Here is a 72,089-nt window from a genome sequence, read left to right as displayed (position 1 = left end):
CACCGTAAATTAGTCTCAAGTAGGTGTCTCACCGGGCCAGGATCAGCAAGGAGACTTAATCTGCAACTAGTTTCCACACACTCAAATTAAATTGAAAAGGCCTGAAAGCTATGTTCACAAATAATTTATGTAATTTAAATCACCTCCTTGCAGTGCTGAGATTTAGGAATATTTGCAGACCGTTTTGGTTTTTAATTTATTGCTTCCTGCACGGTCACTTGAAAAAAAAAAATCCAGCTGTATATCATCACTCTGCAGACTCCAGAGAAAGTGAGAGAAACTATTTGGTTCATAATCAACATTCACCATGGGTAACGGATACTGATTTACTTGCCACAGACTTCCAGTTTTGAATTATTCACTGCGTTTCAATGGTAAGACAGTCAAGTTCCCGAACTTTTAATTAAGGTCACCAATCAAGATAGAAAAATTCTGCAGCAACTCAAATAGCTGTGCAGAAAATTTTATGGTAACACATTTAGTAATTCAGAGACACTGCAAGCTTGACCTAAGGGAAAACCGAAGCAGTTACAGCTTGAATTAACTTTTCTTCATACAAAAGCGACCACAGTGAAACCATTTTTTTTTCTCCATTTTGAAAGACTCCAAGAAACAATCAGTACTCAAAATGGTTGTATCCAAATTTTTAATGTGCCTGCAGTTTAAAATGAAAGGTTTCATTTAAGTGTGTAGAAGTTCTAGTGCAGAAAGGACTGGCTAACTGGTTCTATCATAGGAACATAATATAGCTCGGGTTGGAAGGGATCCCAAGGATCATCAAGTTCCAACCCCCTAATCACAGAACCATTAAATATTCAAATTGGAAAGGACCCGTGAGAGTCACTAAGCCCAACCCCTGGCTCCACACAGCACCACCCAAACCAAACCCTATGTCTGAGAGCGCTGTCCAGACGCTCCTTGAACTCCAGCACTGGGGGCCGTGCCCACAGCCCTGTGCATCCCGTTCCCTGCCCACCGCCCTGTGGTGCAGCCCCTTTCCCTGACCCCCAGCTCTCCCTCCCCTGGCATAGCTCCCTGTGAGGAGCTGCAGCCACCATCAGGCCTCTCCTGTTCACCATTAAAGCATCAAAAACCTTCACCAATACACAAAATGTTCTCCCTCTTCTTGAAACTGAGATCTGCAAAGTCCTATGCTCCCGTGTGTCTGCAATCTCAGTAATAATTATAATAACGAAACAACAACAGTAACAACAGAACAGCTTTACTCTCAAAACTGGCAACACTTAATGACAGCTTCAGTACACTGTACAGCTACACCTACCACTTTCTGGTAAAGTAAAATTATTTTTTACTCTTGCTACCTATTATTGGCTGCAAGATCTTCTATGTCAATTGGCCCTGAAAAAAAAATGAAACTTCCAGCAGACTCAAAATACCCTTGGTTAATCAAGGCCTTGTGCATGTCTTTGTCTCAAACTCCCTTTCTGCCGAAAGCTTGGGAACATTCAGGAACCAGAAAACAGATTAGATGCTTAAATAATTTATTTTAAACAGCGTCATTTTTAATATACAGTCTGAATAAATATTTCCATCTATATCACACCATCAAAGAGTATCAAATATGAAAAATCTGGATCTCTGGACAAGTCATTTTATCACTCTGAGATTTAACAGATTTCCTTAATATAATAAATATTTCAGAATGTGGAACTTGCTTAATAATCATCTCCTTAAAGAGTGTTTTTTTTTTAATCTACTCAGTCAAGCAGGGCCATTTCCAGAAATATGAGGCTCCACTCAAATGTCTTTAGGAGAAAGAGATTATATCCGCTTCCAAGATCATAGAATCATAGAATGACAAGATTGGAAAGGACCTACAAGATCATGTAGTCCAACCGTCCTCCCATTACCATAGCTATCACAAGCCACTAAACCATCTCTTGTAGCTCCTCATCCATCTGGTTAGCCATATATGTTACCCAGTGCAAACAATCATTGTCTTGGGAAAATTTTGAAAGCAAGGGTGTGGTCACCCACAAATTAATAACTGGAAGTGTCAAGCTTTTTAGTGAATTAACTCATGCTAAAGCACAAACGTATATAGAGGCTGAAGTTACGCATTGTTACTTTGACTAACAGTATGATATCCAACACTCTTTATATATTTTTAATTACCAAGAACATATTTTGGAGACTTTATTCAATAAAAAGTTAATGAGGAGATAAAAATGTTATATTAATTTATATTAAATTATATTGATGTATATCAAATCAACTCCTCCACCAAACATTTCAATTTTCCCCCCCTGTTCTGTGCTAAGGAGCAGTTCAGGCCATCTGTTAATGTAATTATCAGGCACTTCATTACACCCCTTTTTTGATAAGGCGCTTCCGTTAAGTAAATACTTCTCACTTAGATGTTTCTATCTTTGTCTTGTACTTTCATAGCTAGGGATTAGCAACTTCTAAAGGGACTGCAATAAGAAAGCCATATAAAACGTGGCATAGCATGATGTCCTTGATTAGGCACTGTAAAAAGAGGAAATTAAAGATGAGAGTCACAGCTTGCTACTCTATATTCAATTAGTTCTGTCATATATGTGGCTAAGGTTCATGCAGGATGTGCAGTTATCTAGTACAGCCTTCTCCTGGCAGCAGAACAATTAGAATGCAAGACATAACTTAAAACAGCCTCTGGCAATATATTTTCTTTTGGTTGTGACATCTTCAGCAGACTTAAAACAGCACTCATCAAATTGTATCCCAGGTTGGAATTCCAAACTCATATTCTGAAACTCAATGCAGCTTTTAAAATGCTTAATGATGTGAGAATTTAATATTGTGTGACCGAAGAAAACAAGTCAAAAAGGGCTTTGATCCACACACATGCACAAAAACTAACAGAAAAATAAATGCTATATTCAAACACCTCATTCTAAAAGCGATCCCCGTTCTGTGATGAACAAAAAGCAGACTAATAGCTCAAGTAATAGGTCAATAATATGCTCAAGGTATAGGTGACACTCAGGCACACTGACAAAGATAATGAATCTTGCACATCTCCCTTCTTTCATGTGATGTGGTTTTAGTGGAGATTATGACATTTTGTCAGTTTTATCCTACCAACAGTAATCATCATCATTTTTTTTTGCCAGTTTGCAGAACTTCCTGATGAGAGACGTTGCTGCAGAGTATAGCACAAAGTCAGGTCATATACAGATTAAAATACTTCTCTTCCTACACTCTTCCATTTGATGCTACTTTTATCCAGACATATCCTAAAAAAGCTTTCTTTTTCACTGATGGAGGTTCAGGTACTTCAACAAGCTGAACTGCAACTTGAAGGAAACAACCTCTACATCTGAAAGGTTTCAAATTACTTCCTGCTGAAATCTAGCTAACTGTATTGGAAAATATCACTACTTCTGACTTCTTTTATTCTTTTCCTGCAATTATCCACTGTCAGGAACAGAGGGCTGTCATAGACCAATGCTTGTCTATTTCTGGATCTTCAGTATGCTTTTGGTACTTGTACACCAGTAGACTCCTCTACTACTCATTCATTTCCTGCTGCTTTTCCCAGGATATAAGAAGTATCCTTTTGTATCATTATTCATAAGCTGTAGAGTTGACAGCAATTAGGATCATAGAACCACTAAGGTTGGAAAAGACCTCCAAAATCATCTAGTCCAAACGTCCACCTACCACCAATATTTCCCCACTAAACCATGTCCCTTAGTACAACATCTAAACATTTCTTGAACACTTTCAGGTACAGAGCTTCCACCACCTCCCTGGGCAGCCCATTCCAGTGCTTGACCATTCTTTTGGAGAAATTTTCCTAATATCCAATCTGAGCCTCCCCTGGTGCAACTTGAGGACTTTCCCCCTTGTCCTGTCACAAGTTATGTGAGAAAAGAGGCTGACGCACACCTTACCACAACCTCCTTTCAGTCAGTTGTAGAGAGCAATGATGTCTCCCCTAAGCTTCCTCTCCTCCAGACTGAACAATCGCAGTTCCCTCAACTGCTCTCCATAAGACTTGTGTTCCAGACCCCTCACAGCTTTGTTACAATTCACTGAATATGCTCACAGGCATCAATGTCCTTCTTGCAGTAAGGGGCCCAAAACCAAACACAGCACTAGACCTCATCTGAACCAAATACAGGGAGATGATCACCTCTCTGGTCCTTCTGGATCTGGGCACCCTGCTGGCTCGTGTTCAGCTGAACATTGACCAACACCCCCAGTTTCAGCATGCCAGTTGTTTTCTTCCTCCCCCAGTTCTGCCTCTGTTATATTAAATTTTCTTTCAATGCTATTTTCAATAAAGAAAGTAATAATATACTTAAAAGAGAACATGATATCATGCAATAAGCTGAAGGGAGTGTGGAATATTTATTCATTTCAACACTATCCATTTAACAAGCAACACTGAAAAGCCAGCTAAACGCTTTCAGAAATGACATATTTACCCTTCAGTTTGAGGTCCACATTGTGCCGCAGCCAAGGATATACACCATAGTTTGACATGTCTTCGGGAATAGGGTTGTTAGATATCCAGCCATCACATGCAAATCGATAAAAGTTGTCACAAGGATCTACAGATTGATTTATCTTGCTTAAGACAACAGCAGCTGTTAAAAAAATAAATAAATAAATAAAAATTAAAAAATCCACATAAATGTTATGGTACTTTACCTAAACTGAGAATTATATGAAACCAAAATCCAGAAATGACGATAAACCAGTTTCTCCAAGGGGATGCTGTCCTCACTTGCAGCTAACTCTGGCTATTCTAGGACCTATGAATGTCCTGAACTCTGCTTTTTCTAAAACAGCATCCTTCAGCATCTAACAACATTTACCTAAGAAGTGTGAAGAGACAAAATATCTGTTCAATGAATGCTCAACTGGTTTAAGAGAAATGACCACCAAACCTACAGGAGACTGACCTGCTGGGGCCAGACAGCTGAGAACAGACTCTCCACTGTTGTCATGATGGAATTATTTGCCTGAGGAATATAGCAGTGATACATATAAAACAAATTAGTTTACCAAAAATCATGCTATGTTTATCTTTAGCTCAATGGCTGCAAAACACATCAAGTTCTGATTTGCTGTTCACTGGGAGAGATAAGCGTAGTATTTTCTGCTTGTTTCTGTGACTACCTCCCCAGCAGTTGCTACTGCAGGTGAGACTCATTAGAAAGAGATGAGTCTGACAAGCTTGATTAAAAAAATAAAAACTTATCTTGTGTAAACAAATGATCACACATTATAGAGATTATGGCATAAATCTATGTGGGTAAAGTAACAGAGAATATGAAGATACTTGACATTTTCTTCCTAAATAACCATGTGCTTTGACGCTTATCTAAATTAATTAATTAAAAAGAAAAATTGATTTTCTATCAGAACACCTGATAACTTTTATAGACTTTACAGTCTGTTTCTTGCGTTCAGCATTTTTATGTTGAATACCTCCTATGATATTTCTATGTCCCAACTGTAGTTCCACTTCTCATGCTAGAAACTCTGAGACTTACTGCACTGAATAATTTTTGGTATCCTACGTATACAGTCTATGTATGTAGCCCCACAGAATTTTGTCATGATTTCAAATACAAGTGTTGTTGTAATGTGGTACAGAGTGGAAATAAATATTCTTAGAAGCTCACACAATATCCACTTTGTTTCAAATGAAATGAATCTAGGGCCAGGTTTCCAGATGTGGTAACAATTGTTTGATCTTTGCTCTCATTGCATTCAATGAAAGACTCTCATTGATTTAGAGGGAGTAAAGCTGTCAAAATGACGAGAACGAAATGAGACTTAGGTCCTACCAAAATTGATCTCTTTAGCTCACATTTCATACTACCAGATGTCCCAGCTCCATGAGGTTTACAACATGCATACCAGGGTGAGGAAGAGCCTACTGATATAGAAGTAGTTTCAGATTTTGAGCCACAGTTCCTATATTGCAGACATGCACACCTATGTAAGATCTGACCCTAAAACATTTCTTTGCAGAATTCACTTGAATACTTTCTAATTACTGAAAATGAACAACAACAACAAAAAAAGGTTGAGACAGTCAGCATTCTGTTCCTCTAATAGAAAATAGAAACAAACCCAATAGGAAACGTTTGTTAACCTGGATAGAACAGGACTAAAGCAATTAAAAACAGGAAGTTGAATTGCAGAAAATATACGGGTCTGCAGTGATTTAGACAAACATCTTTTTTTAAAGTTCTTATTTTTTGTCCTAATTATTAATTAAACACAATGACTGAAAAGAAGTATGGAAAAACAATATAAATATCTAATTAAAATACTGTGATCGTGATGTAAGGGATAGAAAACAGATTTTGCTTACCAGCTTCAATGCACTCTGCAGTCAAACAGTATTGTTGCTTTGGATGAAACTTGATAAGACCTTGGCTAACTGCAAAATAGAAAATCATAATGAGATCGTTTGTTATAGATTTTGACCATTTGAGATGAATACTGTATGCTTGATTGTTCAAACATCAGTGCAAGCTCTGGCCCTAGTGCATCTCCAGCCACAGTGATTTAGAACACTTGTAATGTGCATTAGGTAAATACTGTATCTCCTAAAAATTATATAGGCTGCTCCCAAAGTAATTCCTCTTATTTACTTCCATGGAAATGACAATGGATACGAAGAGCACAATAGCACTATTTGATAAAGCAAATTCTCATATACCAAACGCTATTTTTCATCAGTTACCACTATTAACTATGAATTTTTGCTACTGATGAACAAGAGCCTTCATGACACGTTCAAAAGTCTACATGGCCCTCAGAATGTGGCTTGTCTTTCACACTGCTGCCACCACTGCTGAAACAAACAACCCACCCCTCACTGTGTTTATATGCATTGTTTGGTCTCCAAAAATATTCAGCAAGTGTTGATGAATGTCAGTGAGTGCCAGTTTTTCCACATTAAGGAATTCAGTGACATACTTTTGCTTCATCCGCACTTCCACATCAGACAACATTGTGTCAGACTGCCCCTTTGCTGCCACCTGTCACACAGCAACAAAATTTGATGGAATACTGGTGAGAAGTTTCAACCTCTACTGCCACACCACCTGCATCCACCTCTGACATGTGGGCCAAAATAACAAAATGAGAGGCATTACTTTTGGAGCTGCCCTTGTATTTTCCCCTCTTGTGCCTGATTCCTCAACTTCATCTGTCTCTGCTCTCAGGCAATATGGAATAAAGCTACTCCATGTCACAGAGTCCATTTGCCCAGTGCCTGACAAGTGAACACCACCGCAGTACAAGCGATCCTTCCCCATTGCTGGCCTCTAAACACAGAGCTACCTAGCCATCTTCTGCACAGCTTTCCCTGCTGCAGCTCTTTCTGCAGCAGTGCTGCACTACCTGGCTCCATTGGCATCTTTGGTGTTCCTTCACTAATGTTTGGAATAAGCTAAATTGGCAATGACTGCAGTAAACACCCTGGTTTATAAGCTAGAGTGCTGTGTCTGCATGAACTGGCCTCTGAAGGTACTGGGAGTTTATTCACTTCCAAAAACTTCACTGACAAGAGCTATGGATTACTCAGTTAATTTTGGTACTCCTTCAAAAATGTGCATTTTCACAGCCACTGAAATTTAAATATGATTGCTTATTTGAGTCTCTCCTGTCAGGCAGCAAATATGCAGATAATTGATACTTGGTATGAAGATAGGAAAGAGTCCCAGGGGGCAAATGAAATAAGATGCAGTAGATGTGCTCAGTAGACACACAGAAATATCTTTCTATCTATCTCCTTTTTTTTTTTTTTTTTTTTTTAAATAACTCAATCCATAGCAAGAACAAAAACAGAAGCAAAAGTAAAACAGTGTGCAACTATTTCAAGGTGTTATGATGATGGTTATGAAGTTCTCTTGTAGTTCAAAAAGAACAGGAAGATGTGAGAAGGTAGTTAAGCACAGGAAAATTTTAATGTTAAAGAAAACCCTGAAGGCTAGAACTTCATAGCTTAGTCATTTCTTTGTGGCTACTGAAGATTGCAATAAACCAGTGAAAAACAACATCTCAAAAACTACTTCAAGGTAATCCGGCAATTAGCCAATAAAAGCACTAGGTTTTGAAACAAAGAAAGATTGTAATCAGAATACTGCAGAACAGGAGAAAACAGAGAAGAGTAGCTCTCCAGAAGACAAATTTTGAGCCATGTAAACTGTAATTGATGGATAATGTGCCTATTACCGAATAGTTTTCCAAAAGCATCACACTCTACCCAGTTCATGGGGATTTGCTTTTTGTCTCTTAAAAGATCACCTTTTAGAACTCAACCAGGTCTTGAAGGTTTGCTATACTTTTTCTTAACAAAGAAGAAAAAAAAAGAGGGAAATTCCCAGACACTCTTTGCGCTTGGTGAGAAATGAGGGAGAATGAAAAAGTGTGAGCAAAGATAAATAATTCAAAGCAGCCCTCACGGTTCTGATACACCCAAAGAAAAGGAGGGGGATGTCAGGGGATTTGGCCTGTCCTTTAGTGTACTAGCAAGTAATGCCAAAGAAAAATCAATGTATCTCCCAGATCCTTCTGGGAGATGTAGGACTTACAAGCAGAGCCAGCAAAAGAAGAAGGAGAAGGCAATGTTCTGCTTCTCAAACTGAAGAAGAATGATGGGGAACTGTTTCAGGTTCACCAGAAACAATGAGTTAGGTGAATTAAATGAAAACTGAAGAAAAAAAGTCATCATCTGGGGCCTGAAATGTTTCAGATGACCAGAAACAGTGGCTTCCTTTTCTGTTTGACAAAGCTAAAAAGGAGTTAAACACAAACTGACAAACAAAACAGTGTCAAAACGGAGCATTTTACTTACAAAATGTTAGAACACTTTAATAATTTTCCATTGCCCTTTAGGTTGAAATCTTCTGACAATTTCCGAACAAGTTCTAAAAACACTTTGGCTGACCCAAGGCCAGCATTTGTATTTTCTTAGCCACTAGGCCAATGAAAATTTTGATAGTAAATTTAATACAGAAAGGTCTTAACACACTCACAAAACGGTCAATGAGAATTATTATATTTGCCTATATTTTCATGTATGGTCCATGAGTAAAGGGCATATCTCTGATAATTCACTGTAGTAAACTTCTGTTGCTTTGTACAAAAAATATGTAAACAAGCAACTTGGTTCTAAAAAAAGAACAAGGTTTCACCATTACTTCCTGGTGTTTGATAACATATTATTTAAGGGGAAAATGTTATTTTTCATGTAAAACCAATTCTTTGCCAAAGTGAAGACCCAATCCTGATCATCTTAAAGGGTTTTATTGAATTTTATTGAATTGAGTGGGGTTCTTCACACACACAATAGTTACTTCTGTGCAAGTGTTTGTGGAATTGATTCTACAATAGAACACTATCTGAGTGAGATCCTGCTGCTTCCATTATTCACTAGAAAACTCAACACCATTTTCTCTGTTGTGACTGCAAATTAGGTGCATCTTTCAAACAACATCAAAAAAGATGGGAGGGAAGCAAAAAACTTTTCTTAGAAATTAAGTTCCCCTAGGTCTGGGAAAAATTGACTGAAGAAAGGAAAAGTCTGTCAGAATTATTCTAACAGAGGATCGCTCTCTACAAGCTTTTACAGAATATTGCTTTCTACTCACTGTCCAGTTGTTTCTGGCTGCATTTATACCCATAGGTATCTCCTTCCAACATACTATATTCCATCAAAACCAACCTACCAATGATTTCAGATCCCAGAGATAAAATAACAATGCCTTCTCTATTTTGTCAGGCAACAGTTAATAAATCCGATCAAAACATTTTTGTTTCTTCCCAGATGCACCTCATGATTTTAGCAAAGACGTCTTTGCGATTCATCGTAGAAAAACAGAAACATCTAAAAAATGTGCAAGCATATGCATTATTTAAGTTTTCTGCAGGAATTTTAGCCAATCCATAATGAAAACCAAATGAAGGATTACCCAACAGATTCCATAAAATGCGTGCACTACAGATTGATTTTCAGGAAACAGAGAATTTTAGTCCACGTTGGTCACAAACTGCCAGTCTGTAATCAGCATTACCAGTATTCGTAATCTTCCCCTTTTCTTCCCGTTCTGAGAAAGAATCCCATTCTAGCTAGGACACATCCAACTCAGTATTTGAATTTAAACTCAGATTTCAATAGTTACATGAGCTCACGTTTCAGCTTTTAGCTCTAACATCCCCCACAGAAAAAAAATCTCTTTGCTGACATGCTTCAGGGTAAAAATAAAATGAGGAAAAGGAAAAGACCAGGATTGTCACCGTAACACAGTGCACGGCACAAAAGCTCACATGGAGCGGGTGTGCTTGGGAGGGTTACCTTCACACCAAGCCTGGACCTTCTCACTTACCCAAGAAAAGTGTGGTTCCAAGCGCAACGGTGCCAGCCACAAACACACCGAGAGCGATCCGCGTGGCTTTGTTGGCTGCTCTCCTGCTCGCTGGTACCGTCTCCCCTTCCATCGGGATGGGCTGGGATGTGCTTGCTCTTGAAGAAGTCTGGTTTTGCTCCGCTGCCGTTGTATCAGGAGCTCAACTACTCGCAAGCTGCATCCCTCAGCTCTCCTCCTTCTCTCTTCTATTTACAACTTCAGGTTTCTGTTGTGAACCATTTCCTAGGCACTTCCTGCTCTCTGCCTCTCAAAGCAAAACCATGCACTCGTAAAATAGTGACTGTCTTCTGTGCTTCCCTCTGACCAGGACTAAGGAAGGCATGCAGTGACCACTCTATTTACAGCTCCTGCTGCCTGTAAAGTCTCTACGAGCCAATCGCTCAGCAGTCCCCTTTATCAAGAGTTCAGAGCAGGAGGATTTCACAACGTTGCTGAACAGATGTTTTAGCTACTCTAACATATAGTTGTAGAGCCTTCACAATCAAAGCAGGATTTCTGACAACTTCTACAAACACAAGACTGATGGAAGGTTTTCCTTTCCCTTTCTGCTTATTTAAAAGGCAATTTGCCGACTAAAATTCTCTTGTCCTAAACCACTCTTGCTGCATTGTGTGGCTTCACCAGAAGTGTTATTCACCCAGTGGACAAATCCCTTTTTAAAGCTTCCTAAGAGCTCTTGGAATACCGTGTAGCATTTTATTTTGGGAATTTGGTATGTGACACTCTGTGCCAAAAATCACAATCATGCAGCAAAAGCAGTAATCAGCACAACCTACAGAATAGTGCTCCTTTAAAAGCTGGATTTTTTTTTTTTCCAGGCAAGGTATTTCAGTCTTTGCTGATATGCAAAGAACCACAGGAGAGGAACCTATACCTCTGAGTCAGGTATCACTATGAACTTAGTGGAAAGCATCTATTTGGCACTTTAAGTTAGGAACTGGGGGGGAAAGACTTATTTGTATGGATTTCCAAGTCTCAGGCTTAGAACTGACAATCCTCTCTAGGTAGCAAGGTTTCTATAGGTTTCTTTCTGCTGTCTATAACTACCTGAAGGGAGGTTGTTGTGAGCTGAGGGTTGGCCTCTACTGTTGTGTAACTGGTGATAGGACCAGAGGGGATGCCTTCAAGCTGTGGCAGGGGAGGTTCAGTCTGGACATTAGGAAATACTACTTCTCTAAAAGAGTGGTAAGGCAGTGGAATGGGCTGCCCAGGGAGGTGGTGGAGTCATCGACCCTGGAGGTGTTCAAGGAACATTTGGACATTGTTTGGAGGGATATGGTTTAGTGAGAACTACTGGTGATTGGTGGATGTTTGGACTGAGTGATCCTGTGGGTCTTTTCCAACCTTGGTAATTCTGTGATTCTATGGTTCGCTATGATTCCCCATTCAATTCATAACAAAATTTTGGAGTGAATTCCCTAATATTACTGTGACGTTCAGTCCTGTGAAGTACTCTCAATTTCTCCAGAGCTGGACTCTCATGTAAAACAAAAGGATGCTGGGAGAGGCAGTGACACATCCACACTCTCAAGAATTTGTGTCTGAGTTGCTTCTATGATGAGCTCTTAACTGAAAATCTCTCTGACTAAAAAATAAGAAAACAAATAAGGAGAGGACAGGCAAGGTGTATCAGATGGCAGTTAGCAGCCTGGGAAAACAAACAAACAAACAAACAAAAACCACAACAACAACAGATTAAGTGTTGTGAGGGCTTGCACACAGTTTTACCTGGATCCCAGATGGGCATAAATGAAAAACTCATTCCATCTACAAGAAGATTTGGATTTGGAAGGTTCTCCAATCCTTCTACAGCCCGGCTGAGGTCATGCAGGGAAATCACCCATTTCTGAGCCTTGTTCCCATCCAACAACAGGATGCAGAAGGCCATTCTCATCTCTGCTCAGACCAGACAGGGAAAAATGCATTTATTTCTTTTCACCTGCCTGCTTGTCCGTTATTTATCCCATGATGTCCAACAGCTGAGAAAGAAGAGGGAAATGATGGAGTCAGAGGATGAAGAGAATCATGTTCCCACCTGTAAACAGTTCCATTTGATGTGTGAATGACTCCAAGGGCATGAGCAGATCCCTGGTTTATAAACAATCACTGGTACAATTCTGTCAGCAGCACAGTTGAGAATATAATTTTAAGTGACATTACTGCTATCGAGTCTTCATGTACAAATCACTACGAGTTTCAGTGGGGCTGTTAAAAGGTCAAGGTGCTGACACACAGAATGCATGGACATGCTGTTATCTCACCTTTTGATCAACTTCACCCATTCTCCAAACACCAAGTAGACTTCGATAGGAAGCTCTTGGCAATTGTTCTTGTGAGTTTCCTTCAATGTCAGAATCAAATCACTGATACTGAAAATACTGAACACTTATCAGACCTGTGATTACTCTCCATCATCTTTACATCCTATCTGATTGACACTGAGTTATAATACTCCCTACTCACTCAGATTCCCTCTTACTTAAAGACTTAAAATCTGGCATTCTAGAGAAGTAAATACTTACAGCCTAGCATGTGCTGAATCACAGAATCATAGAATCATCAAGATTGAAAAAGATAAAAGATCATCCAGTCCAACCGTTCACCTATTACCAATTGCTCCCACTAAACCATGTCCCTCAACACAACATCCAATCGTTCCTTGAAGACCTCCAGGATCGGTGACTCCTCCACCCCCCTGGACAGTCCATTCCACTGCCTGACCACCCCTTCTGAGAAGTAATATTTCCAAATGTTCAGCCTGAATCTCCCCCGCCGCAGCTTGAAGCCATTCCCTCTGGTCCTATCACTAATGACATGAGAGAAGAGGCTGACCTCCAGCTCACTACAATTTCAGGTAGTTATAGAGAGCAATGAGGTCTCCCCTGAGCCTCCTCTTCTCCAAGCTGAACAATACCAGCTCCTTCAGCCTCTCCTCATACGACCTGTGCTCCAGACCCCTCACCAGCTTGCTGCCCTCCTTTGAACACATTCCAGGGCCTCAATGTCTTTCTTGTAGTGAGGGACCCAAAACCCCTAAATGAATAGCATGATCTATTAGTGTTTCACTGACAGCATTTTGTTTCAAGGTAAGATCTTTTCCTAGAAGAACACCAGGACAGAAATCAAGAACAGCTTCCAGTGGCGCAAAGCAGAAACAAGTTATTTTCCAGCTCTCCTGGGAGACTGGGAAGCAGATAAAGGGGAGAGGCTGGACAATTCAGTCCCCTTTTCCAAATAGGAGCCTTAGCCAAAGCAGTGTTGAAGGCAATGAGATCATGGAGGTATCCTGACAAGAACCATCCAACCCCAACTACAGAATGTCCCTGCATAGTCAGACCCAGGCCATGTATGGTCCTTCTGGCAAGAAGTCACAAATCAGCTGCCAGCAGCCAAATGACTTCTCTAAGCTGGGGTTTGTGGGCTTATTTACAATGTGGCATCATGTCAGCATCCTTCCTTCTGGTTAGAATAGCCTGGATGCTGTCAGTATCTTATTTTGGTTTCTCCAGCGTGTAAGGAACTACAAAATTAGAGATAAAGCACAAACAGCTGCATGGAACAGCTGCAAAGGTCTGTTTCTGGCAGCAGTTGAAAAAGGTGTATGGAGCACATATGAATCAGCTTCTGATACTGCCGATCAGTAACAGAAGTTTAATGCTGCATTTGAGACACTTTCCTGATGTGCGCCAGGATTTAGTTGCCCTGCTCATCATAAGTGCAGAAGCAATTTGGCGGGTACCCAGTACGCACCATGCTTAAAGCTGCTAGAACAGCTAACGGCACTCCTGGTGATTATAGTCCAATAAGGTACTTAATGAGGCTGTGCATAGACTCTGATAAACATTCATAAAATGTTGAATGGACACAGGAAAATATCCAGTATTTAAATGTGGCACACTCTGAATTACTATTCTTTCACTCAGAACTGCCTCTGACCAAGATCCTACTCAAACAATGGGATTGCTTTGGCACTTAAAACAGTGCTAGAACAATGTACAAACATTTCCACTCAAACCCTTACATAAAGGAGCTGGCAAACCATTTGGAACATGCTCCAGGCTGAACCACAGCAGAAGCATTCCAATGTCCAGAAGTTTGTCTACATGCATAATAAGTGTGTGCAGACATCCATATTGCTGCTCACTCACAAACAAGTATTTGCACATCACCTCACTGTTTTATGAGTAGATGCAATTCTCACGTCCATAGATTATGCCAGTCATGAAGGGTGCCAATCAGAGCTGACACAGATTATGCCATGGGAACTTCTCTCTTTGTACCTTGGTTTAAGGTTAAATTCCCATTTCTTGAGGCTTGATTATCAGACACTTTCAATAGATTTGCAAAATACCACATTTTGCCTGTGTTTCACTGAAAACAATAGAAACAAGAGTTATGTAGGCTGTCACTGAACACTAGAACCACAAAAGAGCCTGAGACTGGTTCAGCCCAAGCTTGCAGAAGGACTCGTTCAGGCTCATTGGAAAACATTTTGTCCTTCTTTAAATGTATTAAAACAATTTATGTACTTTTAATGGAGATGGAAAAATCAGTTCATATTTAAAGGTTAAAAAAAAAAGAACAAAATGCATGGGAAATGTAAGACCCATAGGGGTTGGAAGGGACCTCTATAGATCACCTAGCCCAAGCCCCTGCTAAACCAGGTTCCCTACAGCAGGTCACGCAAGAAAGCATGCAGATGGGTCTTGAGTACCACCAGAGAAGGAGATAACATTGCCCATCTTGGTGGCCTGTTCCAGGGCTCTATCGCTCTGACAGTGAAGATGTTCTTTCTTGTGTTAGTCTGGAACTTGCTGTGTTGCAGTTTGCACCTATTGCTTCTTGTTTTGTTGTTGCCGATGTTAGTCACAGAGGGCATTTCCTCATATGCTGTCCTCATGGTACACATTCAGGGCTTGCCTCTCAGGGGGAAAAGTTGCCTCAGAGGAATAAGTTAAATTTGACAGAGGCATATTGCAGTCAGAGCATCACAGCTTTGATGGTGCCTATCAGGCATTTTTAGCACATGGTCCTACCTCACTGTTGGAGACAGAACCACCCACACAGATGCAGGTTGAGTGCCATCAGCAGAGCAGCACACAGCAAAGACTGTGAAGTCATGGTGTGGTCAGAGGTCTATACTGACTTTGTAGCATGAGGGTCAAAGGACATGCTATATTCCATTTCATTTCAGGTGTTCCATCATGGGGACTTGAATTGTTTTCGTAACCACAGTTGTTGCAGCCAGAACTGGCTGACTAGGCTCTAAGTACATACAGTGTGCTTGAGAAAAAAACAGCGCACTGCATCTGAAGACAGCTTGACCAGTTGTCCTTAGGTCTTTGAATCTTAGAAATGATAATGTGGGGCTACAAAAAACCCCAAATTTCCATACTGCAGCCATACTCCTGGACAAACTGTTGCTCGATTCATCTCAGAGAGACGTCTGGAAATATACAACCCCGTTGTTTTTCACTGGTGCAGTGACATCACAGAGGGCCTCAGTGCAGCTGCGAGAATATGGGTCATTAATTAAGACCCGGTACAGAGTCAACAGTCTGTGAACGTTGCTGGTGGCAAGCTTTTCTACAAACATCTTCCATACAACTGCAAACATGGAGGAAACCCCCTGCAAGGCAGAAGAAAATTGTCCTCTTACAGTTCTAATTACCCAAATCATTTTCTTATTGTTGTCATTGCTATTATTATTCTATGTAAGTTAAGTTGTTCCTCTTAACCTAAGAAGAACTTGTCCCTGTTGCAGGAAACATTGCTTTCTCAGACCATAAGGTGCTTGTAGCCTGCCCAAACAGCAGCTTGCTTTGAAAACCAACATCTGGGATGATTAAAGTTAAACCACTCAAGTTTGCAAGCTTTCTGAGAGCTGCTTTTGAAAAGGCACTTTAATGAAACAATGCATATGCTCTCAACCAGAAAGGAGAACCGCTTTAGGCCTTCCTGCAATTTTTCTTCCAGAAGCAGATTAAATTATAGCTAAACAAAAAACACTTCTCCTCAAGGTCATGTTCACACCATTCTTAAGTGTTTTTATGGATACCTATCACTTCTGCATACTCTCCTCATCTGTCATCCCAAGGTACAGATTAAATATGGGGTCCATTCCCACTGTGCATGCTAACAGGGAATGCAGAAAGGCATGGTAGCTGGCAATTAATATATATAATATTTGAGAGTATTTCAACATACCTTCTTGCTGAGAGAAGATGTGGTGCCCCATCCCTGGAGGTGCTCAAGGCCAGGCTGGATGGGGACCTGGGCAGCCTGAGCTGGTGGAGGGTGTCCAATGTGTGTCCAATGGACACAGCTTTAGGTGCAGTAATATAGACAAAACAGGACTGTTGTTTCTTTAAAAAAATTGCATCAGTATCACAAGAGCTTTAATAACTTCCTGTGTTCAATGCAAATGTTTAGCTATAGCCTTCAATGCAAAGATGATTTATATGAGCACTAGAAATAAGGACACTTAGTTTCCAAAAGGTTTGAACCTCATGGAAGAACCTTCTGGTGTGTGCTGGGCCACATATTCACTGACAAATGCAATCAAAAGAGAAGTGTCATCAGAGCTGCATGTGGCTGCTTTCTGCATCCACCCAGGAGATGCTCCAGCTGTGCTCTTTTGTCTCTCAGAGAAGAAAGACTACCTCTGCAAATGCAGTGCCTACTCTCACACTTGGTTCTCCAAAGGTATTAGCATAGCAGCACACATTTCACTCCAGGAGAAGCACGGATGGGGCATCCACAGTTTCTTTGCACAGCCTGTGCCAGTGCCTCACCATGCTCCGAGTAAAAAATTTCTTCCTAATATCTAACTTAAACCTCTTTTAGTTTGAAGAAATTCCCCCTATCACTATTAGGCTGCGTAAAAAGTCAGTCCCCTTCCTGTTTATAGGCTTCCTTTAGATACTGGAATGCTGCAATGAAGTCTCCCCGCAGCCTTCTCTTCTCCAGGCTGAACAAGCCCAGATCCCTCAACCCTTCTTCATAGGAGAAGTGCTCTAGCCCTCTGATCATCTCTGTAGCACTCCTCTGGACCCAAAGTTCTCACATGAGGATGTCCACATGTCCCTCTGTAGAATGGATTGTCCTGTGCTGACCAAGGGCCATACACATGCTGGACTCTTGGTAACAGAAATAATAGACTTTTCTGTCATGGCAAAAAGTTTGCAGAGCTGAGTATCTTTGAGTCTAAATCCCTTCTGTCAAATCTGCTTGAGGTGGGCTGGGAAGATCAAAGGTTCCTGAGCACAGCTGTGGGATGAGGAGCAGAGGCAGGAAAAACACACTTGCATAGGCTCTGCTCTCAGAGGAAAAGCAGATGGCAAAAAATCTACAGTTACAACCTGAAATCAGTTTTAATGCATTTTACTTTTTCCACTCTACCATATCAAAATGAAATTAACTTTGCTCATAGATTAAAGCCAGAAGAATCCCATATAAAAAACGATGCCTTAAATCCAACATCCCATGGAGATGTGGTATTTCTAGAGGCATTTAGGCAACTTGCCTCTTAGCAGTCTTGGTGCTACCTCGGTGATTGCATCCACATCCAGTAATGACACTCAGCAGAATCACAGAATCACCAAGGTTGGAAAAGACCTACAATATCATCCAGTCCAAACATCCACCCATCACCAATAGTTCTCACTAATCCATGTCCCTCAGCACAAAGTCCAAACGTTCCTTGAACACCTCAGGGTCTGTGACTCCACCACCTCTCTGAACAGCCCATTCCAGTGCCTGACCACTCTTTCAGAGAAGCAGTATTTCCTATCTTCCAGCCTGAACCCCCTCTGGCACAGCTTGAAGCCATTCCCTCTAGTGCTTTCACCAGTTACATGAGAAAAGAGGCCAACCCCCAGCTCACTACAACCTCCATTCAGGTAGTTATAGAGAGCAATAAGGTCTCCCCTGAGTCTCTTCTCCAGACTGAACAATCCCAGCTCTCTCAGCCACTCCTCATAAGGCCTGTGCTCCAGACCCCTCACCAGCTTTATTGCCTTTCTTTGAACACACTCCAGGGCCTCAATGTCTCTCCTGCAGTGAGGGACCCGAAACTGGACGCAGCACTCGAGGTGCGGCCTCACCAAAGCTGAGTACAGGGGGACAATCACTTCCCTGTTCCTGCTGGCAACAGTTTCTGATGCAAGCCAGGATGCCAGCAGAACCTCAGGAAGACCTGTGATGAAGGTCTTCTGAAAGGGGAGGCACAGTCACCTCATACTGAAATCACAAACCCAGACCCCACGGGACAGAATCATCAAGACCAAACATCTGTTTTCCTCAAGTCACAGAAATCCTCAAGAGCCAAACTGGAGCCAAATATAATTATCTTTACAAACCAAATTGCTGTGTTCCTGACAGCCCTTTCCTGAAGTTTCCGACGTCTCTATTTAAAATAAAGCTTTGTGTTTTTGTTTTGTTTGGGTTTGTGTTGTTTGGGTTTTTTTTTCTGTTGTTGTTTCTGTTGGCTTTTTTCTTTTTCTTTTTTTCCTCTCTATTGACATGAGGTTATGTAGCACAGATTTGTCGCTGCCTTACATCTTTATGGATTTATTACTGGGCCTGATTAAAATTAAAACAGAACTTTCAGTAAAACTCGTGGACACTCACATGAATAACTTGCCATATTCATGTACACTTCTCAGAGCCAGCACTTGGTATTTTCATTTCACTGGAAGTGTTCACTTCAGTCTTACTGCCAGGCCTGGATACAGGACTTATCCAGGAGCAAAATAAAGCGTGTGGTGAGTTTCTTCTTTCGTGACATTTCTGCATATACTGTGGTAGGAGAGCAGGTATTTTGGGTTCCTTTTCACATTTTGGTATCAGAACACATCAGAACACTGCATGAGGTTTGGAAGCGGCATAAGGAAAAATGTCAAATGTTGTTTCGGAACGGAATTACTTAACACTCACACCTCTGTTTGAAAAGGGCAAAAACACAATAGAAACTTAGTGGTACAGTGAAAATAACATCAGATTTTTTCCATCTTAGCATTCAATGGCCAGAAGCACAAATGTAATAATGAAATTCTGAAGGGAAGCTCTGACAAAGAAATGTGTAAAGGCACAGCTGCTGAGAGCCTTCTCTATAGTGGGAGGTAGCAGGATGAAAAAGTCAGTGGTGATTCGTTGTCACTGCCTTTCCCCAGCAGAGGAAAAAACTTAACTGCAAAACTGCCATTAGAATGAGGACTTCTGCTCAGTTCTTTGAAATTAGTGAAAATGTGATCAGGCTCTTCCTGAGTGCAGCTGGCCGACTGAAATGGGACATTCAGTACCTAATTTTACAGCAATACGTGAGCCAATTGCTTACCAAGATGATGCTTTTAGTATAAAATGATAGAACAAGCATCTTGCAAAAACAGCGGTAAGATTGACCAGGGAATACTAATAGCATCTGCTTTCACTAGGAAGACATCAACAGACAGACAGTAAGTTCCAAAAATTAACTAGAAACATAATAGCCTTCGCAAACAATGAGGTTTGAAGCACCAGTTAATGAGAGGAAATATGAGCCTGCAGAACGGCATGGAGCTGTGCCAGGGGAGGGGCAGCTGAGGGTCAGGGAAAGGGGCTGCACCACAGGGCGGTGGGCATGGAACGGGATGCACAGGGCTGTGGGCACGGCCCCCAGTGCTGGAGTTCAAGGAGCGTCTGGACAGCGCTCTCAGACATAGGGTTTGGTTTGGGTGGTGCTGTGTGGAGCCAGGGGTTGGACTCCATGATCCCTGTGAGTCCTTTCCAACTCAGGGTATTCTATGCTTCTGTGATTCCAAATCCCCCACCTAGAAAGGAAGTTCTCATACTGAGACTGCCTGCGTTAGGACACATGATGGGATTTCATACCTACCTCATGAGCATTACTTGACTCTGTACATTGGCTCAACTTGCAACAGACTTGGGGTGGTCAGGACCAGAACACCACTGACACAACACCTCGATGAGAACTGCAGTGTGTTTGGGACAACAAAGAGATCAGACATGGGCTGCACCTCAGCTCAAGTGTATGGAGAGCCATTAACTTTCATTTAACTTTCTAAGGGAAAGATATCTGTTTCCTTCCAGCTCTTTTGAAAGCCAACTAGAGTCTCTTAAAGAGATTACTCATTGTTATGGCCTTTGCCTTCAGAAAACGTGCTCTTAAGAGGAATCACATGTGTTTGTGTTTTTGGTTTCAAGTCTTAAAATCTTTTGTGGCTTGCCATTTTTTCTTCACTGTAGCTGAGGATGAAAGCAACTATATAAACATATTTTAAGTTACATACAATACTGAATGAAAAACACTCTGCTGTGGGAGTCTGCAGGTACTGCAAAAGACACAAAGCTATTCAAATGTATTTTGACTGGCACAACATAAAATATACTTTAGCGCGTCTGAAGTTCAGATGCATTTGAGTGCCACTTGTTCACAACCGGATGCTCAAGCAAGGCCAGATTTCTGCCACTGGCTGGAAAAAGTAATTCACTTGCTGTCACCAGACAGCCAAGCAGGGGCTGAGCAGCCAGACCGCAAGCATCACCCATAGCCCACACTCCTTCCCTCTCACAAATAACACGTATTGGGTACAGAGCCGCACTCCTGCTGGACAAAAGGAGTCAGCTCAGCGTGCCGCACCACGTTCCTTCCAGTGAAGCACAAAGGTGCTGCCTGTGCAACAGCCATTCAGTATACAGCGGTACTGCTTTTGGATACGGATCTGAAAACTATCTGCACTACTCCAAGATTTCTAGATGACCGAAGTGATTCAGTAGATCTGATTACAGAGGAAAAGAAGAAAGAAAATGAAGGAGCAACTCCCTTAGAAGTTCCTCGTTTGGATTTCTAAAGCAGGGACACACAGCGATGCTACATTTGAGCATTTTCCCCTTGCCCTCACCACTTCCCACACCTGCACAGCACACAAATCTGTCACGCAACTGTTTGTCTGGCAACGCAATGAACCACAGGCTCACGTTCAATGCAGATTGCTTTCTCATCCATTCATTTCAGCAGTACAGCTGCAGTGGGATCAGTTCCCCACCCCCTTTCATGGCTCTTCTGGCTTATTTTCTAACTTGCGGAAGAGCTGTGAGTCTCGCAGCAGAGGAGCTGATGTAGGGTGAGAAGGAAGAGGCCAGATCATAGAGAAGATGGCTGGGACCATATGGACCCGTGGTACAGCTAGCAGGAAAATGCTGACACAGCAGCCTCTGCACATGAGCCACAGCCTTGGGAAGTGGGTTGAGTAAATTTTAGACAACACCCAGTTCAGTCAATGTCTGAAAGGTGCTTTGAGAAGTTCAGGCTAATTAATTTTTCAAACATCTCTGCATATTCATCTGCATTTGTGGCACATCTAGAAGTAGAAACTCAAGAGAACAAGGACTCAGCAAACACAGTGATGTCCATTTCACAAGCAAGTTCTTACCAGAGTTGTAGCATGACCAATGGAATATAAACACACTACATATAAAAGGAATCAGCAGCAGTTCAAGTCTTTAAGTCAAGATGTCTTTAATGACATCTGATTTAACGATTTACAGATGAAACTTCCAAAAGTTTGTATCTTCACATGTCCACACAGAGTGGACAGCAGCTTAAAAATGGCTGGGACTCTTCAGAACTAGTGATGCTGTCTCTTCCTCTGCTTACATTAATGGGCACCATCTCTCACCCTTGCTGTCTTCCCAGCCACGTTGAAGCATCACCCTATTCTTACACTGAGGGCACCCCAACCACAGCTTACACCAAGATGGCCTCCAAACCAACCCAGGTGACCAGTGCCCACTGCACCGCACCACCAGTAGAGAAACTCTTGCTCCCATGATGGAGCAAGAGGCAGAGCGTGCAATCAGTGCTTGCGTGCAAAAGGAGCAACTTCCCCTTCTACACACTGGTGGTTTGGGATCATACTCGCTTGCCACATCTAACAGATCACCAGGGCTCTAAGCCAGCAGTGAGACACCTGTATGCTATGCTAGGACTCATTTTTGTTAGAAGCGGTAAAGATCATCAGAGGGTGCTGGATTGTGGTCCTGCCACCTGACATTGTGCATTACTGGACATGCAAGTGACAGCCTGGAGTTCTGACACTTGGTGTATGTGAGGAGCAAGTTGCTCAGTACCTTGTAAGCATACTGCATTCTTCCATGCACTGTCCCTACATCCTGTGCACCTAAGTCTGGACTAGCTTGGATCAGCCTTCAGCTCTTAGGGTACCTTCACCAGTTTCTGGCTTACACTCCATACAGTGTCTCAAACAACACAAAAAGACACATGAAGGAAACACAGGACCTTGCTGCCAATCATTGAGACCATTCGCTCTCCCAGTAATATGCAAGTCTTCCTAAAGCTCCCTTTGTATAAGCAAAGTACCAAATGAGACAAGTGGCAAGTATAATAAGCCTGCCCAAACCCAGGGATACAAGCAACTGTTGGTGCTAGATGCAACATATGGCCACCCACACTGCTTTTCATTTGTGGGAGCCGGAGAGATTGTTCCCTAGCATCACCCAATCTCTGCTGCAGTCTTAAGCAAGCTCAGTTCCTCCTTTCAGAGGTAGAGCTGTTACCAGCCACCATGAGCTAAAGGCACATAGGACTTCACTAACTAGGACAAGAACGCAGAGCAGACTCGAGGCATGTTTTAAATGTAACTTCTTAAGACACGACTGCCTTAAATCCAACTACAGATACCTTCCCTGTTCCTAGTATTTAACTGTTATACACACGGTAAGAATGTGTTCTATTAAACAATATGGAAGTATCAGTTTCAATAATTAACTAAAGAATCAAGTCAAATAGGGAAGCGTTAGATAACATTAGCAGCTACCAAAGCCAGCAAAGGCTTCACATAGCTTTGCTTTGCTAATCTCAGCTGCTAAGACTCTTGCTTTACAATGCCACTGACACTCCTCTTTGTATACACAGATGTTGCTCGGATAACAAGATGCTTCCATTATACATCAATATCATATTTGTATCGTTGGGTTAAAGTAAATCATACTAACAATGCTCCAAAGGCAACATGGCACTCTGTGTTGTGCAGTGCTCACTGAGGTCATGAAACTTACAACTCTTTCAAATTACATACAATTAATTTGTCGCACTACTTTGAAGTCAAAAGAAAAACCCTGTAGAAATCTTAGCAGCACTTTCTGGTTTTGGTTACTGTTTTGTTTTCATGCCCTTACCATTTCAGATTCATTTTCCCAATTCCATGAGATGAAGACAACAGAGATGCCACTGCAGAGCTTCTGGCTTCGATCATTCCATGTTCACACACTCTACACATCCCGTTAATTTTCTATTTATTTGCTTGGGTAATTTGTCTGCACTGAATACTCCCTTATTCTGAGCAGTTTCTTTTTAATCACCATTTCATTTCCAGAACTATAGTTCTCTTTCTTGCAGAGTACTTAGAAGTCATCTTTCCTTAGCGTCACGGAATTATCTAGATTAATCTATGTCTGTGACCAGGGGGCAGTAGATCTGTGGGCCCCTGACCCCAAAAATGGGAAAAGGAGAAAGGGGTAGGGAGATGGGAGCTGGGATCAAGGAAACAAACAGAGCAGCAGCAACGATCTAAGGAGGAAAACTTATTTTACTAACTATGCTATCGGAACACAAAATAACGCAATATATATATATAATATGCCCGGTGGTGCAAGTGGTAGGAATGCCGCATTGCAACACCGGAGGCCATGGGTTCGAATCCCCCCTGTGGCGCAAGTGGTAGAAGTGCCACTCTGCTACACAGGAGGCTCAAATCCCGGGGGGTTGGACTCGATGATCTCTAAGGTCCCTTCCAACCCTCACGAGACTATGATACAACCTAATTGAAATCGAGGCTAATAAATCAAGTAAAATAAGAGAGAGAGGTTTTCCGAAGACCGAGAAGCCTACTTTGAAACTGAAGGTGCCACGGCTTGGAAGCACACCCAGACTCGCTACCAGGCAGTTTGAGAGAGAGACAGCATCACTTCCGTGATGTGTTTCCCTCTCTGACTGTGAGACCCTCTGGGACATGTAGTTGTTCTCTGTGCTCTATATGATGTTACAATGTGGAATAACAATAGCAAAAATTACAAAACCATGACACTTAGGAAAAAACTGAATATAAGCCCCACACTCTGCATCCTTCCTCCAGTCCCTACAGAGCACAGATGAGGCAGTGCAACCAGCACACACATGCTCCCTCTCTCCGTCATACTTGTTGTGCTGTCCTGTTGTTAGTTCATTCTCTTGGCTCATTACCCCCAAACACTTCCAATCTTAACTGTTGTTGCATCCTTTCTTCACTTGCCATAACCCTTTTTGCAACACAGCACAGTTGTACGTCTCATTAAGCGTCCAGTCATAAAGCACGTTTTACACTTTTACTCCCTTTCTACCTTCTCCATTTCTACCTCTGCTGCTCAAGTTGACTCAAATCTATCAAAACCATATGAACTTCTTCACTTGGTTCCTAAAGCAAGGATTAACTGCTCACATTCCCCAAAGGCAGCCCAATGTTGTTCCCTGCTATTAATCACCCCTGCATTCTGCTCCTTTTCTGCTACTTTTCTCCCTTGCTCCTTCGGCATTTCAAAGATTCCAAATACTCCTTTTCTCTCCGAGGGCTTTATCGACTTCTGCCTATTGCCCTCAGGCAACATCATCTGCAATCTCCTATTTCTAAATTAGACTAAGAAACAGAGCGCTCTTCTGGCTCTCGCTTGTCCCAGCACCTTATTCCTTCCAGCAAGTTGTCAACACCTCAAACCCCAAATGGTAAAAATAAAAATGCAACAGACACCTAACCATCTTCCCTGCTGTGCATGTGGGCACCTAAAATGACTCTATTTCCTACTCTCAATCTCTGCACATAACACTTTTTCTCAAGAAGTTATAACCTTCCCCTTTCTTTTCCATAACTATGAAGTCATTTCCTACCACTGAACTTAAGACAAATGTACATATGTGTCCATCTCAGTTGGCTGGAATTTATGTAAATCTCTACAGTCTTTCTCTGAAGTCACATTCTTCTTTCATTGTGTGACATTATTAATCTTTTTGAATGGCAGCCCACACTAACGACTTCAATTTGCCCATCTTGTTCAAGCTCTTCTTTCCCTTCCTAATCTTGTTCCAAATCTTGCAACGTTCCTAATGTCTCATTTCTGCACTGTCTCTGCTATGCAGTGAGTCACACTACCACCCAAAGTCAACTTGCCACTTCAGCAGAAAAACTAAGAAACAGATTACAGACCTCCAAAAAAAAATTAACATCTACAGAATACCCCAGAAAATTAATTTTTTTTTTTTCTACAGAAAAATCACTGAAGCCTGAAGTGATCCCCTGCACTACAAACATCATCGTGCTGTTCCACACCACAAAGCACTTTATCCAAGCACGTATTATGTGGAAAATAATTGAACTGAATAATCTCCCAGGGACAGACAATTTTAAGATGCTAGGAAGAAATACTTTTCTCAGAGGTTGGTGAGGTGCTGGCACAGCTGCCCAGAGAAGCTGTGGTGCCCCATCCCTGGAGGCCTCAAGGCCAGATTGAATGGGGCCCTGGGCAGCCTGAGCTGGTGGGGGGCAGCCCTGCCCATGGCAGGGTTTGGAACTGGATGATCTTTGAGGTCCCTTCCAATCCAAACCATTCTATGATTCTATGAAAAGATACTCAGTAAAAGGACCATTCTGTGCCTTTATGTTTGCTAGGTGACAAATGAAAAAGATACAAGGACCCTAAGCACCATACCCATTACTTCTGGCACTTTAGCACTGAATCCACAATGCATTTAAAAATCCACACACAAGCAGTAACAGCGTACCTTTATTTTAACACGTGCATTGCACTGATGCAGTAGATACAAAGCCAGAAGTCTTCTCTTTGCACAAATTATCATCAATCAAGTTTTTAAGTATCTAAGTCACATTTCTAGGTGGAAGCAGCATTTAGTGCAAAGAATAGTTCAGAAAACTTTAATGTTATCTTGGGAACTGTTTGCATACATAGTGCAGGAATGATAGCTATTCCTAACTGGCCTTAAACATGGAAATCCAAGCAGCTGTTGCAGTTTGCTTTTGAAAATTCTAACACAAAGCAGTTTATTTTCCTTCTCTTAAAAAAAACAAACAAACCAACCAAAACCAATCCTATACTACAGCAACAAATAAATAAAAATTGACAGTGTGTATATACTTGCTCAGAATCAATTCATCAACTTAAAAATAAAAGGTAATATTCAGTGTTTGCTGAATTGCTTTACACTACTTCTACCACTTTAAAAATCCTACATTAAAAAGTTTAAAATAAAATAAAAAAAAAAATCCCCCAAATCTCTTTGCAGTTATCAGTTGAAAGCACTGCTGACTTAACTATAATCATTTAATTCTAGTCCCCTGGACATGATAAGGGATTACAGAACACCCCTGCACATCCAGCACCTCTGCGTTCAGGAAACATCTCTGCTAAACAAAGGCTAGCCTTGGTACAGCAAGCCAGCAAGCACAGTAAGTCATCTTCCAGTTTACGAGTGTCTTTGCTAAAAAAACAACCCACCCCTACTTGTATCCAACTTCTAGATCTACCAAGCTCACCCTGGAAAACATGCTGTATGCCCTGTCTTAGCGAATGCCTGTGTGCTTAATACCACCTACATGGTGGTAATCACATGGAAGGATCAGTGGGAATATTCATGCTTGCCATGTTAAGGGTACGTGTTACTGCTTATAAGACATCTGCATTTGTTTGTATCTACACAATATACTGATCATGGTCCTATATCATAAATGAAGAGTTACTACTAGGTCATATAGGCAATAATGGGATGGATATAATAGAGCTAAAACATTCAGCACTTTTCTCTCTTCCAGTTCCATAGGAGGATCTGCTCTTTGGGGCTACTTCAGGATACAAAGGTTGTAAGCCAGCTGTGATCCACATGTATCTAAGTAAGAATCAGCATTAACTAGAATTGCTTGAAACAGACCGGAGAACAACACTTCTTGGCTCTCCAAACTCAAATCAGTTTAAGAGTATAACTATTAAATAAAGGGCAAATTTTTACAAGTTTTTCCATTATCCCTCTGAAATTCCAGGTGGATCACTATAATTTCATCAACAATTTATGCATATGGGATGCAGCAAAACTCTTCCTTATGTATGGTTTAAGAGTACAGATCCTAAAAGTGTAATTTTTTTTCACGAGCAGTATCATTTTGGTTATGCAGGGGAAAAATAAATCAACTCCCTCCAACAAAACTAAGAAAATATGAATACAAGGTGTTGAAGGAAAAACATAATTATGTGTTTTGGGGTAGGGTATTTTTTATTCTATCTTGGCAATGTGCAGAAATGTACAGAATGGTTACATCCTTTCTATCTCCTCTAAAGTGGAATCTTTTAAACACTGAAAGCAAACTTTTAGCATGTAAGAACACTCTTATAAAAATATAACTTTTATGACAACATGATAAACAATTTAAGAAAAGTTTCCTCTCTCAGAACAAAACTACGATGCAACTTCCAGATTGTTAACTTGCAAGTGAGTAATTCGGCAAGAGCCTCACACAGTGTGGTCAGGCTGGAGAAATACAAGCTGGACTTACCCTACTGAAGTGCATCTATTTGCTCCAAAACTTTCCAGAAATACTGGTGCACATGAAATCAGATCACACCCACATTTCTTTTAAGTGAGCTTTCCTTCTTCAAGAACCTAGTGTTTCCCAAAAGGCTGAGGAATGTATGATCACAAGAACCTTAATACACCTAATTTCTTGCACTGCAGTGAGATATCAACCTTAATTTTCATGCTGGCAATGTACCCCTACAAACTACTATTACATCCATACCAAAATCTAAATCAATAGGGCAGCAGCTAAAGATGTCCATGAGGTGAAAGGTCAAGGACTCTTTTCCTGCAGAAGAGATGACAGCAGTATGATGAATGAATGAAACCACAGGAAATAAAGTTTAAAATTAGCTTTCTAGCTTTCTTCCCTTTGTAATGAAGGATTCGGGGGGTATTCTTTCAAGAAGTCCCATTCCACACTCCCACCCCTTTTTCTTATGCCTGTCTTCTCTAAATGGAAACACTGCAGTATTAAATTTCAGCTACCAAAGTAAAAGCCCTCCCTGCATCATTGAACAGCACTACAGATTAAAAAAATAATCTGGTCAAAAACAAACAAACAAACAAAAAAACAAGCTCCATTGACCACCCTCAGGGATGAAACGCTCAAGATGTCTTTTTTAATCAATAAGTTTGTGAAGATCTACAAAAACTAAAAAGGATCACATTCTAAAGGTTCAGTGCATTCAGCAGCTACACAGTTTTGCTGCTTACTCATCTTTAAGTTGACTTTCAAAAATAACACCCTAGCTCATCAAAATATACATTTTTCATTTGCTTTTAAATTAGAATAACAATTAAAAAAAAAAAAAAAAAGAACATTTAAAAGAATTCACAATCAATAGCATGACTAAGTTTCAGGATCATCTACTGCATATAATTTAAAGGTTTGAGATGCCAATATGCACCATGTGGCAGGCCTATATGCTTCATGTAGCATGTACATTTAGAATAATCTTGATGTTCAGACTTCAGTTTGCTTCTTCCAAATAGTGTAGAACACCCACCTGGAGAAAATAAACAGTCAAGGAAAAAAACAAAACAACAAAACTACACAGTACAAAGTTAAAATGAAAATAGCTCTTTTCACTTTCAATTCTGAAAACTCACCTTTCATAGAAATGGGGTAGATAACTTCAAAAGTGAAATCTCTGTGGATTCTCTTTTTTGCTCAGCAGTTCAAAAGAGAACCCCAGAGCCACTGAAACTAAAATGCTCTGCAAACCCATTTTCTAATCCTTGCTGCACTAAGCATTGCAACCGTTCAAAAAACTACAAAAGTACATTAGGAAGAGCAACTAAAACTCCAGATCTCTGATCACCAAATTGGGATCCCTCTCACTCACCTTCCTGATGAATGAGGTAACATCCAGCTAACTAATTTGTGAATTCCTATTGCAGGCATAGCCAGACACACAATTGATAACAAAATGCTCAGTAGCTGAACACAGTGTCCAAATATCTTACTGGACAAACATTAAACTGCCTACTGCATGCTGAATGCCCTAACTACAAGATGCCTCCCTATCTACAAGAAGGGCCATAAGGAGGATCTGGGGAACTACAGGCCTGTCAGCCTAACCTCGGTACCGGGGAAAGTTATAGAACAAATCATCTTGGGTAAAATCACATGGCCTGTGCGTGGTGTCCAGGGGATCAGGCCCAGCCAGCATGGCTTCATGAAAGGCAGGTTGTGCTTAACCAACCGCATTTCCTTCTACAACTGGGTTACCAGACTTGTAGATGAGGGAAAGGCAGTTGATGCAGTCTACCCAGACTTCAGCAAAGCCTTTGACACGGTCTCTCACAGTATTCTCCTGGGGAAACCAGCTGCCCATGACCTGGATAGGTAAACCCTCCTTTGGGTAAGGAACTGGCTAGAGGGCCGTGCCCAGTGGGTAGTGGTTAATGGAGTTAAGTCCAGCTGGTGACACACTACAAGTGGTATCCGCCAGGGGTCGGTACTGGGGCTCATCTTGTTTAATATCTTCACTGATGACCTAGATGAGGGGATTGAGTGTACCCTCAGTAAGTTTGCAGATGACACCAAGTTGGGAGATAGTGTCGATCTGCCTGAGGCCCTTCAGAGGGATTTGGATAGGCTGGATCACTGGGCTGAAGTGAATGGGATGAGGTTCAACAAGGCCAAGTGCCGGGCCCTGCACTTTGGCCACAATAACCATAAGAGCATGAGACATGGACCATCACCTTTTTTAAGAACTACAGGAACAGCAGCTGAGTGAGCCACAGACTTCTGGAATTTAAAACTTAATATAACCAAAGTAAACTAACATTAAGGTATGCTTTCTTCTATTCATACAGTGAGGTCACATACTCTCCAAACGGGAGCCTGCATGTTCATTACAGTGTCACTGCAGAGACCTCATGGTCACATATGCTTTCCTTAAAATGAAGTTGGTTTTTATGTCGATAGCTATTTGAATTTCAGATGAGCCCCAAAGCAACACTGGTAAATAGCAGAATTTCAAGCAACAATTATACACAACTATCCTGAAAGTAAACAAAGGAAATGTAACTACAAAATGTGACAAGCTTGCTTAGCATTTTGGCTGCATTCAGATACCCATACAACTAATTTTCAGTCAGGATTATAAAAATAAGCATTTGCATTCAGTCAGAAGATTCATTCAATTCCTCAACAGGTTTCATGAATCTAAGTGAACATTGCACGGTCATTTTCTGAAGAAAGAGATACAACCTATATATATATATATATTTTAATTACTGTCACAACTCTATTGCAAAACAGCATGTAGGTATAATATTCCATCCAGACAAATACCACCTTCTGCACGGAAATCTAAGTTTCAAGAAAGGTGATAAAAGTACAAATAAGGGGATAACAGAGGTCCAAAACCAAATTGAAAATCAGAGTTCAAAACATTTTTAATGTGTCTTACTTTGGGCTAATCTGAAGTCATCAAGATAACTTTTTAAATATTCTTGTACCTTCACTGCTATAACATCAAGTTATTAATTTAGTCAAAAAAACTAAACTAAAAAAACCTTCCTCATTTCTCTTTAATTACTGTTCGCTTCCAAGGTGAGCTATATCTATTTAATGGCCATCTTAAATCATATTTTTGTTAAAAATTTTATGTCTGTTCGTTTACTAGAAATATTTAAATATATTACATGCAAGAAAAAAAAACCTCACATACTTTATGCTTGACATTCTACACTGTATAAATAATACATCTGACAACACTTGAAAACATGAAGAAAAACATAGCCTGATCTTGAAAGACGCTGATCATTTCACCACCAGTGAATTTATGGCACCATTAAAAATAATTCCTGCAATTATATTCAAAATAAAATTGCATTTTTTTTTTTTTCCCACAGTAAACAAATTATATTGTTTTTGAAGGTAGAAATGCCTTCTTGCATTCAAGTTCATTACCTCCAAGCCATCTAGGCTTGCTTGATTTCTTCATACACATTCTCTACGCTTTCTCAGTCTTAAAGGATACAATTCCATGTAGGAGGGAACACACACGATTTCTTTTGAAAACTCCACAGGACAATAAAGCCTACTAAGCTGTTCTTCATACAGAGTCAAGGCATCAGTCAGGTTGATACAGTTTCCCTGAAGTAAAAAAAGAAAAATGCCCTGGTTATAATAAAGCAAAGAAGCAAAACTGCAGATTAATACATATACACACTGACATTAGTGAAAGGCTTCCACATACTTGAAAAAAAGACAGAAGCAATTCTTAACATTTAAACATTTACAAGGCAAATATTGAACAGCTTGCCTTAATTCTGCCTACAGCAAAAACAATTTGTGTATTTTCAAGAAAAAAGAAGTATGGGGGAATTATCTATCTTCTCATTAGCAGAAGTAACTATTACACTATGACTCTCAGTTAAAACAGACCACCGTGTGTTATTTAGCTGCAACATTATCTCAATAACCATTTGCTTTATGGTTGCTTGAACGTATCAGTAAATAGCATTACAACATCCAGATTTTCTCTATTATTTAACATTGCCTAGGTCTTAAAACATGAAAATGCAGTATTAAAAAAACATAATCTGTTTATTTTAAACCAATTCTTCCATAAAAGAATACAATAAAACAAATCACACAAGTTCTATGGCTATAGGCCACAGTCTTAAGCTGTTGTACTTGCTTCTGAAATAGAACGGATTCCTCTGATTTTTGTTTTTCTTGGTTCTATGTATTACCTAAGAATAGTATATAATAGCATATTTAAGCACACGTATATATGATGCCCTCTCAATTCAGAGAAGTGCTAGCTTTTTTCTTAAAAAAGAAAGAAAAGAAAAAAGACCACCTATAAAAAGTTACCGTCTTAACTGAAAAATTGAGCTGGGCATCAATAACAAAAAGACCGAATAATCCAGATAGACCGTAACAAAGTCCATGTTCTCCATGTACCAATAAAATGTCTAGCAAGAAAGTTTAACTCTGTCCAACTTGTATTTGCACACACTGCTTCCTATTTTTGGCCTACTGACGCTCAGTTTATTTCATTTGTGGACTTCTCCCTCCAACTCCCTCATGAGGAATCTCCAGCTCAACCAGCAGACTCCAAATATGAAATCTAACTATGCAGCACACTGCACACAAACAGCCACAGAAACCATGACATCTACTCATATATCAAGACTTATGTGGGTCAGAATGAGCCATCTTCAGGAGACACATGTTCTCATCCTTCCCAAATGGTTGGGTTTACCAGTTTATTGTATGAACGCCTGTTACCTTTACCTAGTCACAAAGACTATTTTCTTCTTCAGATTTCTGATCAGCCAAAACAGAAGCACTAAGTAGGATTTCAATGTAAAAAAACCCCTCAGTTTCCCACACATTTTATCACTTCCAGTGGAAGAACAGTAGTCTTCTTACTACAGAAGACAAAAAAAATGCATCAAAAAAACCTATCTTTCACATTAGTGTGTACATAGTTCCTAGTAAACTAGCATATGAGACAAAGTCCCGCAAAACGATGATGTGAGGCCCATGGCACAGAAGACTACTGTTTATCTCAGATTATAATACTAATCTCAATGACAGAAATGCGCTGGTTGCTCTGAAAGTAACGCCTCCTATATGTATATTTCCATGGAAACTATACCAGATACAAAGAGCACAGGAAAGCCACTTGACAGAGCAAATTCTTAGTCACAAAACACTTTTTCCAATACAACCACCACCACTAGTTATGCATTTTCACCAGCAATGAACTACAGCTTGCACGCTCCTAACAATCTGCACCAGTTGAGTTGAACCAGTCACCACTGACAAAACGTACCACTCACTGGTTGGTTGTATCAGAAAGTAATATTACAACATCTAGGTAAACACTCAGCAGGTGTCAATTAATGTCAGTGGGTGCCATCTTTACTGCATGAAGGAATTCAATTCCACACCTGTGCTTCATCTGCACTTCCAAGTGAGACGCCATTTTGACTGCCTCTCTGCTGCCATTTGTTGCATGGAGCAAGGTTCATCCTCTACTGCCATACTACCACCATCTGCCTCTGTCATTCTGAGCCAACATAATAAAATAGGAGGCATTTTTTCAGAGCAGCCCTTATCTATCCATTAGAAAGAAAATGATCTAGTAAAAAAAAAAAAAAAAAAAAAAAAAGATTCCTAATTCTGATGGCTTCTTACATCCAGAATGACCCTTTCTCTTCATGACTGGACAGGCCAAAAGCCTTCCAGCAAAAGTACTCTGTAAGGAAGTTCTGCTTTTGATCTTTTTTTCTTGCAAAGTTCAGAGCATGTACAGAACAAGAAAGCCCAAGGCAAAAGACTCTGCCCATAGCACAGCACTACTGCTGTGAACAACCACTGGAAATGTTTGCACTTTTTTTTTTCCATTACAGAACAAGATATCTTGCCCCCTCCTACCCTCAGATAACATGAGTAACTTGCATCTGAATGAGAAAATGCAGATAGTTCATCCAAGAAGGAACTATATATTTACTTAAATACCACAGGTCTCTCATAGGCATAACTAATTCAGTACTTCAGAACCTCTAATTCAAAATGAAGGACAAATTCCATTAGAACTCTGGGAACAAAGGGTTCATTCAACACTTTCAAAATCCCCGCTTTACCTGTACTTCACCTCTGCTAACATGCTGCAAAGTGTAACTCCCAGAGATCAGTTTTTATACAAGAAATCTGCACTTCACTGTTTAACTTCTCTTTCGTACTGCTCCCAGATGCTTAAAAATGGCCTTAAAACAATTAAGTGCACACAAAGGTAACTGGTAGTTAATCCTCACATAAAGGAACTCATATGAGTTCAAAGAATAGATGCACAGATGCTACTACAAATAAGGCAGAGGCTGAAACAATCTGAGCTCTTATTAAAACCATTGTGCCTACAACACAGGTCCAATCAACATCATTTTTTACAACAGGTCCAATCAACATCATTTTTTACATATAACATCAGACAATAAACAGAAATAAACCTTTAATGCAAAGTTAAGATATGAGTACTAACCCAGCACAACTGCACAAAGCACAACAGACTACTGTAACACTTGTTTAGTAACCTACTATTATCCAGGGCACTGCAGCAGTTACTTGGTTCAGCCTTCCTTTACCAAGCGTATAATTTTGTTTCAACATCAGACCGAATGCAAAAGAAAAAACCACACACCTAAAAAACAACCTGTGTGTATAATTTGAGTCATAAATAGAAAACACTGCTAGGTAATTTACAGAACATACCAGTACTATGGAGGAAGTTTAATAGGATACACAATGGGATCTAAGGGTCTTATAGACAGTTGCTTAGCCTGCTGTTTCAGTATTTATACTTCCTTTCTTTTTCAGCAATTGAAATCATTGCAAACAGCATGACAAACAAATTACTGGAACAATGAAATGTAGCAATACACAATTTTACTTTTCAAACCCGTGGCTCTGCAGTCTACACACCTAGATCTCACTTAAAGGCCATGTACTTCAACCTCTCCTTCAGGACACACACAGCAGGTTTTTATAGCAGCATAGAATTACAATTTTTGGGGGGTAACTGTTTCGCTTTACTCAAGAAAAAGGTCAAAATTAAGCCTATTAAAAAAAAAAGCATAAAAAAATTTCTATTATTCACACCTTTCTTTAAGATATGAATGGCTGTATTGACCAAGACCACTGTGCTAATAACGATCCCAACTGCATTTAGATGGGCTGGCATCACTAAAATATGATGAAGGGAACTATGCCCAGAATGCAATACAGGGATCAATCAGATAACATGTAGTCTTCCTCATAATGAAAATAGTTAAATGGTAGAGCAACACACTTTGTCTTTTAAGTAGCCACTAATTACTCAGCCAGCATTGACCAGAGTGTTTAATAAACTTTAAAATTATGACTCAGCATTTCTTAAAAGGGAAATAGCAAAAGCAGCCATTTTCCCCTCACGTGGTTTAGTTAATTGTCAATATATACAGAAACCTCACCACATTCCTCTCCCTGAAGCCCTGATTTGATTTCAAACAATTTGACAAAGAAGAAATGGAGAAATGCTATTTTTTCTTTTTTCTTTTTTTTTTTTTTTTTCCCCTTAACAAGCATCCCTTTGACACAGAAGGCTGTTTAAACTTAGCAATTACCCAATCTCATTACCTTGCTTATGACTGACAATGCCTGAACTGCTTCACTCTTTTTGCGTTCAGAGTCTGCTCAATGCTTGGACACATCTTGACAGCTCATGCCCATCTCCAAACATCAATTATTCTTAGCCTTCAAAAGACATAAATTCTGTAGAAGAATCATAGAATATGCCAAGTTGGAAGGGACCCATAAGGATCACAGAGTCCAGCTCCAAAATTGCCCACCTGTTTTGCTTTTTTCTTTTTTTTTTTTTTCCCTGCCATTTTTTCCACACAGTCCTGTGTTGAGGCAGGAAGTGCACTCAATGACCCCATGGGTCCCTTCTTTCTTTCTGTCTCAAGATGGAAGTCTATGATTCTTGTGTACAATGCCAGTGACACCCCATGAGATGTGATAGGCGCTGGATGTTACTTTCTAGGTTTTTACAAAGTATTGCACAATGATTTAAATAATAACTACAGTGCTGGGCAAACGATAAAAAACAATTCCCTAAAACAAAGTAGTAAAAAAATACAAAGATTGTTTAAATTAGCACCGGTATTCCCAATTTACTTTACTTCCCCTATCAAGCAGATGAGTTCATCAACTAGTTTGGCTAAATTTAAGTCACTATGCTTCCTCCGACTTTAGAAAGTAAACCAGTAATTTGGAAGGAGATGGAAGGGTCCCTTTCCATACTTGCCCATTTCCTACATATCATTTTTACACAGCTTTCTCTAAACACCATTGCTACTGGATATCTTGTCTGTCACAATATACCAGAAAAATCAGATTTTTGCTTTTAACAGTTTTCTATTTTAGTTTGTAATAACAAAGGAAGAAGTTGAATGCAGCCTGGGTCTCCTTCCTTCCTCACTTCAGAGTGACTATCAAGCAAGGAGATACACAGAACATCAAATTCCCAGCATCAAACCTAGTTTTGAGTCTTGGGTGACATAGACAGCTATTAAGGAACCAACAGAAGCAAATCCAACTGCAGGTATCTCCAATGTCCAAATAATCAAATACTTTAAAACTAAAATATCAGTAACTCAAGGAAATGCCTTCCCTAAAGACCTTCCAAACTGCCTAGAAATCACAGAGATGCACAAACATTCTTCCAGCCTCCTTGCTTGTTGCAGACAAGGAGAACACTTCTCCCTCTTTGGAAGTGATAATTAGAAAGCCCACACAACAGCCAAAAAAAGGATTTCAATTTTGGAGCAACAGTATGATGGTCTAGACACTTAGGAGGGCATGGCCACGTTGTATGACTAAGTGGTCAGGATGGGATCGCCTGGTGAATGGCCATGTGTGTGGGAGAAATCTGATCCTCGTACCAGTGGTTACTGCTGTTCACTGGAATGAAACCTGTGTGAGCAGACTTAGAATGCTTCGCCTGGGTTAGGCTAGGAAGCAGCACATTCCTGCAGGGAGGTATTTTTAAAGGTTCCACTCTTCAACAGGTTGAAATTATGGCCTGTTTAACCTCAAAGGATTAAATCAGCAGAGCAAAAGCTTAGCACTGTAAAAGGCATTTCCATGGCCCTTCATTAAGAAGAGGAAGAGAACTGGAAACAAAATAGGAACTGTGGGTTAAGATTAAAAAACATATTTACTGAGACAGAAAAGGAAAAACAGAAACAAAAATGCAACGATAAAAATACTGGGTTCAAAAGTAATGCCTCCTGTTCTATGTTGGCCCGTGATGACAAAGGCAGATGCTGGTGGTACCGCAGTAGAGGTTGAACCTTCCCACCAGTGTTCCATTACATTTTGTTGCAATGCAACAGATAGCAGCAAAGGGGCAGTCTGACAAAATTGTGACTGACATGGAAGTACGGATGAAGCAAAGGGACGTCAGTGAATTCCTCCATGCAGAAAAATGGCATCCACCACTGACATTCACTGATGTCTGCTCAAAGTTTTTGGAGACCAAACAGTTGATGTGAGCACAGTGAGGTGGTGGGTGGTGTGTTTCAATAGCAACAACTGCGAAGTGAAAGATAAGCCATGTTCTGGACAGTCATGGACAGCTGTCAAACCATGAAATGAAAAGCATCTCAATCAACTCACCTGCATGAATCAGCAGATTATGATCAGGGAAAAACAGCTTCAATGTGTTATAAATGATGGTGGCAACATTAGAATATCATAAAGTTTACTCCAGGTGGGTCCAACAATGCTCACACAGGAACATGAAGAACACTGTATACAATTTTATCAGGACCTGCTCAACTAATACAAGGCTAAAGGTGATGGTTTCCTGAATCGCATAATTACCAGTGATGAGATGTGGTGCCACTACTACAAATTACAGTCAAAAAGACAGTCTCTGTAGTGGAAATGTGAATTCCCCATCAAATAAAAAGTTCAAGACACAACACTTTGGGTAAAGTGATGTAGTGATGTCTTTTAGGATAGGAAAGAGTTGCTCATTCTGGATCTCCTGAAACCAGCCAGAGCAAACTATCAGCTGTGACTGCTACACTGCAATACATACTAAGCTGAAGGCTCCAACTTCTGGAGTCAGGCCACAGAAGATGACAACCTTCCTCTTGCAGCCTGACTCCCTAACTGTTTGAAGACCGTGGAGCATGTTGCCATCTTGGCTGGACTATCCTACCACATCCACCATTAAGTCCGGATTTAGCACCTTCTGATTTCCATCTGTTCAGGCCAATAAAAGATGGGACTACATGGGGAACATTTTCCTAGCAGTTGTGGAACAGTGGGTCATTCCCACCGGTGAAGATTTTTACACAGATTTTTGTGTAAGGTTCATAGACTCTTTGTTAACTGCTAGTGAAAATGCATAGCTAATGGTAGGATCTGCTGAAATTTGATGTTTTCTAGCTGAGAATTTGCTTTACCAAATAGAGTTACTGCACTCTTTGCACTGTTTTTGTTTCCATGTAAAGAGGCATAACTTTTGGAGTAACCTACATACATATCTGCAGTGCAATCACTTGTCAACCTCTGACAAACACACAGCAACAATACCATGGCCTGCCAACAAGGTAATGTCTCAGCACCTGTCAATAAACACCCAACAAGCCCCGAGCAGTGGCCTTCCCTCAGACAACTCCCTACAGCTTCATTGTCTTCCCATGCCAAATTCAGGCCAGCTGTCCTGGCTCTTCCCTGCCCTCTGCTGCCTCCTCATGAAGGCTGTAGCTCTTCCCCAATGAGTAGCCAAGTCTGGGCCCAGGTACACTCATCACTCAGCAACAACCTAACATCCACATGCTATTAACACTGTCCCAGCTGACCAGGACATGGGATTATGCTTGTATGCATACACAAAGCTGTGAAAACTGAAGCTAAAGATCCTTGAAACTCAATTCTCTTTGTATACTGGAAACCCGGGTCCTATGATGGCTGCAAGACTCTCAAGATAAATTAATGTGGTTAAAAAAAAAATAAATCAAGGACATCAATTGCAAGGCTACTATTCAAATAAGTTTTTACTCTCAACAATTATTAAGATTGGTGGATATACAGAACAATTACAGAGGCCTTTTTTTCCAACATACTTAAGTACAGACTTACAGCAACAGAGAATGAGATCCATAAATTGTCCTTTCTATCTCACCAGAGCTGAAACAACCAAAAATGTCATTCCTTCATCCTAAAATTGGGCACATCTGTTCTTGCATCCCCTAGGAATACAAATAGTCTGAAAAGCCTTTTGCAGACAGGCTCTCTAAATGTTAATGAAGTACGGTGCAATGTTAGTTATCAGTCTCCACCTTGTGGCGAAAAGATCATCTGCATAAGCATTTGGAAATAGCTTTGAGGATCACAGTGGCACCTCAAGGGAGCAATCACGTTTTGTGTATTAGAACAGCACATGAAAAAAAGCTATAATTACTGTTTTTCATTAACCTGTGTGCATAATTTAGTCCTACTTTTCACTTCCAATAACAAAAAAACAACAGTACATCTCAACTTCCTCAACTCCTGCCCCTGCACATTTGTTAAGATCAACTTTTCCCAGTTTAAAAAAGAAGTCAGATCTCCCATAATCCTGAAGTTATTGGAGTGTCTCTCAGAATGTTTAGTGTCAGGGTCAGCGTCCCATTCTACGTGCAGATAGATTTACTCAACTTTTGTTGATGCTAGTAATACATATAACATCCTAAAAATACAGTATCTGCATTAAAACCTGCAAGTTTTAGTAAAAAATCAAACCAGCCTGCCAATTTTTTTTTTATAGAATCAATTGTGCAAGAGCAGGTAAGACTTGCAGATACCTACAGCAATGGCACTATCCATTTTGTCATCCACAGGAGAAGCCATCACATCAGTTACACAATGCAATTATGAAAAAAAGAGATACTTCTTTGGTAAACTTTGGTAAATTCAGGTTTTAAATTAATCAAAAATATTATATGTAACTAGCTGGATATTGGTAACTCTATCCTACTTAATGCTACTTAATCCTACTCTGCTGATGATGCTCCTAAGCAATACCTGAAGTAGTTTGCTTCTTCTGATAGCATAATACACTTTCCTGTCAGAACACAAGATGCTAGTACAACACAATGCCAAGACAGAGAAAGCAACTACAGCTCCTGTCCTGTAAGCAACAGGATGACACTTTTGCAGCACCTTCCCTATGATACATTCCTTCATCATAGTGAGGTTCAGGTTATAGCAATTAAATGGACATTCCCCCAGTCCGTTTTCTTGATGTTATTCAATATGTTTATGTTTTAGAGAACCAAAAAAGTACCTCAAGAAAGTTGGTATGAGAGGCCAGGGGAAACAACACACAAAATATTGGTTTTTTTTTTTGTTTTGTTTTTTAAAAAAAAAGCTTCCTTAAAAGGAATGATTCCCTCAGTAGGTAAAATACAGCCCATTATCTAAAACTTGCATCCTAGAAGTTGACAGCTGGAACAGAAGTAACTTAAATAGCCAACATTAATACACAGAGCTAAAAAATTCTGTCATTTAACAACTAATATATATCAGAGCATTCAAAATCTTGCACACCTCAGTGTGTGACTAAGATCAGATACACAAGTCAGCTGTATTCGTGTCTGAACTGCAGTCCACAGTCTACCTGTCAGGCTAAACCAGAGCTGCTATTAGACTCAGTCTACTCTGCTTGCAGCTCGATGTACAGCCAGCCACTTATCCACACACACTAGCTGCAGTATGGCCACCAAACCAGCTTTTGGCATATCTGGGAAGACCCAGAGAGCATCTGGAACACCTGACAGATTGCAGAGACATTTACATATCCACTATTAAAAGTCCATTAGATTCATTGCAAGTAGGAAAATCACAACAGAAGTGCTTGATCTGTCCAAAAAACATATCCTCCCTTTCAATACCGAAACCTGCAAGGTTTTGTCAGAAAGATTTAGCGCAGTATGACTGAGTTAGTTGTATCCTTCATTTCAACCACAGAATAATGCATTTGTCTTGTTCACACAACTGTTGCATTTCAAAGAAAAGCAGCACATTAAAGTTGCCATTGAAAAAAAAAAAAAAAGGTAATTCTGTGAATCTTGCATTTATTTAAAAACTTGTCCAATTTAAGAGCAAACTCATTCCTTTGCACACCTCAGAAAGCAAGCTTTGATGGGAATAGTGTTCAAATGCATAATTTTAGCAGGGTTATTACAGAGTTTGGTGAAGTACTTCCAAATGCTGTACTTAGATGCTACACACATCAGAAAACTAGTTGAAGTATGAGCACAACACAAATACAACTTCACAGACATTTCACTCAACAATCTGCTTGCTCTGATCATTTTTTTTGTATAAATGCATAGAGCTTTGTACTCTACCTACAGAGAGGAAGTATCTTCAGATGAAAGCTTTACCACAGTTGCATTATACCTGAGGTGGCTATCCTGTAGCAAGCATATCAATTTTAAATTATTTTAAATGGAATTGGATTAGAAACTCGACCGAAGAACAAAGTCTTACATGAACTGTATAAGGCATTTCATAAAATGCCAAGCATTATAACAAGTAGATTAAAATGTTCAAAATCTGTTTTCCAGGAAGGAAAACAAGTAATTTCTGTTAGGAACTGATAAAAAAAGCAAAAAGGGTATTTACTTCCAACTGACTCATTTTCTTGTCCCATTGTACCTGTGTCAAATTCTTACATCTTCACGGATAACACCAATTCTCATGTCTTATACTACTGAAAATATGAGCTTAAAAACCGTGTCTATCTCTGCAAAGTACACCTGTTCTGCTTTTCCAAGAACTGCTTGCAGCTACAGTATTATGCAGCATGCCTTCCTGATTATTGAAATTATGTTTTTAAGTTCAAAGACACAAACTCTACAATTTCAGCTGAAAATGAAAGAAGACAAGTCAGTTTGGAAAGCCCAAATTTCATGCAAAAGTCCCAAACAAATTACTACAAGAAAACAGCTTGTATTATATAAAACTATATTTTCTTAGGTTTTTTTTTCTTTGTTTGTTTTTGTTTTTTTTTAAGAAAAAGACGTATCTGCAAAATATACTTTACAATACTTATACAGCATTACTTCTTCACATCCAGATACCATACCTGTGTGAAATACTTTCCATCTTGCTTCAGGACTTTCATTGAGAGGTCAAGAATCAACCGCAGAAATTCCCACGTAGAATCTACATACAGAGCATGATCAATAAACAAGTATCACTGGCTTTATGTAGTCAAGACCTGCAACACGTCTATCATCTAGAGAGCAGCTATCTTTCAGCTTAAAAGAAAGCAACAAAGAAACAACCAAGAAAAATAAATCAAAGCATCTATAGAACTCATACACAATAGCAACAAATAAGTGAATATCTCTGGTTCTCCTAACTGGAATTTTCTGTAAGCTTTCTTTTGTTTGTTTTTAATAACGCTTTCATTAATTTGGGTAGGAACCAATAATGTGGCAGCAGGGGTATGAGTGCATACACTACCGGAATGTGAACACACTGAACACTTTTCTCAGGACTTAACTGAGCTCACATTATTCTAGAGCACAGTTTTCAACCAAGTTCAGTGCACCTATTTTTTTCTAATGCTTAAGAGAACTTTGAAAGACATGCTGTCATTCTCTGCCCTTCAATAAAGCTTCAACTAAAAAGGGTAAGAATCAAAGTGTTTTTTATTCAAATTGCCAATTATTATGGAGTAGGGACTGAAATTGAGAAAATACTCAGAAATCTAGGAAAATAAATTAGAAGATTAACCTTCTTCTGGAGATGTGGAGATTGGAACAGCTGTCAGATCATTAATTACATAATCAAACATCCTTCCTTCTTTGGCATACCTCTTCAGTACAGGAATACAGTCTTCAATTAGAACCTAAAAGAATGAAAAACTGTAATTAATCCTCAAAACACGCAGGAACTGGCCTGCAAAAAGGAACAAACATGGATTCACAGGAACTAAGCAAGGAATAAAGAGCAAAATTAAAAATGGATTTAACTTCAGGTTAAATTTTCAACTTTTTATGTCATTATGAAGAGGAATAATAGATATAGGAATAGTGAGAAGCACAAATGGGACTCAGTTTCCTAGCTTGGACTTCTATGTAGCCACTGTCCTGCTGAATGGTAACACTTCCAGTCTCCTAACACAGTAGTAAAATAAGGCATTCGTACGAAGGGTCATTGATTCATGTAAAGTAGCATGTGACTTCTCAGTTAAATTCTAATATGCATTTTTTAATTCACACCTTCAACCTCGTATTTATGAGAATATTAAAGAGCAGAAATGAAAACAGAACAAGATGTCAGATCACATCAATAAAATATGTCAGATGCAGCACAGAAGACTGCATGCATTTATATACTAAGAGGGAAGTGGTAGGATTTTCTCTGAAAACTAAAAAAAAAAAAATTGAAACTTTTTTTTTTTTTTTTTAAAAGACAAAGATATTCTCAATAGTGAAGGACAACCTAACTTAAATACACATTTCTTCTCTGATCTTCATAACAATTTAGGGAATTATATTTAACACCGCATCCTTACCGCTATTTCCTCTTCATTTATAAGTTATGGCAACAGACAAATCTCATATTTCACATTCCTTCCAGGTATACATAATTATTTTAATAATAAGTTGAAAGTGAAGAGTTAAAATAATGCATGCTTTCGATACAAATTCCACTGACAGCTATCAACATTTAGGAATTTCATTAGAAAAATGAAAATTTTTCTAATTCTTCTTCCCCAAATTAAGAAAGATCCATCTCCCAGCCTCAATGTCACATTTGAAACATTACTTTCAACGAAGGCGAATCAAAAAATACCTGATAGCACTCTCCTTTCAGATTGTCTAAGACATCTCCGCATGTTTTACGCATGTACTTTTTACACCCGTCGATCACCATTTGGTCAATGTTTGAAGACAGTTAAGGAATCCAGAATTTGAGAAATAATACAGGAAAATTTCATTTTCTTCAAGAAAAAAAACCAACTCTCAAAAAGGTGAAATTTACAAAGGAATAATAAGTTGTGGTTATGTCTCACAATACCCAAGCTTACATATTTGACCCCAAATTCAGATAGAGGGTCAAAAAGCACTTATTTTTGTTTTTAAACAGTATTTATAGCATATTAAATTACCATTACCGTTAAAGCTCCAGGCTCACAGGAAAGAAATTTCAATTCAGATTATCTCCTTGCGCAAATTAGAGTCTGGTAGTTGTACTACATGATAAAACATGCAGACTGCACAACAGTGAAACAACCAGTCATTTGTCAAAGGATATCTCTACCATAGTAACCATCTTTGGCTTCAGTTTGACTATCTCATACAGAATACCCCCATCACCACCTCCAAGGATCAGCACTTCTTTGCCAGTGTAGTCTTCCTTTCCACTGCCCATTATGGCTCGAGTATATGCCAGGTCACTTTCTGCCAGATCTGAATGGAAGGAAGAGTTGGACAGAAACATCTTTAATTCTTTTGATTAATCCCCAGCTGATACAGTACAGATCAATATGAGTAGCTACAGAAAGAACCTAGCTGAGACACTTCAGATACAAGGAGACTGATGATTTACCAGGACTAATGAAATCCTCCTCTGAATTCCATACAGGACTTCTGCAGTCCTCAACACAAATCTGAGAGTGGCTACATCAATATTACAAAGTACTGCGTGCCAAGACAAGCATATCTGAAGTGCAGAATAGCCAGTACTCAGGACTTGACATCTACACTTGATACACTTCAGTGGGTTTTTACCTTAAATTAATGCAACAAAAGACAACCAGGAGATTTTTGGAAGCACCCTCAGAACCCCAACTAAAAAGATCAAACTAGATGCACCCTTGTAGATCCCTGCACAGAAGAATAAGCATGACCATTAATATTTAAATGTTGGAGGGCCCTGAAGCTTGACTTCTGCTGACTTGCTCACTAGTACCTTCAAAACAAGCAATAACTTTCCTGGCTGTAATAAGAAATCTAAACTACAAGAGCAAAGCAATGATGTGCACTCTACAACTTCCAGAAGGGAGGTTGTGACAAGGAGGGGCTTGGCCTCTTCTCCCAGGCAACAAAAACAGGACCTGAGGAAATGGCCGAAAGTTGTATCAGATGAGGTTTAGACTGGACATAAGAAGGAACTTTTTCTTTCATAGAGTAGTCAGGCACTGGAATGGCCTGCCCAGGGAGGTGGTGAAGTCATCATCCCTGGCAGTGTTCAAGAGGTGTCTGGATAGCGAGCTAGGAGTTAAGGTTTAGTGGTTTTCTGTAGGTATGGTAAAGGGAGGACAGTTGGACTAGGTGATCTTGTAGGTCCTTTCCAACCTTGTGATTCTATGAATCTGTGTGCTGTTATACCAAGCACATCCTAATATTGTGCCTGCCAATCAGTATTTAGTTTATAATTGCACAATAACAGAATGACAATGACAGATCATTGTTTTAAAATTCTGTGGAAGGTAAATAAGTAATGGCACACTTCTCTTTCTCTGAGGCATGCTGTGACAACATTCAAAGAAAACCTGATTTCCATATGAAATGCAAATGAAAATTTCTGGCCAGGAGTGTGGAATACTTAATTTGGCAATTCAGATACAATTCTAACAGAATTAAAGAATACTCTGCAGATGAATTCAGTATTAACAACACTCACAGCTGCCATCTGCACAGAATTCTGTAAGTCCCCCTGACAGCTGGTGATAGCTACATTGAATGGTTAGAGGTATTTCTGGTGATTTCAAAAGCTATATTCAAAAGTCTTAATTACTCAGCCTCAAATCAGCTGTCCTAACCCTAGACACGAACATCCCCCATTTACCTCAGTCAGTAAATTTAAACATAATTACAAAGGGATTTTACAAAGCATCCTTGATGCCTAGTCTCCATAGCAAATAGCATCCTTATGTGGCTTAAAAGAACAGTAACCCATCTTCTCTCAGGTTCACTTTCAAAAATACAGGGAACAGCAGGCAGAGAGTACTCCATAGACAGAACCTCTCACAAAAGCTGGGTCACCCTTCTTATTAACTTGGAAGTTCACCTTAGCATTCCGGAGAAGAAAGAGGCAAAATAAGTTCAACAACACAGCAGCTAAATGGGATACAGCTGTTCTAGCTGATCTCACTGAGGAAATAATTCCAGCATCATAAAGAATAGAGCAGCAGGATTACCACCCCACACACCAGTTTCCACTTCTGCATGCTCCTTGAGAATGCCACTGTTGCTCTGAATACTGATAAAGTACTTTGTTTTACTGTCAAAGAGAAGCTCTTGAGAGATTGCCGTCACAACAAACAATAAAAGATTAAATGAATGAAGTGATTGAAGAAGCTGTGGTAGAGAACACTAACTTCAGTTCTCCTGTGGTAATTTCCAAAGGAAGAAAAATACTTTTGAAAGAGCAGATACCTTATCTGTACTTTAGCTTTTACATCTGATCACACTTTCTGATTTAAGTATTTTATATACAGAAACAGATATGTACACACATATGTATACAAGACTTAGCTTCCTCTACCAGAACCTTAACCCTCACTAATCCATTAGAACTGACATAGTAAGAGCGAAAACACTCTCTACAATTTCACCTGGAATATCCTCCACTGAGACAATACTTACTAACATCCCCACTGAGAATAAGAATATTCCCAAACTGTTTTGAATGCAGAATTTTAATGTTCTGAAAAGGTGAATCTTCATCATAAACAACTTCATCTATGTCGTACTCTACCAAGCGTCCATCAGCTGTGGGCCAGTATCTATCGATGACACCTCCTCTCAAAATGGTTGGCAATCTAGAAAGAGAGAAGAGGGAAAAAAAAATCACCAAACATATGAGAATTATTATTTTATTTATTTCCTCTTAACAACCACTGGTTTCTATGTAATAAATATAATAAGTAAATAGTACTTACAAGAGTAAACAAGAAAATTTGCAAGATTTAATGCTGACGGGGTTTAACAAACCCATGAGCTATATGTTATATATACAAAATTTGCTAAGGTACCAATGAAATATCGGTGGTCATTCTTCATGTACAACTAAGTTCTACAAAGTGCACATGAATACAGCTCTAAGAGAGGAGACTTACATAATGCTGCCTCTGCAGAAGAATCAGTTTGTGACCAAAAATTGACACAATACAAAAATCAGAATGCAACCAAAAAAAAATACCCCACAAAAAATGACAAAATCTCTTCCCATCGTTAGCTCAACTAAGAATGCTATTTCTTTGAGATTAGTGAGTCTCACCCTTCTAAAGTTGTACTGAGAGACATTTTAAACATACATGGAAACATAAAAGTGAACTACAACAGTGCTTCAAACTGAGCCAGGCCTGCAATGTTTAAGCACAATCCTTGATATTCACATATGACATCTCAGCTGCCAGATTGTTTTATTTTTTAAATGCGTTTCCAAAGCACCTACACAAACAGGTTGCTTTGTGTTTAATCTTTTTTCTTTTCCTTTTTCTTTTAATTCTAACATAAGTATGATTGAAATCAGTATTGAGACCTAAAAAGACAAAATATATTTGAAATGGTAGTGAATAATTAAAATGACAGAATTCCATTTTATTCAAGTTGTGGCAGGCACAGAGTTCATCAAATTTCCCCCCCACACACTCTAGATAACTAAGTCTTTTTCAGGGGAAGGTGCAGGAAAAAATCAGACAGATGAGATTCTTGCAAATTCACTAGAGATTCTCAGTGTACACAGCAGAAATAATTTGTACCTTCAGTAAACCACATGATGGCAGCACATGTTGAAAAAGCAAGAGCATCTATTCACAAGACTAAAGAGGTAGAAAGAACAATTTCCTGCAGCACGAGTTCTGTTAGAGATCATGTGTAATCCAGAAGGATGCAAAAGAAACTTTAATAAACTGAGGGACGTGTTACAAGACCCAGTCCAGAATCACTGTCCAAAGAAATTCATCTTCCTATACTAAGGAAACAAAACTAACCTAGATCACTTCAGATCAACCATTTCCTGACCTATTTTTAACAAGTTCACATAATAGGAATTCTACAGATTCCCAGCATAGTATGCCAATATTAAAGTGTCCTCCAAGAGACAGCATTTCCCCAACACAAACATACACTAGTCTCCTATAACCTTCAGACCCTTTTCTGCAATAGTACTGCATAGTTGTTTTTCCATTTAGCAGTTTGCTCCTTGGTGTTAGGGTATCTTGCTGATTTTATATTGTTCCTTTACTTTTGTTAAAATCATTTCCAGGTCTCTTTATCTATTTTTTAAGGCACCTGCTGCATCATCCAGCCAATTCACATCTGCAGCAAGAGCTCCTTATGTTTCAAGGCGCTGGTCACTATGAAGACATGAAAGTGTGGTATACCCTTTCCAGACCAGTGGGAAACACCAGTGGGAAATGTGTTCTGAGTGGTAGTCTAATAATAGTTTATGTCTCCACCGTTTGATACGTAACCTTGTATTTAAGTAAACCAAAATGAGAGAAGACTTGCAAAGGCACAACATGTTATTATCTGCCTTCAGTAGTGTTATAAAAATTGTTACGAACATTTTCATCTTCTTAAGAGGGTCACAGGCACACACACTTCCATGGCTAGCTACCCATTCTCAAACACAGCTCCATTGGATAAAGCTGAATTATCCTGCTCCGGCTGCTGGGACCAAGCCATGTGAGACAGTGTTGAGAGAGGGCCTCCACCTTGGTTCTGGCTCGTGCTTTTGCATGAGCTAAGCTGCAGCTGTGCCTGCCCACATCTTTTGCTATTCTTGACCTGCAGCGTGGCACTATCAACCACCCACCCCAGACCTTCCAGCCCCAATCAGGAGCTCTGGGACTGGATCTTGTAGATATCATTCATGCCCTGCCCTGGCCTGCTGCCTCCCTTGGCTCCCTAGCTCTTCCAAGGCAGAGTGGCACTTGCCTTCTGTTGCATTTTTTCCCACCAATTCATGCAATTGTTGCAGAAAACAATAAAAGAAATAATTCTTGCCCAAGTAACAACACCGAATGTCGAGTTTAACATGAGAAAACTCAGTGTATTTAATCCTGCAATAAAACAGTTTCTAAATATTTGGGGAATAACATACACAAAAATTCATACTCCAGGCTACTTATTCACAGCAGCATAGCAAAGCATAATTTATTGTCTTTAGCAACCAAGACACACATGGAAGTATATACACAAACTTACCGTTTTACCCTTTTCAGATTGCCATGAAAAAATTCTTTCATTCTTTCTTCTACTTTGTTAAGAAGCTGAAAAAACAGCAAACAAAACAAAAGAGGTAGAATTTATAGAAGTGATCACTTGATGTACAAGTCTTTTAAATTAGACAAGGTAGAAGACAATAATAAGAAATACCAGTAGTGACAGACTTTGCAACATAACATTAGAAGCCCATGAATAATTATCTGCCCTGGCTTCATTAGTTGCAAGCGAATGCATACTGTTAACAGCTGTCACTGCATTTAACCATTTCGTTTAACATCCAGAACACTCAGACCCAACCTAAAGAGGGAGCACAAGAACCCTGGAACATTTCAACCTCCTCCAGATTCCCAACTCCGAATTTCACGTCAGGGAAGAAGCAATTATTTTTCTCCCTGGGAAAGAAGTTTTAGAACAAAGGCTGCCCATCTCCCATATCAGAGAATAAAATGATACACTAGTACACCATGTGTTGGGTTGAACGTCCCTTCTCTCTCTGCTCTGTATACAGGAAGAGAACTGAATGCTATAACAAGGCTACTATGTTTCTGAAACTTTTATAGCAGAGAATGGGAGGCCCAGTACATGCAAATGTGTGCACACTCATACACGTATGTAATTACAGCAGGCACTACTCCTCCGCATCTGTGAGTGCTATGATAGAATGAGTATGGATATTAGAAAATATTTTACCAAGATATATTTTATAGACATGAAGAAAAAAAGGGGTTCCCCATGCAGTTTGCCAAGCATAATAATAATAATAAAAAACCCTACTACCTGATCAGTTTCCTCTCTTCCTTTTGTATGATCACTGTAGCTCTGCAGGTCCACCAACACTAATCCATGAGGGTGAATTCTCAAATTGGCAAAACTACAAAATAAAGACAGACTGCGATTATGACTTTATTAATAAAAATGAGAAGAAAGTCCAAAATTCATAGTTCAATTCAGAATGGCCAGCAAGAGTATGCTGTACGTTGGTTCCTGCACTGGGAAGGAAGAAGACAAAAAGAACAGAATGGTTACGAGGAAATTACGTGCCATACACTTCTTGGAAAGATGACCGTGAGAAGCATCTGACTTCCCTCAAGACTCATGAATAGGTCTTGCCTAATCAAAGATGTTTTTATACAGCACACACATTTCCACTATGATTTCCCTACCTATCTGTACCTTTGCACCAACTTAATGACCTTCCCTATATTTCACTGATTGTCCACTAGGTGTCTTCTCTACAAGTACTATAGATTAGAGACTAAAAAATGCAAACATTACAATAACACTAAACTCACTGAAAAGCCATTAAGTATGTACTGCTCTGACATCATCACCAGGAAATTACGCCTGCGTAAATTAACACAGTTTTTCCTGATGAAAGGATGCACAGAAAATAGCCAAGGAATAACATGCATCATCTTGTTCTTTGGGTTGTTTTTTTTTTGGGACCGTTCGACAAAACTGCATCTAACATGAAAGCATAGACGAAACAAAGGAGTGTCACTGAACTCCTCTGTGTAGCAAAATGGCACCCTCCGATATTCATCAACACTCGCTGAACACCAATGGAGATAAAACAGTGGATGTGAGCACAGAGAGGCAGTGGGTGGTGTGAGCAGGGTGAGGTAGTGACACTGCAAAGCCACCATTCACTGAGTCCAACTGTTACTCTCGCTGGGGCAACAGGGAACTGACACCCAATTTGGACACCTCTCCCAAGGTAGACAGCAGACTGGAGTGATGCAGTGGGCCAGTAATTCATGTTCTGAGGGTCCAGCTGGTAATACCGTCTCTCAGACAGTAAATGTGCATTAAATTGAAAAAACCTTCAAAGAAATTGCTGAGAAGGACAATGGGATTCTGGCTGATGATAAACTTAACATGATCCAGACCGTGCTTGCAGCCCTAAAGGCCAATGATATCCTGCGCTCCATCAGACAAGGTACTGTAGGGTGAGATGATGGTCTCCCTCTGTTCTGCCTTTGTGAAGCCCCCTCCTAGAGTACTGTGTCCAAGCCTGGGACCTCCAACGTAGGAGACATGTCGAGCTTTTGGGGAGCCAAAAAGATGATGCAAGGGCTAGAGCACCTCTCCTGTGAAAGAACTGGGCTTGTTAAGCCTGGAAAAGAGAAGGCTGTGGGGAGACCTCACTGAGGCCTTCCAATATTTAAAAGGAGTTTATAAACATGAGAGACAGGACAAGGGGAGGTGGTTTTAAACAAAAGGAAGAGATGTGTACATTTAGATGTCAGGAGGATGTTTTTAATGATACAGTGGTGAAGTGCTGGAACAGGTTGCCCAGTGGGGTGGTGGGATACCCTATCCCTACAGGTGTTTAAGGCCAGGCTGGATGGGGTCCCCGGCAGCCTGATCTAGTACTTGATCTAACAGCTGGCATCTCTGCCTGCAGCAGGAAGCTTGGAACCTGATGATCCTTGAGGTCCTCTCCAACGAGAGATTCTGTAATATGATTCTATTACATGAAACTGATGCACATTCATATTGGTTATCCACTATATATCCACTTATTTGGAAATCCAGGGAAAAATGTTGACAAACCAGTAAAGACTACAACGCAGTAGTTAAACAGTGCAAGTAGGTATTCAGAAAAGCAATGAGACCAGAGAACTGAGGCAGTATCACAGACTCACAGAATTGTAGGGGTTGGAAGGGACCTATAGAGATCATCGAGTCCTGCCAAAGTAGGTTCCCTATAGCAGGTCGCACAAGTTGGCATCCAAGCAGGACTGAGTATCTCCAGAGAAGGAGACTCCACAACCCCCCTGGGCAGCTTGTTCCAGTGCTCCGTCACCCTCAGTGTAAAGAAGTTCTTGCACACATATCAGCAGACCAAGGCTGAACACACAGACTTAATAGCTGAAACAAGGACACAGCAAAAGCTACTTTGCTTCTGTTTCCCTTCACTTGTCTAATGACCACAACATGTGAATGAAGGTTTTCAGCAACAGCTCTTACTGTAATGATAGAGGACAGGGTGTTATGGAACAGTAATAATACAGTTTCAGTATCATATCTCTGAAATCACAGCAAACTTTGCAGTCTGAATGACAAAATATCTCCAAAAATTAAGGTTTTAATCACAAGAATCCCCTATCCTTCCTGTCTCTTAGAAAAAATAATTCCTAGTTTTCATAGCTTGCCAGTATTTTCATAAAATGAATGTGAAAAAACTCAAAACCAAGGATCCTCTCCTTTCCACTAGGGTACAAAGTCTACATGTAGGTCCTAACATCCCACCTGCACAAATCTACAGCAGTACCTACGCTTTTTGTGCTTGCAAGGAAATGGATTGTGATCACAGAAACACTTTTATTGAGGCTTCCTAATACTGGCTCTTGCCTGCATTATATTTCTCAAAACAACAGGGAACATCAGATGTTAAGAAATAATTGTTTGAAACCAGGAAAGGTTTTGGATGAACTTATGAACATCTGAACTTAAAAAGAACCAGCAGGAGAGATCAACATATTCTAAGCCAAATCACGTACCCTGCCTCAGCTACTTGAATGTGGAGTAAGAAATACTACAATCCTGCATATTCAACCTTTTTTGTTTTTTTTCCTACAGATAAAAAATGGATAGACAGACAGGTACCTATAGCATCCCCCTTCACTCCATCAATGCTTCAATCTATTGAAAGACTAACTTTGAGCCCAGACATAGCAGTAAAGTAAATGAAGAATACCTTGCCAAGGAAATTGCCACCTGTCAAATTACCCACGAGGGCAGAAAAAAAGAACTTGTTTATAATAGGAAATCCCCAAACAATATCATCAACAACAAAAATATTATCAAGACAATGACATACAGGAGACTGCTATCTCATTTTTAAAGACGTTCCTTATCTTAATTACAGCCTACTTTAGAAACATGAAGGAATTAAGCAACCACACTCTTTCACTGTGTGATTGTTTCTGTTCTTTTTTTGTTTGTTTTATAAAGGAAGGAAACTAAAACAATGAAAGCTACCATAGTTTTGAAGTGTTACTGATTCCCAGCAGTTGCTTCCAACTGCTCTTCAGCCCATTTTCACACTCTAGGTAACTGAACAAATAAAATGCCACATTTTCATTTGGCACAGAGTTGAGGAATGTCCATCCTGCTCCTTTAAAAGGCGCTGAGTGGCACAGCAGTTGGCTAAACAACATGGTCAGAGAAGGTAAAAACACCTAACCCTCCCTTCCTGGTGTTAACATATTCATCACAATCGTCTCAGTGACAAAGCTTCAACTGGTTAAACCTTGCACTGTTGTGACAATGAATTCAAATACCTTTCTCCAAAAAGAACGCAGAGAAGCTTAAGATGGATGAGTGAATAGGGGAAAGTCACTGCCTTTGTAAAAGAGAGTCTTGTAGAAACACAGGCTCAGGATTACAGGTTTTGTGAGTTTTTAAAAGAGCTTTCAGGTGCAAAGGGACAAAAGAGGGATCAGGGAAGTGTTTGAGTAGATGATGTGGGTCAGGAAGACTAAAGGACAATAAACACCCTTTCAGCTGTGAGTACTGTTCTGAGTGCACGTACAAGTAGTGACATTATCAAAATACAGTATTGGCTCTTGAATGATCTGCTTACTCTGGCTTCATTTTATTATTTTTTACATCTTAAGATGTAATGGGCCTCATTACTCCATATGAAGTACTATATACATTCAGCAAAATAAAGACTTCACATTCATATCTTTAAAAAAAACCTTCCCAGACTAAACCAGAGCGACACTTCAATGGAAGACCCTTAAATGAAAACAAGCTACTTATAATGCTCCCAAAAATATGTATGCAGTTTCAATAAGCGACGTGAAAATATATCTCAGGAAAACAAAACTGCTGAGATCCCAAAACCTCTTGGAACTGTAGCTAGCATGTTACCATTTCACAGTGCAGCACTTCATCAAAGGCGTTGGCCAAGGACAGAAAAGCACTCACACCACTGTAGACAATGACCTGACTGGCTAAAAAGAGCAATTTCCTGAACAACTCAAGAGTGTGAATGGGTATTTCACTCACAGTTTTGTTTGACAACCTGATTACTAAAATGCTTTCAAATGAGCTTCCCTCAATTAGTTTGATGTGAGGCTTGTTATGACCTGCCCCTCTGGCCAACAGGGGTAAATCTAACAGACCAGGTAGGAACGACTTTGGCTTGCTAAACCTCAAAGGAGGAATATCTGTTGCTTTGGTAATGCTGACAGGAAAGCACGGCACAATCCCCGAATAAACTAATTCATTTAGCAGTGCTAGCCCCTCACAGAGACGTTCACACAGTATTTTGTCAGAGACAAGCAGCTGTGCCCACATCTGAACAATCTGTAACAGGGCATGGTACAGGCTATTGGGGTTATGAGCACAGGTGTTGAACTGTAAGCACTCAAATGAAATATTACTATCCAATATCAAATATACATTCTTCCTTGGGTTAGTACCCAGCTTACGTTAGTTGCACATTTGACTTGCTCAGTCATCCCTGGTTGATTAGAAAATGCATATGCATGCACACCCTCACATCACTTCCTCACACAGCAGAGTTGTGCATCTTTTGGGCTTGAGCAATCTAGCCAAGCTCCCTGCCACTTGCTAGGGAAACTTCATACCTTGCATCCTTACAGAAGTCGTAAGTGAGAACTGCAACTTCAGTCATGTTATCTACCCTCCATCACAATTTTTATCCTGCTTTTCTGCTATATATGCTATTTAATTTCCAGAAAGTCCTCACTTTAAAGGGAAAGAAGTCTGCATTCCAAGGCTACTTTCACACTAACTGTATCAGACAGCATGTTTCCTATTTTAGTTCTTTTAGAGTAGTATTAAAAAACTTGCAGTAATTTTAAAGACTCCAAAAAGCAGACAAAATTGCTAGCATTAAAATAAAGCCCATGTGGTTGCCATCATTCCTTTCACATATAACTAGTTCTTTTTGCCATTCATTAAATATTTGCTTCTGCTGTGCTGTGTTTCTGACCTGTCCAGCCTCCTGTTGTTTACATCTGGATCTGTTTCAGCTAACTGAAAGCATATCACATTATGTTAGTGGAAATACGCTTTTTAAGGCTGCCCTACAACTTCTGTAAGGGATCTAAAATACCACATGACCCAAAGAAACAAAAATGCTGAGGCCCCAAAACTTACAGAGAGTTCTCCTGCTGTACCCAAGTCAGTGTTTGTTCAGCGTGGCTGTCAAAGCACAGAAAAATGTATTTCACTCACACTACTACAATGAGTTGAACAGCCAAAGACAGTAATTTTAGACTGCAATAACCATTATTTATTGATTTATAAATAGAATTGCACTAAGAAAAGAATCACTTGAAACATGAAGCCTCCTCTTAATATTTAGCTCTTCCATAGTAGTGTTCTTCCTTATTCAGCTTTATTATATTTAGGATGATCTCCTGAATTGCTCCTCTTTGTAGTGCAGCAATTTCCAGACCTGTGCCATATTACACTTTTTATTTGAGCATTTATTTAATAACTACAGGGTTAAGCAGTTTTACTTGTCAGTGTAACTTTAAGCTGACAACATCTGTACACAATTAAGCATTAACATCACTACAGTGGCTTATATACAGATAAGATCAAAAAACTTGGACAGTTGACCACTGTCCTGGTAGGGAGCAGGGAGGTGAGGCAACTTCTACATTGAGTGCTAAATCCAACACACCGAATGAAGAGTGGTAGAGCAAGTCAGCACGGTGAGTTGAAAAGATTAATGCTGCTAGTCAAAGACATGTCTGGCACATTATGCTATTGAACAAAACAACCAATAATCAACTGGTTGCATTCAGTCTGGAAGGCTGAAGGAGATGAACTCTGAGAATAGGAAGGGCCCAACCACGCTTACCCTTAACTCCACTTCTCTCCTTTTGAGTGAGGTTTCTCCTTCAGCTAATCAACTGCCTTCTCAAAGCAAGAGTAGCACTACAGGTCACCAGGGAAGTATTTTGTTATCATAAGGCTGACCCCTTGTGTACCTGACACACAAGGAGAAGTGTAAAGTCCCGACCTGGGCTGGAATAACCTCAGGCACCAGCACATACTGGGAGCTGCCTGAGAGCTCTGCAGAGAAGGACCTAGGAGTTTTAATGGACAACCAACTTGAGTATGCCCTTGCAGTCAGAAAGGGTAACAATATCCTTAGCTGCAGTAGGTAAAACATCAGCAGCAGTTCAAGAGCTTCAAGTTCAAGCTTCCCCTCTATTCCACTGTGACTGGTGAGGCAAAACCTGGAGTGCAGAATCCAGTTCTTGGGCTCCTCAGTAGAAGACAATTACTGGAAAGAGTTCAACAAAGGGAACAAAGATGAAGAAATTGGAGTCCCTATCCCATGAGGAGAGGTTGAGGGAACTGCAACCGTTCAGTCCAACATAAAGGAGGCTTAAGGGGATCTCAATGTCTATAAACACCCGAAGGGAGGGTGCAATGAAGATAAAGCCCCGCTCTTTCCAGTGGTGCTCAGTGCCAGGAAAGGAGGCAATGAACAGAAACTGTAACACAGGAGGTTCCCCCTGAACACCAGCAAACACTTCTGCGTTGTACAGGTGCCAGAGCGCTGGCACAGGCTGCCATGAGAGGCTGTGGAGTCTCCTACTTGAACAGCAGAGGAAACCACATGGATATGGTTTTGGGTACCCAGCACAAGCAGACATTGGACCAGTTCAACTGCTCTGATAACCACATTAGAAGATGGCGCAGATAACATTCTCAACAGTATTCTGCATCATTTTAGTCATTTCACACAGAACTGGTGAAAGAAGCCTCCTTTACCTGCACCCTATAACAAATATTTTTCTTCCTTTCTTAGATGTTAAGTACAGACAGACAGGAAACAAAAAGGAAAATCCACTCACCTGCCATTTTTTTTGATGTAGGTTGCTAAATAACCATGATCTTCCCAATTATGAACTGTTTCTGTCATTCCCTGCTCCTGAAAAACGGGCTGTAGAGCTTTAAGAACGGCATTACAATCAGCTGCAACATAGAACAGACAAGGAAATAATCATTGAGGATTATCTAATTAAATCAATTTTTTTTGTCATTGTTCATTTGTTTCCTCTCTTTATATAAATGCTGAACAGTTTTCACCAGCAACATGACACACTACTATTCCATTGAGCTCTGTCTGAGCAACTGCTTTCAAGCTTATAGTTGATCTTGCAAAAGACAGAAGAAAAACCAGCACAGAACAAGCTATCTTGCATTTCCCAATCCATGCAAGTTTTCTTCTAGTTTACGGAGACTCCAAAGTTTTTATCCCTTTGCAAAAAATAAAAAGAGTCTTAATCTACAATTGCCAGAATGAGTAGTTTTATGTCTATTATTACTGGTCAACTCCTGTATACAAAGACAATCCAAGTTTTATTCATGTAATTAGTTTTATTACTTAAGAAGCCCAACAACAATCACAACAACCACCACAACCCACAATGAAACAGCAGCACTGAGAAGAAGCCTGGTAGTTAACTTACCCTGGCTTAAGGCACTGAAAACTGAATAGAGCAAGCTGCCCTATCTAAATAGTGGTCATTTTCTCTTCCACTCCTTTAACCAACAAGGGGGAAAGAAACCTCCAATGCACCACACAGCTGACTCACAGCACACAGCATTGTTAAATAAATACTAATTCAGATTAAAATGGAAGCAAAGATGCATTTACTTCCACCTTGACATGTGTAAAGACCTACAGTTTCTTTCCTGGAAAGTGATTGATAAGAATTTGGAATGCATGTTATTTTGAGAACAGTAGGATGAGAAAGATCATTGCTTTTCCAAGTGTGTTTAATTCATGTGAGTGACTTGAAGAGTTACAGAACAAAAACATCATGAAAGAAAAAAAAAAATCATTTCACCATTTCCACAACTCACACCAGCCTTTAACCTAATAACCAACTGGAGGAATTGGTATCATGAGCCATTCTCACAAAGATATGGTCAGGCAACCCTTCCATCTCACAAGCAGATTAAGACCCCAGGGAGAAATGTCATTTTCCTATCACCCAGGGCAATACAGATTCACATACACAACCTTCAAGATGGTATGAAAAAAATCCATTTGGAAGTAACCAGAGATTTCTTCAAAAACAAGCTGATGCTTTATACATATAGATATTTCTTCAGTTAAAAGATGCTGATGTTAGAAGCCATGAGTCAGGTTGTTTTCTTTTAGCATATAGAAATATTTTTATTAATACTTTAAGTGCTCCATTCAAACATATATCCCAAAACCAAGCTGAGATTAATCAGCTGTTTAGAGTTGACTACAGAAATTAATCAATGATCTGGTAAAGCTGCACCTACCAGAACTGAAACTAAGCTAGTGCGACTGTCACAGCAGTAAGCATGTCAGTGAGAAGCACAGACAGCTGCAGTGAGGTGAGTATAATCATTTTGCTTCATATGCACAAAAGACTAAGCCATGATAGCTATATAAAAGGCAAGTATCACACAGATCTAAAGTAACTGAGGAATTACTGGCTTTAGCTACTTGCAGACAGTTTTCAACCTAGTCACCACCTTTAGCTATGCATTTTTGCCAGTGATGAACAAGTGCCTGCATGCTCCTGCTCATAATAACCTGCAGCTACAGAGGTTAACTTTAGGCTGGTCTCTCTTCAGTAGTGCATGGGGACAGAACTAGGAGTAATGGGATGAAACTACAGCATAGGAAGTTCCACACGAATATGCACAAGAACTCCTTTATAAGTGAGGGTGACAGAGCACTGGAACAGGCTGCTCAGGGAGGTGGTGGAGTCTCCTTCTCTGGAGATATTTAAGACCCACCTGGACGCCTACCTGTGTGACGTGGTGTAGGGAGCCTGCTTTGGCAGGGGGTTGGACTCGATGATCTCTAGAGGTCCCTTCCAACCCCTACAATTCTGTAATTCTGTGACTTACTGTGCCTACTGCTGAAGCGCAGCACCTCATTGTGCTCACATTTCCTGGTTGATCTTGAGAAACATTCAGTAAGCAGCACTGAATGTCAACAGGTGCCATTTCTTTCTGCACAGAGAAATTCAAAGACACACCTTTGCCTCAATCATACTTCTGTGTGAGACACCATTGTGTCAGACTGTCTTTCTGCTGCCACCTAGCCACAAAATTGTAATGGTATATAGGTGGGAAGGTTCAACACTTACTGCCCTGCCACCAACATTCGCATCTGATATTATGGGCCAAAACTATACAGTGAGAGGCATTACTTTAGGAGCAGCCTTTGTATCTTGGAAATAAGTGTCACCTCTAAAATGTTCCTGATGTGTGCAAAAATCACCTCATCTAACATAAGCAAAGAACCAGACAAATTGGAAGTCTGATTACAGTAACCTATGTATCCGCTATCTATTAAGACCACACTGTTAACTGTTTTTCATCAGACAGAAATGGAGGTAAAAGCACCTTTAATTTTCCTTAAGCATTAAGTCTAGAGCAAGCCAATTCCCTAACATGTTGCCAAGAATACTTATGAGAAGCAAAAAGGCTCTGCTCTTACTGTTCATACTGCCTGACCTTTCATTTATATTCTGAGATATTTACCTCCCGTCTTTAATGTCTTACTCATTAGCTTCCCATTAATTGTTAATTCTAATTAACAGAAAACAAGTACAATTAGAGAGCGGTGAATAATTTAACACTCTGTCAGTCAGTAAGCAGACCCACTGATGATCTGTACCCTCAATGAGGGAGCATCTGCAAGGTCTGCTATCACCAAGAAGTTTTTTCTTCCCTACCCTGCTGTAAAATGCAAATGAACTGTACCATCACATTTTTGTTCTTGATATTCAGCCTCAAAAAGGTAACAACATGATGAGGGCACAACAAGCAAAGTTTCTCTACTTAATAACTGTGCCTCCAGCAATAATAGATGACACAGTCAAGCCAACATATTTTAGGGATGTAACCACAAGAGAAAGTCAAGTCCTAAACCGGTCCCTAGTGCAGCTTTGCACTGGGAAGAAGAGAAAGGTTTCTCCCCCCCTTGCCCACTTCTCATTCACCATTTGTTTTGCTTTCCCTACTCCTTTATCATCTGCACAATCCATGTTCTTTAATGCTGTTCTGGTATGACACAGACAGTAACTTCAATAACGCATGCCATATCCTTCCAGGCCAGCAAACAAGCATGAAACCCTACACAGAACAAGTACGTAACTGACTCCTAGACCACTTCACTTCTGCAGCTCCTGTAAGACGCCAAATGAGCTGCAAAAGAGACTCACTAGAAGAACTGGTATTCATACCCATTCATCTTTCAGCAACCCAAAGGATTCCTGGACATGCTTTGGCAGAGACCGCAGGATAAGTCATCACATTTTTCCGCTCCATGAAGATACTAATCCCTCACAAGCTGCTCATCATTCTACAGCAGATTTCTTTGCTAAGCAGCCAGGCACAACTTCTTCCTATTATGCGATTAACTTTACGAAGTTAAAATAACATGCTCTTTCATCAGGTCTCCTTTTGGTTATACCACACAAGGTTTGCCTTGGAGGGCTAATTAATTAATCCAAAGTTGGGAGACTCCTTTTAAGGCATCAGCGGTTGCTTGAAGGCATCACAAAGCTTCAGGAATCTCAAGATCTCTCCCCCAAATCCACTTGCCACCACCTCACTCCAAACTCAGATATGCTCTAACAAGTGTTAAATGAATGAAGTACAATGGTGATAAATCCACTATGAAGAGACTAAATTAACATCTTGATGCTGATTCCAAGTAGGTTGCTCTTCTTTGCAAGCATGTGTACTATTCAGGAACAAAGGAGGCAAATCCAGGTTACCAAGTATGAAATACTGTTTAAAATATTTGGTATTTGCCAGAAGGAATGAGAAGACCCAGCATTTCAGCTCTACAGAACAGAAACAATAACACTTCATAGAAGATTTGTGAGATACATAGTTCTCAAGAGTTAGTGACCAATCAGTTCAAGTCAGACAGTTTTGGCAACCCAAAGAACATTAAGAATATTCACCTCATAACCCTGACTTTGAACCCTTTCCTATAGGGAACAAGAACATGAAATCAGTTAAACAATGCAATACGTTAAAGCACTCTCATACGCTTTTGTATTTTCCCCTTGGTAGCTAAACTCTTAATAGAGAGGTGAAGAGAAATCAAATGAAATTAAGCACTTCATTAAGAATGCACTGAGAATTGCATACTATTAGCATATCCGGCATTTTCTACTTAAGACAGCAGCCTCAGTGGCTGGCACCTTGTTACTGTTCAGAGCAATGCAAACTCATCAGTTCATATATTACACTATCAGGCTGTGCAAGTCTTGAATTCACATGTGGGCACTCTACCTGAAAATTCCAGTTCTATAAGATGTCATTGGCCAAGCAAGCAAACAGAAGCAAGGTGGGAGAGTGATGAATACAGCACTGAGAGAAGGCTGCAGCTTTTAGTCTGTTCAGGTCCCACCATCAGCTGAAGAGAACAGTAGCAGCAGACTGGCTAAGCGTACCACAATGGAGCAAGGCCACTGCTGCTCACTGGAAGCCCAGGCACCAGGTTTAGAAGTTCTCACTTACATATAGGATCTGAGACGTTTTTCCAGTGTCAACATGATATCTCAGTCATGTTCCTTCACTTAAAGCCTGTAGAATTAAAGGGTAACTACAGCTATAAACAGTGACTACAAGCAAGTCAAGCTATACTGTACTACAAAGCAATGCATGAACTTGCAAGTACCTCTACATAAGGACCACAATTAATATCCATCAAGTGCATCCAAATGTCCCTTTGGAAATTATTCATGAAGTCTAACAGAAACAAAGAAAAGCTCTCAAAGGACTGAAGGCTCCTAGTAGAATTCACCCCTTACCCTTCCCTAAAATATACCATTCCATCAGTTCAGGTTGCCAAGAGAAATACACACAAAACATTCCCGTGAGGTTCTAAATCTCTCTACGGGACACTAGAAGCTTTTAAGGCTATTTGTTGATTTTTCTTGGACCGCATTTTTCTTCCCTTTTACTTAGCTAACATATTCCCCTGCCCCCTCTGCACAACCCATCCCCCTCCTCCATACTCAACTCTCCTATCCACTAGATTTCTGTAGAAGTTAAAAGCAAAATGATTCCTCCCTTTCCACACACAACCCACAGTCACTTAACACCTTTTCCCTAAAGCACCCAATTGATCAGGGGCTCAACTCGAGATGTTGTCCTTCTGTTGAGTAATGCCAACCTAAGACTGTGTTGTCAAACTGAGCACTCCCATTTTTCCCTCATTTCTATATTCTTGCCTGTTCCGTTACACTAGTAGCATCATCTCATGATCTAGAGATATATTTTTAAAGAGGTAATGCTAACATAAAGGAGAGCAAGCAGGAAGGGTGAATTAGTACTTCACCAGTGATGTAACCACCAGCCCTAGGGGCAAGACTGTATTTCACTTGAGGTTTGACTTTCCAACCAAAAACCAAACCCACAGCTTTTCATGCAACCCTCTGGGGCACAACCAGTCCAGGTGGTTACCCGAGAACTGAAGAATCTCATTAAATGAATCCAAGGCTCTATGATTTGGATTCATTTAATTCACGAACAATAGAGCAGCAGTAATTCCAGAGAACTCTCACATCCACATCATAGCATGTTATTAAAGTAAATCAGCGCAACCTTTTAGCTTGTAACTAAGTCAGATTTAATATACCCTTACAGTCTTCTGTCAAGTGCTGCTTATGGAGCAACTGTTAGTACAAAACAACTTGCAAGTGACTTACCTGGCTATCAGCAAATCTCAGTTGAGACAGTCAAAGGTCAGAACTCCACTAGGAGCTCTTGGCAGTGCAAAAGTGACGAGGGAGATGAGGGAAGAATTCTACATACCACCACACTATCAGTTCTTCCATAATAATCTCACCACAACAATAAAATAACACTTTAATGCAAAGCTAGGTACTAAACCAGTATGTTAACTGAATTCATTTTCTTGTTTGATTAATTGAGCACCTGGATACAGGGGGTTTCTTTATCTTTTTCTTAACCAGGGGCTGCATATTGATTCACACAGTCTCACAGTCTCATGCAGGTTAGAAGGGACCTTAGAGATCATCGAGTCCAACCCCCGGGATTCGAGCCTCCTGCGTAGCAAAGCAGCACTTCTACCACTTGCGCCACAGGGGGGATTCGAATTCCTTCACACTCAGCCCAGAGTACTTCCCCAAGTAACATAACTGGGACATTCAGAAGATCAGAGCCTCATTGAAGGAATTTTACTTTTTAGAGGCTTTCAGTGGTAAGGAAGGATAACTCCTATCAACCAGCTGAGGATGCATCTGTCTCAGGGATTGTTACAAATACAGCCACACACTTGAGTAGAGGCTGTTTTACTAAACCATGCATAACCACCGAGAGAAGGCTTAAAACATATCACTTACATGAAGCAATTGAGCCTTGTTAAACTTGAGCCTGGCCACCCATCCCTACCCACTTGATTACGTGACATAAATCTAGTGGAGCTGAAAGTAACACCATGTACACAGTCACTGCAATACACTGTGATCCTGTGGCTATCTCTGGAAGAAGGTAATCAACCCCCACAAAAGCATCCCAGAAAATGCACACCCACCCAAAAAGAAAAGCACTCAAGCTCTCCTATAGACCAGTGCCATCTGAGCTTATTTATTACAGTCATCATAAATAAAAATCAAGAAAGTAGAAGTAGCATTTTGCTATAACAATGGCTGACTACAGCAGAGCCAGCAAAGTCAAGGTTAAAATATTTGTAGCATGTCTGAATCTGAAACAAGCCGAGGAATAAGAATGAAGACAAAGAATAACCACTTCCCAGAACCTCCCTTGATCATCTTTGCATAAGCATTTGATAATCGTCTCCGATGACAGAAAGGAGTTACTCAGCAAGTCAGGCATTGCAAGCAAACTTTACCTACCTAATTTACTACACCAGCACAGGATTCCTGCTTGCAGATTCACCATCTAAAAAACTCACCACTGATGATTCCTGACCACAATATGCTAATTAAGTTTAAAGAGAATGCATCAAAAAACACACAGCTTTTCCCTCGTTACATAACAGCAAAGCTGCTAGTAGCCCTTATTGTTGGATACATTTTAAAGGGAGCGTTTTCAACTAGCTACTAAACTACTGTTTTTTTGCTAAGCAACATGAGTTCTCTAAGAACATTCCACTAGAAAGAAAATTAATCTTAAGACACCAAATTCTGATAGCCCAGATAACCCTGAACCAAAAACTTCAGCACTGCCCCTAAAGAAACAGGCAAAAGCAGAAGGAATAAACTGCTGGATCACTACATCGTTTGCAGGCACTTGGTGCCAACACACAGATTCACTTTGATATTGATAATATAAAATGGAAGAAACGTTTACAGGTCTTTAAAGCACTGTGATATTGGGAAAGTCACATTGCTCTTTTAGTAATTAAACTAGAAAAAAAACTTTATGAAATAAAATTTTACCTTCTTTCTCATTGCTTCATTTTGTGAGATTGTTTTTTCCATGTTGTAGAAATTCATTGTTGTTCAACAGAAGAAACAGTTGTGCATGAGACATGAAATACATCACTAAGACTCAGAACCCAGACTCCCCTAAGATTTGCTGCTTGGTCATACTGAATTCTGCAGGAGAAGGCTGGTTTTCATTAAGCTTCCTATAACTCCGTATCCCAATAGATCATTGTTGTGCCCCGGTGGCGCAGTGGTAGCAATGCCGCGTTGCAACACCAGAGGCCTGGGTTCGAATCCCCCTGTGGCACAAGTGGTAGAAGTGCCGCTCTGCTACACAGAGGCTCGAATCCAGGGGGTTGGACTCGATGATCTATAAGGTCCCTTCCAACCCGCACGAGACTGTGAGACTATGATACTGTGATTGTTGCTGGGGTATTTGCAAACCAACATTTTTCATACCTCAAGTCTGAGTACAGAGGTGGCATGCTGAAGTATTTACAAGCTCCAAGACTTCCTTCATCTGACACAGATCAAACCTTCATGTCCACATGGGTGGTTTTAACAACTCAGCTCTGCTAGCTACATTTGTCTCTACCGGTATCTTGTAAACTTAAGTCCATCAACTGGTATACAAAGTCTGTTTGCATTTTAAACATTATCACTTGTTGAAACATCTGTAGCCCTTCCACCTAAAAACTGAGTAAAAATGAAATTCATAAGAGAATTTCTGCATGTTCAAGCAATGCCAGCTATCCACTTACTAATCACCTGGAACCCAACTATAACAGAATGACAGAATGACCCGGGTTGGAAGGGACCTCAAGGATCATGTAGTTCCAACCCCCCTGCCTGGCAGGGCCACCAAACATACACCTTTACTAGATCATACTCATTTACTAGACCAGGGCCCCGTCCAACCTGGTCTTGAACACCTCCAAGGACGGGGCATCCACAACCTCCCTGGGCAGCCTGTTCCAGGGCCTAACCACTCTCCTAGTAAAGAACTTCCCCCTAAACTGTCTTCCAGAAATGCATGAAGCAAGGTGACAAGAACTACTCATCCTATTCTCTAGTTCCAAGAAGGGGGAAAAAAAAACTGCTGCTATGCATAATGCATTTGCTATGTAAAAGTCACAGAAGCTTACCTCAAATAGAAATACCCAAGTCAAAAGCAGCCCTCACTTCCTGTGTGAATTTGTTCCCTGGCCTCAAACTGAGCCCTCAGGGAGAACATCTCTCATGCTGTATCCTTCACATGGGAGAGATGCTTCGTGCCCCAGCAACCAGACATTAAATTCTTTACATCGCATGGGAGATTCAGATACAAGTTCCTCTCATAGAACATTTTATTCTTCAGCACTGAGAACGAACAAAAGCAGCGAATGAGTTTACAGTAATCCATGCTGCTAAAAATAGGAAGCTTCCATTCCTATGTAAAGGCCTCCTGACAGATAGAGCAGGCCCATCCCTGGCCCCAGCCTGTAGGAACAAGAAGCTGCAGGCCTGCAGGGCACTGCTTTGAGCAGCACAACATACATAGGCTCATTCCTGACCTGCAGCTGTAAGCTGACTGCAAACACACCTTTAGCCAAGGTTGATAATGCAGTTGCAAACCCCAGAAGGCATTTACTTGGGTCTTGTTTAACCTCAATCTGTATGATCTTCATTCACACGCATCATCAGCAAGGAGTCAGCAAGTTTGATAACATAACACAAACCAACACGGTAAAGAGATAAGCATATCACCTGCGTGTTATCACAGCAGTCAGATGTTTTGGCAATTCAGACAACCCTATTCTTGCCAGAACCAGTCAAGATGAGCCACGGGGTCAAGAGGCACCAATTCCCCCACTGTGCTTAAACACGCTTCCTTCTAGCTAACTGCAGCCAGTCCCAGATCATAGAAGCAGACACCTGCTTCATTAAAACGCAGCCTGAGCATCCCTAGTATACCAAACAACAAAAATATACATTACAAATAATACCGAAGTAATTATATACAACCAAGCACTCACAAAATATTCACTAATGAGCTTTTCAATCAGCAGCTACTCCAAGGTATCTTCCTACAGCAGACACCTGAGAGCATTTCTTACTGGTTAAGAAGCACATCACAAATCTGTAAGTTATAACACAGCCAGTAGAGTTAACAGCACCTTCTTGCATTGTAAGGGATGCTTCAGCCAGGACAAGTCCATCTGTTTCACTTAACCTGTAAAGCAGTTAGTGCCCCCACCACATCCTGTTTAAGAAAACAACAAACCCTCAGAACTAAAACACGTACACAGCTCCTCTTTTTGTTCATGTTTTATCTGCATTAGGTTAAATTCCACAGCAAAACACAGATCAAAGAATACAGAGAAATTTCATAAGTCAAATCCAATACACACAGCACCAGTTAAGGTATCATAGTCATCATAGTATCATAGTTTCATGCGGGTTGGAAGGGACCTTAGAGACCATCAAGTCCAACCCCCAGGATTCGAGCCTCCTGTGTAGCAGAGCGGCACTTCTACCACTTGCACCACAGGGGGGATTTGAACCCGGGCCCTGGTGTTGCAAAGCGGCACTTCTACCACTGCACCACCGGGGCACACAAGGTATGCAAAAGAAAAGACCAGCAAAGAACTTACTTTCGGTACACTGGCCACATCCAATAACATTTCAGACACCAAGTGCCGCAGCTCTGATTTTTATGTGCATTCCCACTGCTGACAGACTTAGATTTCTCACTTCCTCCCCCATGTGCAATTTCAGAACTGAGCTGCAGACCCTTTGGACAGGAACAAAGCCACTGCCAGAGGGCCTAAAAAAGGAAGCTCAGCCTGTAAGAGGTCATACTCCGCTCTTTCCATCTCCACAAAAACACTGGTTCTGTTTTTCTCCACATGTACACACAGTCACTTACCCTTTTCCTTAGAAACTCAAGTGCTGCTTTACCTGCACTACAGCCCTGGAGTTCCCAGAGTGAATTCACACAACAGTTTTATAAGAACTTCTTTCATTAAGTGTACGAGCTCAAATTATCCCTTGCTTTCCCTCATACCAGCACACATCTATGTCCTGCACTGAGTTTTGCCAGCACATCTGTGCAGCTGTGAATGGTGTAATTCCTCCAACAATCCCAAACAGTACCACATTTCAAGTTAATTTTTTTCCAATGAGCTTTTACTTCTTCAAGGCAGCTTTCTGAATGGATAACCAAGTCTGAATGGAGTCTCAAACCCCAAATTCCTTGCTTCTGATGAACTAACCAATCAATAAGATAGGAATGCCAACAGCCCAGAAGTCAGAAGCATGACTAAAACCTCCACCACCCCAATTAAAGAAGGAAAACGAACCACTCCTTCTTCACAAATAAGGGTTTCATTAAAACACTCCTCTTATATTTTAGGGTAAGGAACACCACACTGCCTGCACAAGTTGCCCACTTATCAGCTCAAGGAGCCACAGTTAGGCAAGATACTACTTTAAACACCTCATAAGGAGGCCATCACAAAGTCAGGTTGCATCACTCAAAGATTCAGACCTACTACCAAACAGCCTATTAAAAACTCATGAAGATTCATAATTAGAAATACTTTTATTAAGACAGGGGAAAAAAGGCCCTTTTCTTCTGACTCTTCTACTAGTTTTGTATTACATTAATATATATTAGTAATTTTCTTTCACCTTTTCAGGAAACTGGCAAGCTTAAGTTCACTTGACCCAAGCAACCCCATTCCCAAGGCACTGCTCTTTCTTCTCCTGCACTTCCCCCACTCCCATATGAAACCGACAAGATAAATATCACATTCTCCTGTTTTAAACTTCCCCACAACCATGTTTTTATTACTGGTATCACTCAAAAATCCCAAACAACTATCAATCTTAAGCTAAAAAAAACCCGAGTCCCTACTACATTAACTCAAGATACTTACTGAACATATACTTTTATTCTGAAGAATGAATACTGTATGTGCTACTACCCAATATCTGGAGAAAACTTAACTGCCTGAAGAAGATTTTGTAAAGGGTTTTAGCATATAACAAACAAAGAGGCCAACAGAGATCACCATCAGAACCTATACCGTCTTGCAGCATGAGCAGCTACTAACAGTAAGTGAACAGGGACACTACAGCTAGATCAGGGTGCTCAGAGCCCCATCCAGCTTCTCCCTGAGTGCCTCCAGGATAGGGGCATCCACTACTTCTCTAAGCAACCAGTGCCCCACCATCCTAATTCTAAAAAACCTCTTATATCCAGCCTATATCTCACATTTTAGTCATCTCACCATAGATCTTGCTAAAGAGTCTGTCCCCCTCCTTCTTAGAGTCCCCCTTTAGATACTGAAAGGCCACTGTTGGTTCTCCCCAGCCCTTTCTCTTGTCCAGGCTGAACAGCCCCAGCTCCCTCAGCCTGTCCTTGTACAGGAGATGTTCCATCCCTTGGATCATTTCTGTGGCCCTCCTCTGAATGTGCCCTAACAAGGTCCATGTCTCTCCTGTACCAAGGGCCCCACATCCGGGCACAGTATTCCAGGTGAGGCTACATCAGAACACAGTTGAGAGGCAGCATCACCTCTCTCACCCTGCTGGCTATGCTTCTTCTGATGCAATCCAGGATAGAGTTAGTAAGGGCACATTGCTAACTCACATCCAGCAGTACCACCAAGTCCCGTGTAAGCACTCACATATGATAAAACCCTACCTGAAATCCTACACAGAGCAGCAAACTGCAGATCCTCTCACTGGCATCCAACCACAGACTCCCCTTCTTTATTCCCTCAGGGCCCTCAAAAGACCGAGGATTAAAACAAGTTGCACACAACTGAGCAAACAAGGAAAAATTCCAGAAAAGTGCCCATACCATAGAAGGACTATTCTTTACAGTCATGTTCAAACTTGATAATGGATATTAACATTACCAAGAGAGCATTCCTTTCAGGAATAAGGGACTACTGACTAGACACTGCGTTAAACACAAACACTGAAAAGCATATTCAGATGGTTTCAATCGCCATATATAACAACTCCAACATGCACTGAAGAAATAAGACACCATGACCACATACACTTACTTCAAGATTCAATATAACACAATACAAACTTATTACTGAAGAATACTCGCTCTCATAGCCCAAAGTCTTTGTGTTGCTACAGACTATGAAGTAAAAAGCTATAAGATCCACTGAAAGTAATCTGTCAAACTGAGGACAGGTATCATTTTGAGGTGCAAAGAGCATGGATTTACCAAGAAGGTCAGATTCTGCAATAGTTCAGCTGAACTGTAATGATAATATATAAGCCTCAGAGATTCAGGAAAGAAATGGATGTATGGGTTCTCTAAGTAATAACAGAACACTTCCAAGTTTTATTGTCCACATAACTTACACAGAAAACAGTAATCAGTTGGTGATCTATGATTCAGCATTAAAGTTTAACTCCTTTAACACCACTAAGTTTACCTTCATCAGTCTTTCTTTATAGACAATTCTCTATGCCCTTGGCCACAAGCAATAGATAAAAGCATCACATGAACACAGGACAGTTAACTTCAGAGCTATTATGGGTGAAGATCTTCACTTCTCACTTAAGGTGTCTACCGTGCTTAAACAAGTGTAAGAAAGGAAAAAAAAAGATTCTTCCCTCCCTTGGGCCATGCAGCAATTCTTCTGCAGTCAATCCATCTTCCACTCCCACTCAGGTAGATCCATCTTAACTGGAGAAAGACGCTTCAAAGATAAATGGAAATGGAGGAGAAAGCATTGCCTGTTTTCAGACAAGCTAAAGTACACACTGTGATAGTGGTCTTACTATTGCAGCTTTCATATCACAGAGCAGGGAAGTTCACCTCCAGCTTATCTTCCATACACCTAGTCCCGCTCCTCCCCCCCATCATTCCTGACTGTCATGCCAGCACTGATGCTACGCACTGAAGTTCAGGAAACCAAAAAGGCAAAGAGGTCACTGAGTCAAGGGCAGGAGGGAAGGAGAGCAGGAAGGTTCACAAAAATGGGTTTTAGAGCTACTTAGCTTCTTGGTTTTGTCAAGATCAAGCAAGAGCAAGATGCAAGGCCAACAGCTGGGCTATGCACTGTGTCTTTTTCAGTGTCAGGTCACTATCACTGCACTATAAAACCTCACTGTGATACAGTCTGGAAGACTTTAGCCATGAAATACATCAGAGCATTCTAAAACTAACTGCTCTGATAACAACGCCATTAGGATCTCCCCCTTCCCTGCTCTTGGCTCCCAGTATCTCACTGAAGCACAAACGCTGCAAAGCCACTAAGGGCACAGCCCACAACAAAGCCCTTCAGATGAGGAAATCTCCCTCCTCCCTCAAGATACCGATGCATCCCTCGTGTAGATGTGCATAGCTACCCTCTCTCCCGCCTCCCTGCAGGAATTAAGAAGAAGGAAGAAGAAGGACCGCGTGCAGTGCAGTGCGGCAGGCCCGGATTTACACTCATAGCTCAGGCACCCATCTCAGCTCTCCCCCACGTTTCACCCATTTTGGCCGGAGAAAAACGTGGTGGTTCCCCTCCGTTTGTCGGCTCGAACGTGCCCTCTACAGATAGCTCCGGAAAGCCCGAGAACTCACTCAAACCCCATTTCGGTACCAATTCCTTCGCAAGAGAGGCCCGCTTCGCCTTGCCACCCCCACCTCCCAACATCGGGCCCTACGCGGAACGAGCGGGCGGCCCGGGGGCACCTGCGCCGCACGCGGCCCGACCGCAGGCCCGTGGGCCGCGAGAAGGCCGCGCTGAGCGCGACTCATGGGCCGCTACGAGGTAAGGCCGCAGGGTGCCCGCACAGGCCCGAGCCCCCCATGGGCGTGGGGAAGGCTATGGCGCAAGGAAAGGCCCCGCCGCGCCGTTACCTGTGGCGCCGAGCATGAAGTCCAGGGTGCTGTGCCGCGCTGCTGCCATAGTGAGGTAGAGCCCTGTGCCATGCCTGGAGGAGGCGGCAGCGGAGCGGAGAGTGCGGCGGGCAGCCTATATGTGCGCGGGGCTGCGGCGGCGCCGCGGGGGTGGGAGCGTGTCGGGCCGGGCGGGGCCGCAATGGCGGCGGGGCGGGGCTGAGATGGCGGAGCGGCGGTTGGAGACCCCTCGGTTCAGAGGATGGGACGGGGGTTGGTTAAGGGGGAGGGGGGACAGCGAGATGGCGGCCGCGGGTAGAGGACGGAGCCGGGGGTGGGGTGGAAGGCGGGAGATGGCGGTGGAAGGTGTTCCCTCCGGCGGCTCCCGCCCGCACCGTGCGGCTGGGGGAGAATAAACAAGAATTAACCCCCGTTTCCTTTAAGTATTCGGTCCCCTGCAACGAAATTCCTGGACGGTCTCCTAGCGCCAGGGCCGTGGAGCAGCTTCC

The 72,089-nt window shown here is 40.7% G+C and overlaps 2 protein-coding genes across 2 annotated transcripts in view; both read right to left on the bottom strand.

The window, feature by feature from the left end:
* PHEX (phosphate regulating endopeptidase homolog X-linked) overlaps positions 1–11,520 on the bottom strand; it is a 95,729-nt gene extending 84,209 nt beyond the window's left edge. The window contains exons 1-3 of the mRNA XM_015885420.2: positions 10,365–11,520; positions 6,341–6,409; positions 4,437–4,598 (exon numbers count right to left, since the gene is read on the bottom strand). Coding sequence (XP_015740906.1) covers positions 4,437–4,598; positions 6,341–6,409; positions 10,365–10,476 — 343 coding nt within the window. The 5' untranslated portion in view covers positions 10,477–11,520. The remainder of the gene's footprint in view (positions 1–4,436; positions 4,599–6,340; positions 6,410–10,364) is intronic.
* Positions 11,521–26,219: 14,699 nt separating this feature from the next.
* SMS (spermine synthase) lies at positions 26,220–71,780 on the bottom strand. The gene is made up of 11 exons (XM_015885411.2): positions 71,602–71,780; positions 57,162–57,282; positions 50,080–50,173; positions 49,282–49,346; positions 46,714–46,889; positions 44,378–44,532; positions 43,916–44,005; positions 42,851–42,965; positions 42,195–42,274; positions 31,533–31,648; positions 26,220–29,045 (listed from the first exon to the last, which is right to left on the bottom strand). The coding sequence occupies exons 1-11, from the start codon at positions 71,648–71,650 to the stop codon at positions 29,003–29,005; spliced, it is 1,104 nt and encodes a 367-aa protein (XP_015740897.1). The 5' UTR covers positions 71,651–71,780; the 3' UTR covers positions 26,220–29,002.
* Between the last annotated feature and the right edge of the window lie 309 nt (positions 71,781–72,089).

This window comes from Coturnix japonica, chromosome 1 (assembly GCF_001577835.2).
Source record: "Coturnix japonica isolate 7356 chromosome 1, Coturnix japonica 2.1, whole genome shotgun sequence".
NCBI lineage: Eukaryota > Metazoa > Chordata > Aves > Galliformes > Phasianidae > Coturnix > Coturnix japonica.
Note: the sequence above shows the minus strand (reverse complement) of the source record. Positions and strands in the feature narration are given on the sequence as shown.

Bases quoted from the DNA above. Each gene is read 5' to 3' on its own strand.
- SMS (XM_015885411.2), bottom strand. From the start codon at position 71,650: ATGGCAGCAGCGCGGCACAGCACCCTGGACTTCATGCTCGGCGCCACA. The intron at 50,174-57,161 runs GTGAGTGGATTT...TTTATTTTGTAG, and splicing joins TACATCAAAAAAAATGGCAG to TTTTGCCAATTTGAGAATTC. The intron at 44,006-44,377 runs ATATCCTTTGAC...CTGTCTTCAAAC, and splicing joins AGATGGTTACTATGGTAGAG to ATTGACCAAATGGTGATCGA.